Consider the following 71480-nt stretch of genomic DNA (forward strand, 5'->3'; position numbering starts at 1 on the left):
ACACAAGAGAAGACTCTACACATGGACATCACCAGATGGTCAACACCGAAATCAGATTGATTATATTCTTTGCAGCCAAGGATGGAGGAGCTCTATACAGTCAGCAAAAACAAGACCCGGAGCTGACTGTGGCTCAGATCATGAACTCTTTATTGCCAAATTCAGACTTAAATTGAATAAAGTAGGGAAAACCACTACATCATTCAGGTATGACATAAATCAAATCCCTAACGATTATACAGTGGAAGTGACAAATAGATTTAAAGGACTAGATCTGATAGAGTGCCTCATGAACTATGGACAGAGGTTCATGACATTGTATAGGAGACAAAGATCAAGACCATCCCAAAGAAAAAGAAATGCAATAAAGCAAAATGGCTGTCTGAGGAGGCCTTATGAACAGCTGTGAAAAGAAGAGAAGCAAAAAGCAAAGGAGAAAAGGAAAGATATACCCATCTGAATGCAGAGTTCCAAAGACTAGCAAGGAGATATAAGGAAACCTTCCTCAGCAATCAATGCAAAGAAATAGAGGAAAACAACAGAATGGGAAAGACTAGAGATCTCTTCAAGAAAATTAGAGATACCAAGGGAATATTTCATGCAAAGATGGGCTCGATGAAGGACAGAAATGGTATGGACCTAACAGAAGCAGAAGATATTAAGAAGAGGTGGCAAGAATACACAGAGGACCTATATAAAAATAATCTTCATGGCCCAGATAATCACAATGGTGTGATCACTCACCTAGAGCCAGACATCCTGGAGTGAAAAGTCAAGTGGGCCTTAGGAAGCATCACTATGAACAAAGCTAGTGGAGGTGATGGAATTCCAGTTGAGCTATTTCAAATCCTAAAATATGATGCTGTGAAAGTGCTGCACTCAATATGCCAGTAAATTTGGAAAATTCAGCAGTGGCCACAGGGCTTGAAAAGGTCAGTTTTCTTTCCAATCCAAAAGAAAGGCAATGCCAAAGAATGCTCAAACTACTGCACAATTGCACTCATCTCACACGCTAGTAAAGTAATGCTCCAAATTCTCCAAGCCAAACTTCAACAATACTTGAACTGTGAACTTTCAGATATTAAAGCTGGATTTAGAAAAGGCAGAGGAACCAGAGATCAAATTGTCAACATCCATTGGATCATCGAAAAAGCAAGAGAGTTCCAGAAAAACATCTATTTCTGCTTTATTGACTATGCCAAAAACTTTGACTGTGGATCACAATAAACTGTGGAAAATTCTGAAAGAGATGGGAATACCAGACCACCTGATCTGCCTCTTGAGAAATCTGTATGCAGGTCAGGAAGCAACAGTTAGAACTGGACATGGAACAACAGACTGGTTCCAAAGAGGAAAAGGAGTACGTCAAGGCTGTATATTGTCACCCTGCTTATTTAACTTATATGCAGAGTACATAATGAGAAATGCTGGGCTGGATGAAGCACAAGCTGGAATCGAGATTGCCGGGAGAAATATCAGTAACCTCAGATGTACAGATGACTCCACCCTTATGGCAGAAAGGGAAGAAGAACCAAAGAGCCTCTTGATGAACGTGAAAGAGCAGAGTGAAAAAGTTGGCTTAAAACTCAACATTCAGAAAACAAAGATCATGGCATCTGGTCCCATCACTTCATGGGAAATAGATGGGGAAACAGTGGCTGACTTTATTTTGCGGGGCTCCAAAATCACTGCAGATGGTGACTGCAGCCATGGAATTAAAAGATCCTTACTCTTTGGAAGAAAAGTTATGGCCAACCTAGATAGTATATTAAATAGCAGAGACATTACTTTGCCAACAAAGGTCCCTCTAGTCAAGGCTATGTTTTTTCCAGTGGTCATGTATGGATATCTGAGTTGGACCATAAAGAAAGCTGAGTGCTGAAGAATTGATGCTTTTGAAGCGTGGTGTTGGAGAAGACTCTTGAGAGTCCCTTGAACTGCAAGGAGGTCCAACCAGTCAATCCTAAAGGAAATCAGTCCCGAATATTCATTGGAAGGACTGATGTTGAAGCTGAAACTCCAATACTTTGGCCACCTGATGTGAAGAACTGAGTCACTTGAAAAGACCCTGATGCTGGGAAAGATTGAAGGCAGTTGGAGAAGGGGACGACTGAGGATGAGATGGTTGGATGGCATCACCGACTCAATGGACATGAGTTTGAGTAAATTCCAGGAGTTGATGATGGACTGGGAGGCCTGGCATGCTGCAGTCCATGGGATGGCAAAGAGTCAGACATGACTGAGCAACCGAACTGAACTGAACCGAACATATTCAAAGGTTTGGCATAGTCAATAAAACATAAGTAGATGCATTTAGAGTATCTATCATGATTTGTTAGCCTGGAGATCTCTTATTCTTTAGTTAACAAAACACATGGAAAACCTAAGTCCACAATGTAAATGAGCAAATATGGCTCATGGTCAGGAGCTGAGGGGTTTTCAGCACTTGACATTGATTTTTAAACTTTCAGAATCCAGAGGGAACTTGTTTTCATGTTAACTCTGCTACAGAATGCTTGTGTGACCTTGCATGAGATACTGTCCCCCTCTGAACCTCATTTTTGCCTCTGAAAAAAATTGAGGATTTGTTGTTATCATGTCTAAGATCACTTCCATCTCTGATCTGCTGGAATTCTGGAATTCTAGAGAGCCCAAAAAACCAGCAGCACCCTGGACATCCCTGCTCTCTCCTGACCTCTTCAGAACAGAGGGCAGAGGAAGGAGGGAAGACACACTGGTGGCTGCAATCCGAGGCAAGTGTGCCTGAGAACTTTGGAATTCAGATAATTTTAAAACTCGCACACAAGGGTTTGTTTCTTACTAAACAGTGCTGTGCGGCCATCAGCTGAGGTGTGAATTGGGGGATACTGTTGGCTCTCTGCGAAATGCTATGTAGGAATCCCAAAGAGATTTTATCATTAGCTTTGTGAGAACAAGATGTGGACAGTATAGAAAGCTGTTTTATTTTGTATTTATTTATTTTTTAATTGTTGGAAAATTGCTTTACAATTTTGAGGTTTTTTTGCCATATAATAAGTAATATATATGTATATATAATTATGACTAATTCATGTTGTTGTATGGCAGAAACCAACACAAATATATATATATATATACACACATATACATATATATACATATACACACACGTGAAAGGGTTAGTCACTCAGTTGTGTCTAACTCTCTGTGACCCCGTGTAGCTCACCAGGCTCCTCTGTCCATGGTAGTCTCCAGGCAAGAATACTGGAGTGGATTGCCATTCCCTTCTCCAGGGGATCTTCCCAATCCAGGGATCAAACCTGGGTCTCCTGCACTGCAGGCAGATTCTTTACCATCTGAGCCACCAGATATGTCCCTTCCCTCCCGAGCCTCCCTCCATTCTCCCCATCCCACCCATCTAGGTCATCACAGAGCACCAGGCTGGGCTCCCTGCATTATTTATCAATTTCCTACTATTTTACACATGATAGTGTGTATATGCTGATGCTACTTTCTCAATTCCTCCCTTCTCAGTTCCTTACCTTCTCCAGCTGTGTCCACAAGTCCATTCTGTACTAGGTTCATCAGTACCACTTTTCTAGATTCCTTATATATATGTTAATATACAATACTTGTTTTTCTCTTTTCACTCTGCATAAGAGGCTCTAGTTTCATCCACGTCACTACAGCTGACTTAAATTCATTCCTTTTTATAGCTGAGTAATATTCCCTTCAGAATGGGGGAAAATAACTGTAAACACAACAACTGACAAAGGGTTAATCTCCAAAATGTATAAGCAGCACATACAGCTCAATGTCAGAAAAACAAACAACCCAGTCAAAAAACAGGCAGAAGACCTAGACAGATATTTCTCCAAAGAAGACATACAGATGACCAATAAACACAGGAAAAGATGCTCAATATCACTCCTTATTAGAGAAATGGAAATCAAAATTACAATGAGGTATCACCTCACACCACTCAGAATGGCCATCATCAAAAAAATCTACAAACAATAAATGCAGGAGAAAATACGGAGAAAAGGGAACCCTCTAGCACTGTTGGTGGGAACGTAGACTGATATAGCCACTATGGAGAACATTTTGGAGATTCCTTAAAAAAAGCTAGGAATAAATCTGCCATGCTGCATGCTAAATCACTTCAGTCGTGTCCAACTCTTTGCAACCCCATGGACTACAGTCCACCAGGCTCCTCTGTCCATGGGATGCTCCAGGCAAGAATCCTGGAGTGGGTTGTTGCCATGCCCTTCTCCAAGGGATCTTCCCAACCCAGGGATCAAATCCGGGTCTTCTATGTCTCCTGCATTGGTAGGTGGGTTCTTTACCACTAGCGCCACCTGAGAAGTCCAAACGTACCATATGACCCAGTAATCCCACTACTGGGCATATACCTGAGAAAATTACAATTCTAAAAGACACATCTACCCCAGTGTTCATTGCAGCAATATTTACAATAGCAAGGACAAGGAAGCAACCTAGATGTCCATCAACAGATGAATGATACAATGGAGAGCCATTTTCTGTAGAGCAGATCTTAAAGAGGCAGCCCAGTGCATGAAATTACTTAAGGGTATATACATCTATGCCAAAGCCTTTGTGTGGATTACAATAAACTGTGGAAAATTCTGAAAGAGATGGGGATACCCAACCACCTGACCTGCCACTTGAGAAACCTATATGCAGGTCAGGAAGCAACAGTTAGAACTGGACATGGAACAACAGACTGGTTCCAAAGAGGAAAAGGAGTACGTCAAGGCCGTATATTGTCACCCTGCTTATTTAACTTATATGCAGAGTACATCATGAGAAATGCTGGGCTGGAAGAAGCACAAGCTGGAATCAAGATTGCTCAGAGAAATATCAATCACCTCAGATATGCAGATGACACCACCCTTATGGCAGAAAGTGAAGAGGAACTCAAAAGCCTCTTGATGAAAGTGAAAGAGGAGAGTGAAAAAGTTGGCTTAAAGCTCAACATTCAGAAAACGAAGATCATGGCATCTGGTCCCATCACTTCATGGGAAATAGATGGGGAAACAGTGGAAACAGTGTCAGACTTTATTTTTCAGGGCTCCAAAATCACTACAGATGGTGACTGCAGCCATGAAATTAAAAGACGCTTACTCCTTGGAAGGAAAGTTATGACCAACCTAGATAACATATTGAAAAGCAGAGAGATTACTTTGCCAACAAAGGTCCATCTAGTCAAGGTTATGGTTTTTCCAGTGGTCATGTATGGATGTGAGAGTTGGACTGTGAAGAAAGCTGAGCGCTGAAGAATTGATGCTTTTGAACTGTGGTGTTGGAGAAGACTCTTGAGAGTCCCTTGGACTGCAGGGAGATCTAACCAGTCCATTCTAAAGGAGATCAGTCCTGGGTGTTCTTTGGAAGGACTGATGCTAAAGCTGAAACTCCAATACTTTGGCCACCTGATGTGAAGAGTTGACTCATTGGAAAAGACTCTCATGCTGGGAGAGATTGTGGGCAGGAGGAGAAGGGGACGACAGAGGATGAGATGGCTGGATGGCATCACTGACTCGATGGACGTGAGTTTGGGTGAACTCTGGGAGTTGGTGATGGACAGGGAAGCCTGGCGTGCTGCAGTTCATGGGGTCGCAAAGAGTCGGACACGACTGAGCGACTGAACTGAACTGAACTGATACACATCAAAGTTCAGGGTTTAGGGTTTATCTAAACATACCCCCTCCTCTTTCCCATCAAAAACAGTTATTTCACTGGGTAATTCAAGCTGTGAGGATAATTTCATAAGGGGGTGGAGAATAGGTGTGGTTTAGGTTGTTCAAATTAACCAGATAATTGATTCTATTCACCCAATTCACTTTCCCTGTAGAATTTATCATGCTTATTATTCTGTCTGTTTGCTGCTGGTGTTCATTGGCTAACCAAATATATTACTGTCTGTCATATCACTTTCCAGACTGATTCTGATCTGGATATATTTATAAGCACCTTACTACAAAAAGTTTCTTCTAGCTGAGAGATTATCCTCTGAGTTTGATCATTTCACAGAATATTTCTGAGCAGGTAATATTATCCAATGGCTTTAAACTGCTGGCCTCCCACTGCCAAACAACCCCCCACCCCTCACATACACACAGAAATCACATACATTTTCTGTAACAAGGGGCATTTCTTGCTGGTACTATGAGGATTGCTTTTATTTTCTGCTTCCTTGGGTTAATGTAAACGTTGTCTACATGCCCATCACCTCTAGAATAGCCTGAGGCATTCCCTCACTTGAAAAGAATGATTTTCTTTCTTATAAGTCCTTTTGCGTCAAACCTTGAGCCGTATTCTCCATTGTTTTGTTTTGCAACCAGGCAGGTTCCTTTTTAACCATTTCTAAAGGGAGACACCCTAAACAACATTTACAAAAATACAGGGCATTAAAATAGCAAGTCAAACAGTAGATGGTGTTTTATTAGGACATTTAGAGACAAAGCAACTGGTGGTTTGCCTGGATTTGGCATCTCTTAAAGGATGCTTTGATATTGTGTAGCAGGGCCCTGGTAATATGCAGGATTGGGAATTACCATGCGTCAGAATCAGGTGATAAGCCCAGGTCACCTGAATTATCCCTCCTTGGTTGTGACATGATTTGTTGCTTCAGCACCTCTTTGATATTAAACCTGGAGGAGTGGATTCAAGTTTGTGCTTCAGGGGACATACATGTTTATTTCCTGTAAAAGAGAGCACACTAGGCCACCTGCTGAATGCAGAAAAAAGGATGAAAATTGACAAAATCCATACAGATCTTCGTGGCTAGGTATGGAAGCGGAGTGATTCTAGTAAACAATAAGTATTATTTAATAACACCTGGGTAGTCCTAAGACTCCCCAAGAGGAAAGAATAAGCAACTGCAGAGCATTTCCCATACCCCCCTCCTTCTGTCATGGAAACGTCATGAAATAAAACTGTCAATAAAACTCCTCCACCTCCCACCCTCTAGTGCCAGATCAGTAAGCATTTAGCCAAGCATGCTGGGAGACACAGAACAACTGAAGGAAAGGAGTATCTGAGTGTCTTGGATTTGCCTGCCATTCTGCTCTGTTCCTCTACCATCTCATTACTAGACGTAGGCATTAGACGTGACAATCAACTACATTTGAACTGAGCAGAAGAAATATTCAAGGCATAGGCTTTAGAAGAAATGTCTCAAAGGCAGCCTCAGTCACCTAATCAGACTTTAATTTCAACCACAAATGACACAGAATCATCGAGCTCCGTCGTCCCTAATGATTCCACAAATAAAAGAAGGACCGGAGACAACTCTCCAGGAATAGAAGCATTGTGTGCCATCTATATCACTTATGCCGTGATCATTTCAGTGGGCATCCTTGGAAATGCTATTCTCATCAAAGTCTTTTTCAAGACCAAATCCATGCAAACAGTTCCCAACATTTTCATCACCAGCCTGGCTTTTGGAGATCTTTTACTTCTGCTAACTTGTGTGCCAGTCGATGCAACCCACTACCTGGCAGAGGGATGGCTGTTCGGAAGAATTGGATGTAAGGTGCTCTCTTTCATCCGGCTCACTTCTGTTGGTGTATCAGTGTTCACGTTAACAATTCTCAGTGCTGACAGGTGGGTTTCTTTTCTCAGTTCTATTTGCCAGGATGTGAAATTAGACAAAAAGAAAGGAAAGCTTGTATGTAGCGTTCACTGGCTACTCTGCTGCTTTTCTCACACTCTGTAATCGGGATGTAAGATTGGGAAATCGGGAGGCATTTTAAATAAAAGTTGATATGAGAATGTTAAAATTTCTGTGTTAGCATTGGAGGAGAGATTGAAACTGTGTGCTTTGGGGATCGTTTATTTTCTTTGAATTGTAATTGTTTGTTTGAAAGAATACCGAACGGTCTCCCCCCTCCCCTCAGTTTATTAAGGCAAATTGTTCCAGGTGAAAAAGAAAAACAATTTATGCTTTATACATTAGTGCAGCCTAGTGGTACAATATTGTCAACATTAAAACATCAGCATAGGTGTGAAATTGACCGCATATACATTACTGTCTACCGGAAGAATGGTATAAAAGATACATGCATGTAATTTACTTGAAATGAATCAAATTAATTAATGGTGAAAAAACGGTGAGGCTTTTGGCTTCCTGGTAACTCAGTATAATGTCGTGACTTAATTGTATTTGTTTTTTTCTATAGGCGTTCAATGACATTCTCATTTCCAGAGACATAAATTAATCCCGGTTGACTTTTAGAGCTGTATGAATGGAGTGTGTGAGAACCTCTGGCAGTCAGGGTGTTTGGACTCTGTTAGGATATTTTCAGCCTAAGTACTGTGTTTTTCTTGCGCCTATTGCAGAATAATAACTATGAAAGCATAAAAAAGTAAGGCTCCAAATGTTTAAGATGATGCTTTAAAAAGCCTGCAAGAAGCCGGTAAGTAATCAATGTCTGGCAGTACCAGAAGGAAAAGCTTCTTCAGATTCCAGAATCTGAGAGGAAGAAAAGCTTTCCTTGTGTCTTTTATGGAGTTTTTCTTTGACTGGTTTTATATTCTGTTTGAGGACAGATTTACTTAAAGGCTATATAGATTTTGAGGTAGATTTGTCAGAATAAGGAGACATCTTTGCACGGGTATAGGGTTTTTTCGATTTCACCCTTGCCTTGCCCCGAAACTACCTACAGATTGGCTTGGGCAAGAAATTAGCATTTGAACAGGGAAGAAATTAACCCTCTCCTCTTTTCTGCATAAACTCATAGAATTCTTTTCTAGTAAGGTTGATGACTGCTCACTCATGAAGAAAGGAGAATTAGATTTAATATCAGTCACTTACTTAAAAATGAAGTCTTTTAGAACACTTAAGGTAATACACAGGTAATGAATTACTCTCCATCACACACAAAATCATGCCAAAAAATATTTATTTGCCCTAAATAGAGGATCTACAAGAAAAGCATATAAATTGCAAACCTGGACTATCTCAACAGTGAATAAAAGGAAAAAGTGATTAGCATAAATAAAAATTACTGGGATGTATTATGTGTATTGGAAATCCTAGCCAATTTCAGCTGGTTAATGTTGACTTGGTTATATACATATGGATAGGAGGTACAACTGGATGATCACTAAGGTTACTTCTAATTTTTAGATTCTGTCATTTTGATATTGATCTTGCCTTTTGCTGTGATTATATGTTTCTAGATACAAGGCAGTTGTGAAGCCCTTGGAGCGTCAGCCCCCAAATGCCATCCTGAAGACCTGTGCCAAAGCTGGCTGCATCTGGATCATGTCTATGATCATTGCTCTACCGGAGGCTATATTTTCAAATGTATATACTTTTCAAGATCCTGACAAAAATGTAACATTTAAAGTGTGTGCCTCTTACCCTGTTTCTGAGAGGCTCCTGCAAGAGATACATTCTCTGCTGTGCTTCTTAGTATTCTACATTATTCCACTTTCGATTATCTCTGTCTATTACTCTCTGATTGCTAGAACTCTTTACAAAAGCACCTTGAACATACCTACTGAGGAACAAAGCCATGCCCGCAAGCAGGTATGTATTCATCAGCACTCATGCATGTATTTAGAAGGGAAATGCCTCCTTTTGCACCTTTGGACAATAAATACAATAGCGGTATCATATTTTTGCTATGATCCTGGGCTCTGGAGTCTGTCAGACCCAGGATTTAATTCCATACCAGCTGAACAATCTTGAGCAAGCTACTTAACCTCTCTGAGCCTCACTTTCCTCATGTATAAAATGAAAATGAGGGCTGGATGATATATATGAAATGCTTAACATAGTTCCTACTGCATAGTAAATGTTCAGTAAATGGTAGGACTGTTATTATTAGAAAAGGGGCAGCTGAAGTTTGGGGTAAGTCAAAAATCACCCCGTAGAACAATGAGAAACATCACACAAGGTGAGACTATAAAGTGAAGCATCTTTTGTTTTAGAAACTGTAACAGAATGATAGAAAAACATAGGATGGTAGAACTGGCAAGAAGCCATAACATTATTCAGGGCAAACCACTTACACACAGATGAGCAGACTGGGGGCAGGGGGTCTCGAGGGACCCAGCACCAGTGGCAAGAGAACACAGTGACTCACAGTAGCTTGATTAAGGCCATTGCAAGACCCAGGTGTGCTCTGCTCTCATAAATATGAATGGAATAAAAAGAATATTGGCAAAACATTGTTCCACTTAATTAAAAAAAAAAAAAACCAACAGGATTTCTATCTTTCTTGGTAGGAGATGATTCCATTTACCTCTTGACCAGTACATGGAGAGCTCAGTGCTTTTTTTTCAAGCTAGTCCTTTCAGTTGGTTCAACAGTGGTGCTCAGGAGGCTACAGTTGTATTTTATTTATTTATTCACCATTTTATAAAGTTGCATTTTCATGCCCACATAAACAGTTTTCTTTGCTCTATCTGTGACTACAGGCAATGTCTGCACTTCATTTGGGTCATTTCTCTTATTAAGAGGTGTAGGTAGGATTATTTTCATATATGAAGGATGGCACATTGGTTTTTATTCCCCTGACTATATGGGTAGAATTCCTATACATTAAAAACAATTTTAGGTACAAGTTTATCAACTTTCACAATCCCCAGAAGACTGTTCAAACTTAGTCAGCCTCTGCTGATGCAGTTAAAACAGTTTTGTACAGCATTTATTTCTTAATAAAATTAAATCTTCAATGGTTCCACAACACTCCTTGAGATAGTTAGAGACACCCTAGAGTTATCTCAAAACCAGGGATAGGAGTCTGAATTAGAGCTAATCAGAGACCAACATCACAGGTTACTATGTCAATTCACTTGCTGTATTCTATAGCCACAGGCTGCCTTCCCACACTTGCATGTGCAAAGAGACACCAGCCTGTTAACTATAAATTTCTCAGTTAATCTAGAAAATGGCTTTTTAAAATCTCTGCCAGCTCAATGTTTTCTTTTGGGTGTGTGTTGTTTGTCGATGCGTTCTTGGTTTTTGTTGCTGTCATTTTTCTTCTCTCTATAGATTGAATCCCGGAAGCGAATTGCCAGAACAGTTCTGGTGCTGGTGGCTCTCTTTGCTCTCTGCTGGTTGCCGAATCACCTTCTGTATCTCTACCGCTCATTCACTTCTCAAAACTACACGGACTCCTCTACCGTTCACTTAATTGTCACCATCATCTCTCGGATTCTGGCTTTCAGCAATTCTTGTGTAAACCCCTTTGCTCTTTACTGGCTGAGCAATACCTTCCAGCAGCATTTTAAAGCTCAGTTATTCTGTTGCAAGTCAGGGGTGCCTGACCCTTCCGCTGCTAATACCCCTCTTGACAACCTAGCAGTGATGGGAAGGGTCCCGGGTGCTGCAAGCACTCAGATGTCCGAAATTAGTGTGTCCCTATTCACTGGCTGCAGCGTGAAGAAGGAAGATGACAGAGTCTAGCTTTTCAATTAAAAATGGTATTTTTTCCTCCCAGAGTGTCTGTTCAACTCTGAGCTATGTGTAGGTATATGGTGTCAGGACTTCAATGGCTTGTAAATTGTGGTGAAATCTTAGGAGGGAAGGATTGGACAAATCATAGTTTTCTTCAATGTACAAGCATTAACGTTACTGGGCTTTCTAAATAAAATGGAGCCCCACTAGGGATAGTGACACATTTGTCTATGTCAGAGGCCAAATAGGAGGTAAAGTGAAGTACACATGGCACTTAAAAACCTAATATGTTTCCATCACATCTCTGATGCTTATAATTTCTCATATACTCTTGTGATTTACATAAAACTGTGTTTGTGTTTATTATGTGGTGTAAATCTAGAGATTATACTTTGCATATGAAAAGGGGATCAAAGAGAGGTAAAACATCTCTTCTGCAACTTTCTTAAAAAAAATGAAGTCCTAAAAAATAAAATTTCACACAATTTGTTCTTGACTACCCTTTTCCATTTATCTCTATGCCATTGAACTAAAGCTGTGCAATGGCAATGACAGCGTTGAGGGGTCAGTGTTAAGTAAGGATCTGGGGCTGGGTGTTTGCCTTACTAGGTCAGCACTTACTCACTTAGGCGAGTTCTGGAGTTACAACTCCCATTGACTGATAATTGGGCAGTTATCTTTCACAGATATTGTGAAGAACCTGTCTCCTTCATAGGCAGAATCACTGGCCATGTTTAGCGTCATTTGAGGGCTCCAAAGAAGGATCCCTGTCAAAAAGTCTGCAAGGTTGTCACTGTCTGAAATTCATCCTTTGAGAAAATTCATTTCTTTCTGGTAAGCAGTGCCCTCTCTCTAAAAAATGCAGAAGTACCACGTGAAATCCCTAACACCTGGGTGTTTAGTTGTTATCAGATCATCTTTCTGCTTGACTATCTTAAACCTGATGTGTGCCTAAGTCCTCTAATAAGTGTGACCTAATTAATCTCTGCCCTTGGAAATCAGACTGAAGGTTCTGATTTTCTATCCTCTGTTCCTACTTGCTAACACTATAAAGTTATAATAAATATTATTTCAAAAAACTTATCAATAGATGTGTCAGTTTTAGATCTGTGGCTTCAGAAAATATTTTCTTGGGGCAAATTAAAGCCTTCAACTGTCGATAGTTAAATCTGTATTTTCAAAAACTTGACTTTGGGGTGTGCTTTTGATAGCTTTGAGCTTTCCTTAAATGGCTTGTGTAACTGTGAATTTTTGCTTAAAGATGTGGCTTGTAAAGGGGATATAATATTAACACCAGACTTTACATTTAAGCAAAATTGGCTTACTTAAAGTAGGGGTGTTAGAATTGTCTTAATATTGTTTTGAGATGGATGTTGTAATAAGTGGGAAGAAAAATAAATATGAAATAAAGTTTTCAATGACTTTGTGTAACTTTATATTCTAAAAACAGTACTTCTAACAGAATATCACTGAGAATGCATTTTAACTCCAAAGGGTATTTTCAAGTTCCCAAATTCCAAAATATTTTACTATTTTCCTTACTCTGGGTAAAAATTACACGTTTACTCTCCTAAGAATAACATTTTAGAAATAACTTCACAAAAGTACCAGATAATAAAAGCTAAGCAAGCTTTTTAGTAGTTGATAAAACTAGAGCTTGAAGAACTTTGATTTTTTCATCCTGAGTAATCCCTAGGTAATTTAGGGATCTGATAGAAATTGATTTAATGGGGATTAAAATGCAGGGCTTCGCTTTTTGTTTTGGAGGGGGTGGTCTTTTAAAAAAAAAAACAACAGATTATCCTTGTCAGAGCTAAACTTACAGGAAACCCCCAGTTTGTTTCACACTGACTATTGTGTTCAGAAAAGCTACTATGGAATGTTTCTTTTTTTTTTTTTTTTTTTGGACAGGCTCCCAAATTGAGGGTGGGGTGGGGGGAGGACACATGCAAAATAAATTTTGTATACTTCCAATTTTACTCAGGGTCTGCCCTGACCCAAGACTTAGAATAATGGACCATATTTTTTTCCTGCTACAAAGCAAGAAAACAAAGTCACAAACTTAGATTAAGTCTTTGTCACTGAGGTTGATAGTACCACAAAACATTGAACACTGGCATTCCTACTGACAATAGCAAATTTGGGTTTAAATAATTTCTGCAATTATAACCATCTTAAGTCAAGGATCCATCAAATCTTGGGATTATAGAAAATGGGGAGAGGCAAATTCCCCAACAGAGTTATCCTGAATGGGCCATTAAAAAAAAAAAAATACCTAGTTTGGTATAACTCAGTCATTTTCCAGAAAGACTTCCTAGGCCAGCTTAGGTGACTTCTCTGGCCAGGTAGTCTCTGCTTTTGTAGATTAATGAATTTTTATACACCAAGAAGCTGGTGGCCTATTACGCCAGGAATACTGAGATCACCCTTCACAGAGAACAAGAGAAGGATGAAGAGGACAGTCAGGGAGAAGCCAGCTGACTGGGTTCTGGGTTCCTGGGTCCAGCAGCCCCTTGTATAGCCTATCTACATTCCAGTCCTGGAGTTTCAGAAGGTACCCACTATCTTTATAACAAAGGACCCACCCCTTCCCGCTTTTGCTTGTTACCTGGACTATTTCTTGCAAAAAAATCTTGCGGGGGTGGGGTGGGAACAGGATATAAAGAGACACTTCCAGATTAACTCAGTTACTAGGGGTTTAATTCTGGGAATCCACAAGGAAATAAAAGTAGGAGGGCCCAATGGCCAGACAGAATGCTATCGTAGATACAAGCATATTTAGCTCCCAACTCCACTACAATGGTGACTCAATGGCTCTCTATCACTGCCTCAGCTTCTCCTCTCACCCGTACAGAACTTGGCCACAGAAGGCTACTCTGACCATGCTCACATTTCCTACTCATCCCTCTTTCTGGGAGAGGCTTACTGGCTCAGTAAGTCAAACTCAGTCTAGAATGCGGGGCTACCCTACCAAGTTACCTCACAGGCCTCCAACTGGGTCACACAGGAGCTAAACATAAACTTTTGGCCACCTGCTCAGAAGGGCCTGTGGATACAGCAGGCGCTCTCACGTGCAGCAGGGCTGCTTAGTATATTATCACCTATGCTGTGAACCTATTCAGGAATGAAATGGAAGCCCAATAACACACTGCTGAAAACAGCTGTATACTATTTCTGGATCCTAAAAGAAATATTTAGCAAAACGTATATGAGCCTAATAAAACTCACGTTATCTGTATTATAAATATGCATGCAAGTTCTATCACATGCACTTTTTTCCTAAAAAATCAAAAGACGTTAGTGGGGCAGTAAAGGTGGTGTGTACACTGGATGTTACAGTTTCAGATTTGTAACTTGAGCAAGTCTGAAACATGGAGAACAAGGGACAGGCAACTGTTGCCTTTCCTTTCCAGAGTCATCTCCAGCCGGAGGAGGGCACCAGAAAGATAAAGGACGGACCAGAGACTCGGAGAGAAGGTTGCTCCTTCCACTCACCATTCGTTCGTTCATTCATTTACTCACCACACACGCACTATACATCAGACCCTGTACTACCAGACCCTGTACTACCAGCTCGGGCTAACCCGGCTCTCCTAGGGAAATCTTCACGAAACAAGTGAAAGACTTGTTTCCCACGCAGAGGAGGGGCCTCCGGGAGAAGGAGGCGCATCTTTCTGTCGCAGCGCGACCTGTCCCGCCTGTCCCGTCCACTCCCCCAAGATGGCGGCCGCCTCGACGCCTGCTCCGGCGCCGGCCGAGTGGGAATCTTCCCACGCCTTTGGGATACCGCCCCACTGTGGACCCCGCGGAGCCCAACGTTTCCAAGAGGCCGCAGGCCCTGCGCTCCCCCCAGCCCCCGCGCCAGGACAGCCCTGCTGTGCATCACCGCCCGGCAGCAGCGCAGCTCCCGGAGCCCCGCCCCCGGGGCCCCACGCCGCTGGCCCGTGTCGGCTCCTATTGACGCCACTGGGGGCGTGCCGGTGCGACCCGCGACGACGCGACGCGCCAACAATGGCGACTTCGTCATCCTGAGCGGGCCTCGGTTTCCAAGTGGTTTCCAGACGTTGACGCGGGAGCCGCAGTTGCCTCAGACCCGGTCGGCGGCGGCGGCGCGCGTGCGCGCTCCCGCCTCGACCCGGATCGGGCCGCGGCGGCGAGGCCCGGAGGGGCGAATCAGGTGGGCGGTGGCGCGGCGAGGCCAGGACCTGCGACGCGCGCGCTCGCGCGCGCGGCGGGCGGGCAGCGGGCGGAGCGGGGGGCGGTGCGGCCGGCGAGTGGCCCTGACTTCCCGGGGGCTGCTGGGGCGCCGCAGGGAGGCGGGCCGGGGGGCGGTGGGGAGCGGGCTGAGTGTGGTCAACCTCCTTTTCTCTGTTCCCCTCCAGCATCAGCTCGGCCTCTTCGCTCGACCGGACCTTGGCTCTAGGCTAAGTGGGCAACATGAGCGGCAACAACTTGGATGCGAATGACGAGTTTGATGAGCAGTTGCGAATGCAAGAATTGTACGGAGACACCAAGGACGACGACACCGAGAAAGATCCCGGTGGAGAAACCGATTCTTTCGGGCAGCAGCCGACTGACACCCCGTACGAGTGGGACCTAGACAAGAAGGCTTGGTTCCCCAAGGTAAGAGTCGCTCGGGCGCCGCTGCACAGCGGGCCCACCTGGCCAGCCTCGCGGGGCGCTCCTTTCACGTTTTCTTTGCTGAGGTCCTGGGTTAGAGCCCCTCTGGCTAGTGACGTTTCTTTTTGTTGTATCTGTGGCAGAACCGACGTGTAAAGGAACGGAAATCTTTAGGGAGATGTCTTCAATGTAATTTAATTCTTAAGTCCTTTTTATGCCTTATTAATTTTATCTGTGGAGGTTGCTTTTGGTTTATGTCAGTGACTGCTTTTTATTGCAAAGAGGAAAAACATCAAGAGCAAATTCAGTCGATGTTAATCTCAGGTAGTCTCAATCTTATCCTAGGAATTCAGATGGTTAACTGATGTGCTAGGTGCAAAATGCAACTTCTTGAGTTGAAAAAGATTGATAAATTGGTAAATTTTTACTGATTGAACGTTGCGTCTTTTTTTTCTTTCCTACTAAAGTTGGTCCTAGACAGGTATATTTGAACCATATCACTACAGGAATATGACAGGAGGAGCACAGAACTTGGATGGAAAAGATCCGTGCGTATTTATTTAGAGTACTTGTAAATTTTTAAGCATTCTGTTTCAGCTGGGAAGTAAAATGACTGATGTTAAACTTGGTTCTGTAAACTTTTTGGTCAGAGTACCCTGTTAATCAAAGTCTCGTGGTACAGGTGGAAAACAAGGATACTTATCGCACACTGATAGATTTGCAAGCCAGTGATGCAAACCATGTCTGCATTGTGTAATTTGAGTGTTATTTTTAAATTATTTATTTAAACTATTTTCTTTCCCATTTTTTATTTGTGTGTATGTTCCAATCTCTCTGAATTGTTAAACTTCACATTTCACTTGGGTACTGGTGGTGCCAGCTAGAGTGCAGATTTGGTTTCTTCAGCCTTCTGAGTACTTCAGCAGTCATCAGATAAGATAGTAAATTTTGGCTCTATCTTTTTATGTTATGGAACCCATACCACTTCAAACTTCCAAGTTTTAAATTTTCCTCATTCCTATGTGTGCCTCACATTGACTGGTATGAAGATATAACTACGTTTATTTCATATGCAATTGTGTTTTTTTCTCTAAGAGCCAGGAGAATAGATGTGAGTTGGATTTGTTCTTGATTTGTTTTGACATTAAATGATAATGTGATTTGAGTACGTATACTTAGGTTCATCTGTATAGTAAAAGAAAATTTGATTCTGTTGTTAGATTATTAGTTGACTGTTGGTTTTTATTCTGTTTATTGTTATCTGGTACTTCCTTTGCTATGTATATCTGTAGTCTTAGTCAAGTAGACTACGGAGATAGTAATTTACAAATGAAACAACTCGGAAAGGTGCAACATCACTTAAAATGCCTTTAATAGTATCTCAGACTTTTGTGTTGATAATCCAAGTTCCCATGTCTTAATTTTTTTATTCTCTTTTGCACAGTTTTCTATGTAGGTGACTATTCTTCATATATGCTTTAATTACTGTTATCCACAGAAACACTCAAATGTGACACTGTATAACTGAATATACTGTTATTTAACACAGTGTAAACTTTTCACAGTAGGAAATCATTTTTTGATTTCTGTGTGTGTGCACTAAACTTCTTATTTAGATCACTGAAGATTTCATTGCTACATATCAGGCCAATTATGGCTTTTCTGATGATGGTGCATCTAGTTCTACTGCAAGTGTCCAAGATGTCAGCGCTAGGGCTGCAGAAGAACCTCCGCAAAGACAACCCCCTGAACCCAGTGATCTGAAAAAGAAGGGAGAAAAGAGAAAGGCTGAATCAGGCAAGTAGATTTAGCTTGCAAAACATGAGTATAAAAGTTAAAAGTATGAGTATGTGTATATGTATTTACTTTTTGAAGAATTAGAACTTTGACAGAATCATAAGATGCGTATTTTTAATTATTATTATTATTCGGGTTCATGTGTTGGCTCTCCCACTAACGTGTAGGCGTCAAGCAGATTGTTTCAATTCAGTTCAGTTCTCAGTTTCTTCCTTTGCAAAACAGAATTCTTATTAGGAGATTATTTAAAGTTCTGTTTAAATGGTTGGTTTGGGTTTTGTTTTTTTTTTTGGTACTTCCAATTAAAGAAGTCAATTTTGCTTCTGGTGACACAGTAGATTGGAGTCAGAAGCAACCTATGCCAAGGCTTAAAGTCAGAGCAAGGGTAAGGTTTTTTTTTAAGGTAGTATCAGATTCATAAAGAAGCAAGATAAGCTAGCCATCTTTTTTCAGACAGGGCTCTGAAGTGAATTACTTGTCCAAAGATCCAAATACTTTGAAAACTAGCCAGTGATTTGATTTAGTCTGTCTTATTCTAAGGGTAAGAAAAAGTTTCTGGAAGTTTTGAGAAACTGCCGCACTGTCAGGATTTCATAATGGGACTCTTACCTTTTCTTGCATGTGTTTTTACTTGATTTTTTACTCGATTTTTATTTTTAGGATGGTTTCATGTTGAAGAAGGCAGAAATACAAATGTTTATGTGTCTGGTATGTATGCCTTTTAACCACATTTAGAATAAAAAAATATTTGATTTTGAGGTTTTCCACAAAGTTATTTTTAGATTTCCATTTCTCTGAATTCTATTTTTTACCATTGTGTCATTTATTTGTTGAGCCATGTACATTAGTGAGGAATATGTTTTTATATAAAACTTAAGAAAAAGTACGTGTATATAACTTTGCATGCCATCCTTTCTGACAGTTTTAGGTAATAACTCAGCAGTTTGCCCCTTCAGAGTCATTGATACAAGGCCTAATCAAAGCATGATTTTAATGTATATTTGAATACATTAAAGCATGAAATTTCTTCAAGTCTATAGATGTGAGATTTTTACACACTTTTAGAAAACCAAAATTTTGGTGCACTCATCACTCATCCAAGTTACAGATTTTGAATTAGTAGAAACTTAGGTAACCCTCACATTTGTTATAGATGCCTTTATAATTTTTTTTCCCTTAACATCACAGGTTTGCCTCCAGACATTACAGTGGATGAATTTATACAGCTTATGTCGAAGTTTGGCATTATTATGAGAGATCCTCAAACAGAAGAATTTAAGGTCAAGCTTTACAAAGATAATCAAGGAAATCTTAAAGGAGATGGACTTTGCTGTTATTTGAAGGTTAGTTATGTGGTCATGTAAGTTTCTTCTATCTCCATTTTCAGCTCAGGAACCAGGGCTATAATTTTTTATAGTTGGTAACCAAGGGTGAGGGCTATTCAAAACAGGATGGGAAGAAAACTGTTGTTTCTGATTGTGCCTGTGTGCATCTCACTGATAAAGTTACTTACTTGCTCTTGTAGAAAACTATGTTGTAAAGTTATTCACTTCCTCTTGTAAGAAACTATGTTACCAAGTCAAGGTATTATGTTGGTCATAGGACAGAGGTGCTTCTTTTGTCTTAATTTTACTGCAAAGATCTCTTTCAGATCAGATCAGTTGCTCAGTCGTGTCCGACTCTTTGCGACCCCATGAATCGCAGCACTCCAGGCCTCTCTGTCCATCACCAACTCCCGGAGTTCACTCAGACTCATGTCCATCGAGTCAGTGATGCCATCCAGCCATCTCATCCTCTGTCGTCCCCTTCTCCTCTTGCCCCCAATCCCTCCCAGCATCAGAGTCTTTTCCAATGAATCAACTCCTCGCATGAGGTGGCCAAAGTACTGGAGTTTCAGCTTTAGCATCATTCCTTCCAAAGAAATCCCAGGGCTGATCTCCTTTAGAATGGACTGGCTGGATCTCCTTGCAGTCCAAGGGACTCTTAAGAGTCTTCTCCAACACCACAGTTCAAAAGCATCAATTCTTCTTCACAGTCCAACTCTCACATCCATACATGACCACAGGAAAAACAGTAGGAGTGTGTGAATGTAATCAATGCAGAACACATTCAAAAAGCCACAAAGAAAACAAAGTCTGTAACATTTTATTCCCCCATTGGAATGAGTTAGACCAGGGTTTAGCAAACTTTTGCCCACTGCCTGTCTTTGTGAATGAAGTTTTATTGTAATATTCCCACATTGTTTCGTTTGTGCATTTGTCTGTACCTCTTTTCACAGTGCAACAGCAAAGTTGAGTAGTTGCAACACAGACCACATGGCCCACATAGCCTAAAATATTTACTCACCAGCCCTTTACAAAAGAAGTTTTCTGACCCCTGAATTAAACCATAAAGGAAGTGATAACTTAGGCTTAGTGCTTTGAAATATATTTTGAATGAGAGAGAAGAGAGAGTGGTATTAACAGACATTTGCAGAACTTTATGTATTCATGCTACCATAAATTGCACAGGGGAAAGCTCAGTGTCAAGGAAGCCATTATTTTTGGAACACCTATCACATTAGGAGCATGTGTTACTATGCATTATTGCAGGGTACAGAAGAAATGGGCACAATGATGGCATATTACATATGTCATGGAACCTGAAAATAATTACAAAGTGAAATCAAAGTGTTAAAACAACAGTACCAGTGTCACGAGTGGGTTGCGAGTATACAGCATTTCAGTGAAATCAGAGGGGACTAAGAGTAAGCCCACAGCTTTGGGAAAAGATAGGTTTTTGACCTCGTTCTTGAACATAATGGGGATCATACAAGACTATGACCATTATAGGAAGATATTTATGTAATTTTCAAAGGTAAGGGGCTTGAACACTTAATAAGTTCTTCAGGGTTTACTAAAAATCTGTGAAGAGTCTCTTAGGGGGTTTCATTGGGTTTTAAAATTTTTAAAGAGAGAGGTAGGGTTTTGATAAACTTTATAAAATTTACGACCCATTAAATTACAAGATTACCAAACCAGTGAATTGAGTTCCAGAATAACATAGTTAATTGTTCCAGGATCCATATTTGATTGTGTGGCTGAATTCAGTTGTCCTTTTGAGTTTTCCTTAGATCTTTGAATCAGTGCAGAGCTGACAACTGCCCCCTTTGTATCGGACCCAGAATCCACACATGTGTGTAATGTTCAAGCTGTCAGATAATCATCTTCCTAGTATATCACAGACCTACATTTTAATTGATGAACAAAAAAAATTAAAAGGCTGACCAAACTATTCCCAGTTTCTTGAGTCGTCTAGTCTTTTAAGTAGGAAACTTCTCGAATTTTAAAACTGGAACGCACCTTAGAAATCACGCAAGTCCATTTGCCTCTTTGTACAGATGAGAAATCGAGACTCCCAAAGGCAAAACTGCTATTCCAGTAACGGTATAACTTTAATTTTGTCAAGAACTCTGCAAAGAACGCATTTCCATTCCCATTTTATAGATGAAGAAATTGGGGCTCAGGGAGCTTGAATAACTTGCCTAGCTTCATATAACCGGTTGGGGACAGTTGTGACTTAAATACAAGTTTCCTGATAGGCATTCTGGAGTTCTTTATTCCCATGTAGGTAGTTACATTTAAATTTTTATTTTATGTATAGTCATCATTCATCTAAAACACTCCTAAAGTTTCGTTTCAGTGTGTAACTTACTGATTGTAACTTGTTTTCGCTTTACAAAGAGAGAATCTGTGGATCTGGCATTAAAACTTTTGGATGAAGATGAAATTAGAGGCTACAAATTACATGTGGAGGTGGCAAAATTTCAGTTGAAGGGAGAATATGACGCCTCAAAGAAGAAGAAGAAGTGCAAAGACTACAAGAAAAAGCTGTCTATGCAACAAAAGTTGGTGTTTTGTTTGTTTTTTTTTTTCTGTTTTGAAAGATTTTGTATAAATATTCTAGAGTATGTTTTTGGTAATAATTGCATAGTTTTGTTCCATCAAATATGCCTACAGATTATTTTTAAAGAATTTCATTTACTATACACCTGAAAATAACACATTAAAATCAACTAGATGCCAATAAAAAACAAAAATTTTTTAAACTTTTATTAGATCCTCAGAAACCTTCAATAATCTGTGTAATAGGATGTTTGGCAGTGATGGTGTTTTTCATTTTCTGGCGTGTTCATTTTTAATACAATAGGAACTTAAATAAACTAAAGCTATCTCTACAGAAAATGTTGACTATCAAATTAGATAGGATGGTTTAGGTTTATATATGAGAGCCATTAGTTCATTTTTAATGTGGATGGAATCAGCGTACCAGGAGCTAAATTTTTACATTCATACTAGTTAGTAGGAGTTAGAAATTATAAGCTTTATCATTTTTCATGTACTATGTGGTTGTATATAATATATACATGTCATCAAGTTTCTATTAATTTATTTAATGTTTTTTTGAAATATGCTGTTTTTAAGAAATGGGCCAAAATGATGAGCACTTACATCAGGTTGAATTCTAATAAAGCTTCTAACACTATGCTTAAACTAATGGTAAAATGGTTATAAAAGCATTTAGTTTTGATGCCAATAGTTTTTATAGGAATAAAGTAGATACCTAAGCATTTTATAGACAAACCAGTAAGATTTAAGATTGTAACAGAGTAGTTTTACATATTTCAGTGCAGTTGTTTGTTCTTTGTAATTATAAAATACCTAGAAACTAATACAATTTGAACATTTCCTTGGCCTCGAAGTGTCTCTTCCTAGGTAGTCATAGATACTAAATAATTACCAATTTTCCAGGAGTCTCATTGGAATGTTTGTAACCAGACAGCAGTTCTGAAAAATATACTTCCTCTGGGCATTTCAGACACTGGGTCCATCTTTCACTGCTGATTGTTTTTATTTCAGAAAGCTGTGCAGTAACTGTGACTAAAATACACATTGTTGTTTTGAAATCAAATAATTATCATTATTAAGCATTCAGTAAAGGATTATATTTATAGCTTGTTTTTTTCTCTCTGCAACAAGTCTGAAATGAAATTCACAACTTCCTGTTCCTACTTTCTCGCATTAGGCAGTTGGATTGGAGACCTGAGAGACGGGCTGGCCCATCCCGAATGCGCCATGAGCGAGTTGTCATCATCAAAAACATGTTTCATCCAATGGATTTTGAGGTAGGAGGAAGTATTCTTAGGGTTAGAAACACAGATATTCTTTCTTTCAAGAGAACCCAAAGCTTGCCTCAGTGCATCTTTCTCATGTCATATCCTGCATGTTCATGAGTTGTCATGGTTGGAAAATGGAACCAAGAATCAATTGAAGGTTTCAGATTTTCCCAGGTTTAGCCCAGTGTTCTTTTAGTCATATCCCAAGTAAACCAGGCTAATACCCATACTGTGGCCCCAAATGGCAGCTGCTGTATTAAAAGTACAGTCTTGAAAAGATTTCTGTGAGTCACTTGTGGATGTTAAGTACAGTTCAACAATACAGGCTTACTTTGGTGGGGAAGATCAGTTTCACAGTTGGAAATGAAAACCTCACTTTGGTGCTAAAAGTTTGATCCTTAAAAAACCTTAGGTTAGTGAACTAGTGCTGCTGCTGCTGCTAGTCACTTCAGTCGTGTCTGACTCTGTGTGACCCCATAGACGGCAGCCCACAGGCTCCTTTGTCTGGTATTCTCCAGGCAAGAACACTGGAGTGGGTTGCCATTTCCTTCCCCAATGCATGCATGCATGCTAAGTTGCTTCAGTTGTGTTCAACTCTGTGCGACCCCATGGACAGCAGCCCACCAGGCTCCTCTGTCCACGGAATTCTCCAGGCAAGAGTACTGGAGTGGGTTGCCATTTCCTTCTCCAAGTGAAATACAGTCCCTGACATTTGAGTAGTGGAGGTTGTTTTTCAGAATCTAATTTTCACAAAACCCTTTAATGGCTATTAGGAGGACTTTGTAATACTTAATGTCCATGGACAGCAAATAAAAGTGAATAAAGGAAGAAGAGCTACTAGAGAGGTTTAAGGAATATTAGTTGCCATCAGGATACCTTGTGTTACATTCTGCATCTTGTTCTTATCTGTGTGTTTTGGCCTAGACTCATGGGATCATTCATGGAAGAACAATTCTTTATTCTCTGCCTGGATTCTGAAATTAGTGATAACAAGTTACACATAAGAAAACAGTGTTCGTAATGTAAAATTCCAGACAGTTTGCATATGTTCTTGTTCCTACCAAAGCCCACTCTTGTTCCTTCTGTGCACTGAAACAGAGTCAGACTGGCAATATCATTTTAGCCCCTTTAAGAGAGCTCCAGAATGGTCTGTGAAATCCATCTCTGCAAATAGTGAGGTGATAGGGTTTACTGTGCATCTATGGAGCCTGTATCTTTTGAGGTAATCGAGAAGATACATGTGGTCTATTAGTACAGTGTGGTGTCTCTTCTGACTCGAATCCTGAAGAATCTTGAAATACGACAGAGCCAGTTTAGACTTGCAGTGATAATGAACTATGTTGTGTTTTTTTTATGCACATAGGGACTTTCCTGGCGGTCCAATGGTTAGGACTCTGAGCTTCCACTGCTGGGGGCCCCAAGTTCAGTCCCTGGTCAGGGAACTAAGATCCCTCAAGCTGCAAGGATGGCCAAAAAAACCCCACACATGTTCACATGCACACTAAATGCTTTTTGAAAATGCTGTCCCTCCCAGCTGGGGCTTTGAAAGGCATGTATAGATGGATCATGGTATCTAGTCTACTTGGTACAACTCCAGAATTCTCTGTGATTCATCTACATTTTATTTCCTTGGCAGATAATTGTTTTTTTTTTAGTTAGGTGACCTTTTAATTTCTGTGACTGGAGACCTTAGATTCACAACATTCTATACTTCTAACACTTGAACATGAACATAAATGTATACTTAATTTATTAAGTATCCAGGCTCTTTGCAAGTTGAAGTCTGTTGAGTAATTACCTTTAACCTGTTTTCTGCCTCCTGCCTTGCTCATTGAGACACTTAAGTCTAGCTATCACCCTGGGCAGACTTAATTTTTCCTAGCTTAACAAATAATCTTTCCTCCCAAAAGCCACATTTATTCTTCCTTGACTCCTACAAATTCCCTCCAGTGGATGTTTTAAAGGATAGAAATTTTATGCTTGTAAGTTCTTGATTGTTTAAAAAAGAAAATCTTTATTGGTTTAGTATAAACTTTGGAATTATAGAGCCTTTATATTAGCCGGTTTTATTTTATTCATAGCATTTATTATCTGAAATTATTGGATCTTATCTGTTAGAATATGAGCTCCGTGAGAGTCAGGGCTCTGTCTACCTGCTTTGCTGTTATATTCCCAGTGCTTAGCACACAGAAGGCCCTCAATATTTATCTGAAAACGTGAAAGAATGAATGAAACCCCTTTTACTCACAAGGCAGAGTGTTTTCATTCACTCAATGAATACAATATTTTCTCTTTAGCATCTTTGCAAATGAGGGAAAGTTTTCAGACAGCTGTGCCACAGAGGCTGGGGAGGCAGTGATGGGGTTCAGAGTTCTTGGGCAGAGAAACCCTTGGTGCTGTCTTTGTTTGCCCATCTACCTGGGCTTGTGTGGTCTACCGAGCTTGATGAGAGCCTGTCAGCAGTTTTTGTTTTTTTGCTCAGTGTTTTGTAGGCCTGAATGTAAAAGTGTATCAGTATAGGTCTGTCCACTTTAGTAGATTGTCCAGAATGGTAGACTATAGCCACATGTAATTATTTCAGTTTATTTATTTTATTATTATTATTTTTCCTTTTTGGCCATACCATGTAGCTTGTGGGATCTTAGATCTCTGACCAGGGGTTGAACCTTTTTTTTAAAAAAAAAAAACAACGAAGTTTTTGTGGCAACCCTGTGTGGAGCAAGCCTGTTAGCACCATCTTTCCAGTAGCATTTGCTCACTCTCTTTCTCTCTGTCACATTTTGGTATTTGTCACAGTAGTTCATACTTTTTCATTATTACTATATTTGTTATGGTGATTTGTGATCAGTAAACTTTGTTACTATGATAACTTGCTGGAGGTTCAGGTGATGGTTAGCATTTTTTAGCAGTATTTTTTTAATTAAGGCATATCCTTTTTAGATATGCTTTTGTACACTTAATAGACTACAGTATAGTGTAACATAACTGGAAAACCAAAAAAGTTCGTGTGACTTGCCTTATTGCAATATTTGCTTTATTGTGCTGGTCTGGAACTGAACCTGCAGTATCTCCAAGGTATGCCTGTATGTCTTTATTCCAAACAGTTGATTAGAGTTAGAAGCAAAATACCTAGAAATACTTTTTGGTATCAGGGAGAACAGTGAAGGCTAGTATTTTAAATGTAATTTTAGGGGGTTTTCAGTGTTTAATTCAAAGCCTTATTTTAAAAAATCATGCCTGGCAAATTTGAGTACTAAGAGATGGAAAACCAAAACTCAGATGCAGAGGTGGGTTTCTCATTGTGTATACCAGGGCTGTTCAATGGAGGTCTAATCTGAGCCACATGTGTAACTTACATTTTTCTAGCAGCCACAGTATAAATACAACATGAAACGGGGGAAGTAAATTTTAATAATGAATTTTATTTAACCCAGTATATCCAAGAATTATAATTGTAGCATATACCATAAAAATGTTAATAAGCTATGTTTCATCCCCCCCCCCCTCCTTTGGTACTAAATTTTCAAAATCTGGTATTTACCTCACACCTGCAGCCCACATCAATTTGGACAAGCCATGTTTCAAGGGCTCAGTAGCCACATGGGGTTATTGGCTACTGTCTTGAATGGGTTTAGATTGGAAAGGGATGAGAAATACGGTTTATTCCTGGGAAAACAAAGCACCACCCTGGAAAAAAATTATGAGTGTCGAATGCGGAATGTTTCAGCTTAACAGTCTAAGTTTAGTCTCAGGTCTGTTGCTTGCAAAGAGCTGTCTTTGGAAAATTTTCATGCTTAGCTAAGTTAAAGACACTTAACCAGGGGAAGGGGTTATTATCTTTAAGTCTCATGATACTATAGCTGTAGAGACACATTTGTTTTTCAAGCTGGTAAAAATGAAAACAGAAGTCTGGGAAGTCTTTGGCTGAAATTTGATGTTCTTTGGGGAAGGGCACTGAGGCTTCGATGAAGAAATAAAGACAGGGACTTGCCTGGCGTTTCAGTGGTTGACAGTCGCCTTCCAATGCAAGGGACACTGGTTCAGTCCCTGGTTGGGGAACTGAAATCCCACATGCCACCAGGCAACTAAGCCTGCATGCTGCAACGAAGACCTGACACAGCCACAAATAAAAATAAAAAAGTTTTTAAAAAAGAAATAAAGACAGTAATGCACCCCTCCCTTCCACAGTAGAACTGTGGAATCATGCTTAAATTCGTCAAATATTTTGAAACAGTTTTTGTTTTTAATATAATCCTGATTTCCTTTGGTAAAGAAAATAGAGTTATTAGGAACAGTTTATCAAACTGAAAAAGTTTTTATCGACTGTTCATTGTGTGAAAAGACTGTGCTGTGTTTTGTGAGGTATTTGAAATTCAGTCAAGGGAGATTCCTGCTTGCAGAAAGCACCCAATCTGGTAGGAGCTACCCGCCACACACACATCCCTAGAAGCCACTCCATGGCTTTACCAAATAAGTATAGAGTTTATGCTCCATTCCCCATTCCTCTCAGGTTTGAGAATTTTATATAAAACAAATTGGTATATTCTCCAAAGTTAGATTTTATAAGTGGGAGAAATCCAGAGTCCTGCCAGCTATAGTTTTAGAAGCCTCAGATTTATAGGATTCTTACAGTTTTAATTTTAAATTTGACTTCAGTAACTGCCTACCAGTTGTTTATTTTTGCCTTTTGACAAACTTTAGGAAGGAGAAGCTACTTGTCATTTTTTGCTGTTCTCTTTAGTTGGTGAGGATTCAAATGTTTCCTAAAAAGTGTTTAGGTCTGCTTCAATAGAAATTAGTAGATAGGATACCCTTGTATATGTTTTTATGTAGTTGAAATTCAAGTTGATAATATAACTTTTTATGAACCTTTTTCATGCTTTGGAACTTGAAGAAAATTTAATTCCCACAAGAAATCTTAAATCCTTTTGTTGTTGGGAGAGGGAGACTCAAGACCACTAGAAGCAGCAGTGTTTGAGTATTCTTAATAGACTCATAGTTGCAAGAAAGCAGTAGTTAAATGCGTGTTTTTATTGTGTGGTTAACAGCAGCTCCTTATTTGTGTGTTTCAGTTGCAGTGTGGTAGGAGGCAAGATTGGAGAAGGCAATTGCACCCCACTCCAGTACTCTTGCTTGGAAAATCCCATGGATGGAGGAGCCTGTTAGGCTGCAATCCATGGGGTCGCTAAGAGTCGGACACGACTGAGCGACTTCACTTTCACTTTTCACTTTCATGCATTGGAGGAGGAAATGGCAGCCCACTCCAGTGTTCTTGCCTGGAGAATCCTGGGGACGGGGGAGCCTTGTGGGCTGCCATCTGTGGGGTCGCACAGAGTCGGACACGACTGAAGTGACTTAGCATAGCATAGCATAGGAGGCAAGATGACAGGAATCCTTATAAGAGAGTTTTACCCTATGAGTTAAAATAGAATCTCAGAAGCACAAAGAATAATTGTAGGACACTCAGTCAATGAAGGGCTTCCCTCATAGCTCAGTTGGTAAAGAATCTGCCTGCAATGCAGGAGATCCCAGTTCAATCCCTGGGTTGGGAAGATCCCCTGGAGAAGGGAAAGGCTACCCTCTCCAGTATTCTGGCCTGGAGATTCCCATGGACTGTATAGTCCATGGGGTCGCAAAGAATTGGACACGACTGAGCAACTCTCACTTCACTTCAGTCAATGAAAAGGATGTATGTCTCCCCCTTGCAACATTTTGGTAAATAGGAATCTATGCAAAGCACAAAGCAAAGGTTTTTCATCTTCACAGTCATTGTGATGCTGATGCAGAACATAAGAATTATTAGTCTCTGACTTAATATGTGCCACAGGACTTCACCTGCTACAGCTGCTATTATTTGGGATTTTCACTGACATGTTCCTTCCCTCTCCTTTGCCACTGCACGTTCGCATTGCTGCCTACCATACTTGTCCATTCCCCCATCTTAAAGCCAGGCAGACCAGTAGTAATAGCAGCAGATGTGATAGTCTTAACTTCTTTAGACTTTGACTCTTTTTAATTTTGTAGACTGCAGGCAAACATAGCTAATAACCTTAAGCAAAACTTTTGTTTGTTGGTTTGTCAAAGCAATAAATTTCATTCTCAGGATTTATAAAGGGGAAAACCCCTTTTAACTGAGTGTGTTTTTGTAGGATGATCCACTGGTGTTGAATGAAATCAGAGAAGACCTTCGAGTAGAGTGTTCAAAGTTTGGACAAATTAGGAAGCTCCTTCTCTTTGATGTAAGTTCGTGGCTTGAACAAATGATTCCTAAAGCAATTTTTTTCCATTTTAGTAAGTTATTACCAAGTGTCAGTATGCCTCCAAGTTTTTCATATTAATGTTTTTATGTAGTAGGTCTGCTCTCTAGTGGTGGTGGTCTGTTAGCAGTATTAGCGTAATTAGATGAACATGGATTACAAGCCAAGACTTCGATAGACTTGCTTATGCCTTGGTTATTTTCCTTTATCATCACTCTTGAGTGAGTGTATGGCCAGGTGAAAGTATAAAAGAGTCAACATTTATTGATTGCAAACTACAATTACTTTATATATTCTCTCATTTAATCCTCCCAATCCTCTGAGATAGGTACATGCTATTTTACCTATTTTTATTTATTTACCCATTTTACAGATGAGGGAGTTTAGAGATTGAGCACCTTGCCCAAGGTCATTTAGCTGGTAAATGGCAGAGCCAGGATTTAATCCCAAGGCTGTTCAGCTTCAGAGTCCACATTCTTAACGACCATGCTATTCTGCTTCTCCTTTGACACTGTTATGAGCAGGAACATTTCCAAGTATATCATGCTTGGTTTTTGCTTGATAAAATTAGGCTAAAGAAGTAGCTAGCTGCGTGTCACTGGCTGGAGTAAATGGAAAGAAAGACTTCATACATAAAATCTTTAGCTTAAATGATCAGAAAGAATACTACTGCCCTACCTTGCCACATGTGTATATTTCTCTTTCAGTTTTCTCATTCATTCCTTCTTTTATCTTCCTTGTATTTTTTAGAGACACCCCGATGGTGTGGCCTCTGTGTCCTTTAGGGATCCAGAGGAAGCTGATTATTGTATTCAAACCCTCAATGGAAGGTGGTTTGGTGGGCGTCAAATCACTGCCCAAGCGTGGGATGGAACTACGGATTATCAGGTGAGTTCTGCAACTGTCTAAGGCACGTGAATTATTTCATTCCAACAGATACTGATCTAGCAGTTTTTCATGTAAGTTTTCAGTTATGTGTAATCTGTTTAATGTAACCGTACTTTTAAATAATCCTTTACATTGAGAGTATAGAAAGAAAAATGTTTCATTCTTTCAGTTTATAAGTCTGAAGTGTTGAGCTTGCTCAGAACAGCAATGGGAAAGAAGGCATTAAGCTAAAGTGTTTCTCTTCTTTTCTGTCTTATAAAGTACAGACAGTTCAATGATTAACTTTTTAATTGATGAGACATTTCTGCAGTGCTGTGGCACTGGGCATTTATTTAAACGATCTTATGGTCAGCGCTAGTAAATTAAGGTGTAAAGTTTGGAAAGTGAAGATGGGGAATTGCTTTCATTTCCCAAAAGTGATACCTTATAAAATCAGAGTACAAATGTTCCAAGACGGTTGTTACTTCTTTTGGCCTAAAACATCTTTTAACAGCAGTTTCCATGTGTACACAGGTGGAGGAGACCACAAGAGAAAGGGAGGAAAGGCTGAGAGGATGGGAGGCTTTCCTCAATGCTCCTGAGGCCAACAGAGGCCTGCAGCGTTCAAATTCCATCCGTGCTCCAGAAAGGGCAGGGCCTTCTAGAGTTAGGCATTTTTCTGAGCACCCTGGCACATCTCAAGCAAATGTTCAAGCAGCCGCAACTGAAATGGCATTTGAAGAACCTATAGATGAAAAGAAGTTTGAAAAAATGGAAGATGGGGGAGAAGTTGAAGAAGCTGCTTCTGAAAAAGATGCTAAAGAAAGTGGCCCTGAAAAAGAAGCTGAAGGTGCCCAAGAAGAATCTGAAGAGAGCTGCCTTGAAAGAGAGTCTAAGGAAGGCTGTCCCAAAAGAGAGCGTGAAGAAGACTTCCCCGAGAGAGAGTCTGGAGAAGGCAGCCCTGAGAAAGAGCGTGAAGAGGGTAATCCTAACAAAGAGTCAAAAGAGACTGTCCCTGAAAGAGAATCCAAAAAGAAGAAACTCAAAACGGATCCTGACAAGAACGGCCGTGAGAAGGAGTCTGAAGAAGAAGGCCCCAGCAAGGAGTCTGAGGGGGAGGCCAGCCCCCAAAAGGTGGCTTCTGAAGATGACGACTCAGAACAAGAGTCTGAAGACTGCTCAGAAAAGCAGTTTGACGATGGCTCTGAAAAAGAGTTAGAAGAAAATGGCCTTGAGAAAGGTTTTGAAGAAGATGCCTCTGACAAGGAATTTAATGAAAACATTCCGGAAAAAGAGTTAGACGAAAATGAGTCTGAAAAATCAGAATTCGAAGATGACAACTCTGAAAAAGTGTTTGATGAAGAAGGCTCTGAGAAAGAGTTTGACGAAGAGTCAGATGAAAAGGAAGAAGAGGAAGATGCATATGAAAAGGTATTTGATGATGAATCAGATGAGAAAGAAGACGAAGAAGATGCAGAAGAAAAGGAACTTGAAGATGCTGATGAAAAGGACGAAGAAGATGATGCAGATGAAAAGGTATTTGAAGATTCGGATGGAAAAGAAGATGAGGAAGATGGAGATGTAAAGGAAGATGAAGACATAGATGAAAAGGTGTTTGAAGATGATGATTCCAACGAGAAGTTGTTTGATGATGATTCCAGTGACAAATTGTTTGAAGATTCTGATGAGAGAGGGACTGTGGGCGGTTTAGGGAATGTTAAGGAAGAAGGGCCCTTGTCCACAGGCAGCAGCTTTGTTCTCAGTAGTGATGATGATGATGATGACGACACTATTTAATCCCTTAAACTTGCTTTTTAGGGAGATTCCATCTCCATTTTGCCTCTGCTGCAGGGTAATTACTCGTAGTGTTACATGAACGTGTGCATAGAGGTAGGATGCCATCTGATTAATGCAGTGAAGTGTTCATGGTTACTTGTACCTAATCATTTTAAATATGTGTTCATTGGCTGTTCAGTTCAAACTCCATAGCATAATGCAAGTTAACTTGCTCCTTGTCCTTTGTCAGATTTCTTAAGTGCATGCAAAATAATATTTTTTAAGGTATTCTGATTGAAGTTTGTGACATTCAGAAATAAAGAAAGTTGTTGATATGCAGAAGCGGAAAATTGTACTTGAGCTAAATTGCATTTTTAATTCTTGCTATTGCTTTATTCATACTAACGTTTGTTTTTTTTTAAGGACTTGAAAAATCCCTGTAGGTGTCTCCTTGCTTCCACTTTATGATGTTACCACTGATATCCCCATTTCCCCTCTCTAAACCAGAACGTTACTAAAACTTATGAGGTAAAGAACTCTTCAGAGTTTTTTGCTCCCCAGTCCTCACAAGTTACTTTTTTCTACCCTCTTCTCATGAAAATTCACTCTTAAATGTGCAAAGGTGAACTTCCCAAAGTCCACAGCTTCCGTTATTGAAAATATGGAGGAGATTAGAATTCTACCATTTACTGTTTGGACACCTCTAGAAGTTGATTCAAGTTACAGGACCTTTTCCCCAGAAAAACCTGTGCGTACACTACACAACCTTCTGTATCCAGTTTGGGGCAGTTCATGTGGATCTCCTGGAGTTTAAGAACTTTTGTCATGCTTATTTCAGATTTTTGTTTCTGATTTTGTTCTAGAATCGTGGTACCCAATACTATGGAAATTGTGTAGTTCCAATAAAAAAATGTGGCTCTTTTCTTGATTGCGCTTTCCAAATTCAGTATTGATGAATTGACTTCTGATGTTGCACTTAAGAAGTTATTCTCATAAATTAGAATTAAAATAAACTGCATTGGTGCATTTTCATTATACCGTCTGTCAGTGTAATCATTACCCTCTTCAGACAGAAAAGACTTGTACTTCAAGCCAACTTTCTGAGAATTTCTTAGTTCATGTCTGGGATCTGTTAAAAATCTTCAGGCTCTTCACCAGGGACAAATCAGTGAAAGAGGTGAAGAAAGATAAACAGAAAAATTGCAAACTAAAATAGTGTTCCTTTTAAAGATAAGCCAGAAGTATTTAAACACTTTATTTATTGTGTTTTACTACAGTTTATGGGTTTCCCTTGTGGCTCAGCTGGTAAAAAATCCACCTGCAATGCGGGAGACCTGGGTTCGATCCCTGGGTTGGGAAGATCCCCTGGAGAAGGGAAAGGCTACCCACTCCAGTATTCTGGCCCGGAGAGTTCCATGGAGTGTACAATCCAGGGGTCACAAAGAGTCTGACAAGACTGAATGATTTCACTTTCTGTTCACAGTTTATAGTAATTTGTTGGAGAATTGTTTTTCTAAACAAAAAGGAAAGAATGCTTTATTTTCTGTACACAATGGAACACATAACTACAATATACATTAGCTCTAAGACTGTTAGAAGGAGGCCATTTTCATTCTAACTTCTTTCCCCTGCTCATTAATTTGGTTTATATCAAATACTCATACTCTTTTCACATAAACATTCTGGAAGCAAAAGTCACCAACAGCTGTAAAGTGGTAAATTATGAGGTGATACTGGTGAGCAGACATTAAGAGTCATGAAGCACCCACCTGTTTTCCAAGTAATCGGGTCTTACTGGTCCTGAAAACAGAATTTATTGTTAAGCAGCAGTACATGCTGTTATCAAAAGAAAATTAAAATGTAAGGGTGAGTGGTAAGCACAGCAATGCTCAACAATTCCCTGACAATTTCTAAGGAGTAGTGCTTCTTAAGTATAAGTATAATTCGACTCTGAGTGCATGAACCAAAAGTTGCTTCAGGAATGCCTTTGAAAGGCTTGAACACCATGCCCTCTGAGTCTTCAACTACTTTATATAGGAACAAGCTTGAAAATTCATGTTAGAAGGTTAGAATATTACTGATCTCACAAAACTATCTTTTACATAAACAAAATGGGGTAGGGTGGGATGAATTAGGAGGGTAACACTGACATATATACACTGCCACGTGTAAAGTAGATAGCTAGTGGAAAGCTGCAGGGAACTGAGCTCGGTGTTCTGTGACGACATAGAGAGGTGGGCTGGGGGTGGGGTGTGAGGGAGGTTTAAGAGAGAAAATATATATACGTATAACATTCACTTTGTTGTACAGCTGAAACTAACACAATATTGTAAAACAATTATGCTCCAATAAAATAAGCTTTGGTTTTCAGGAAATTCTTAAGAAATTATAGATTAGGGTAATAAAAATTTGTATATCATTTTAATGCTTTTTACTAGGGATATATTGTTTACCATATTAAGATACAAGAAATTTAGACTGTTGTTTTGGTGTATTTACACTCACTGTAGCATCTATTTCATTTGATTCAGTCCATTAATAAGTGGGCCAATGTGTATCTATTAATATACTAGATGAAGTGGGACAAAAGGGGCAGTGTGAATAAAGGCAGCATTAGGCATGAACCCTCAATAGGCAGCTGTAATCTATGTTGAGCTAAGACAGTAAAAAACCAATGTGACAGTCAGGACTTCCCTGGTGGCCCAGTAGTTAAGACTCAGCTCCAAATGCAGGGGACACGGGTTTGATCCCTAGTTGAGGGGACTAAGATCCCACATGCCCTGCAGTGTGGAGGAGAAAAGCAAATGTTGCAGTGATCCATCAGTACCATTTCTAGAGCCTTGCACAGTTGTTTAGTCACTTAAGTCATGTCTGACTCTTGCTCCTCTGTCCATGGGATTTTCCAGGCAAGAATACTGGAGTGGGTTGTCATTTCCTTCTCCAGGGGATCTTCTGACCCAGGGATCAAACCCACATCTCCTGCATTGGCAGGCGGATTCTTTTACTGCTGAGACACTAGCCTTGCCCTTAAAAAGGGCTCAAATAAATATTTGTTGAATGAATGAATTTATTCTATGGATACACTTGCACACTCTCATTCATTCATTTGAAGAGTTTTGTTGGCTTTTCCACTACCTCATTATCATTCTTGGTGATTTTCAACATCAAAATAAATTATCCTGTTCTCCCCCTGGTCCTTCCACCTCAGCAGCCCAACTCTCCAAATTCCACATCTAGGAAACATCTTTGATTTCTCTCTCCACCTCCCACGTCCAAGCCATGTTGGCTCTAACTCCAAATATACCCAACATTTGAACACTTCATCCCATGTCTACTTCCACCACATTTACTGCCCACAGTGCCCTGATGGGTCTCTATTAAAATGCTCCAGTCACACTTAAGTTCAAACTGCTTACTGTGGCCTGTGCACAAAGCTCTGAGTGATCTTGCCCTCTCCAGACTCATGTTCACACTGCCATCACCTTGGGTTCTTATTCCTATCCCAGGACCTCTGCACATGCCTCAGCCTGGGATGCTCTCTCCCCGGCCAATTTGGATCTCATCCTTCAGGCTGCCTAAGTATTGTTCAGTCCCTCAGTCATGTCTGACTCTGTGACCCTGTGCACTGCAGCTCACCAGGCTTCCCTGCCCTTCACTGTCTCCTGGAGTTTGCTCAAACTCACGTCCATTGAGTCAATGATGCCATCCAACCATCGCATCCTCTGTTGCCTCCTTCTCCTTTTGCCATTGATCTTTCCCAGCATCAGGGTCTTTCTCAGTGAGTTTGCCCTTCCCATCAGGTATCACTTGCTTAGAAATCCTGACCCTCTGTAACCTACCCTCCTCTGTCCCTTGATACTATTGTTGTTGAACCCCTTTCATAGCAACAGATTATTTGTTTACTTGCCTTCCCTATCCCCCTCCTCCCATCTGCCACCGCCGCCAGACCCAGCTGCCTGCACACTCAGTAACAGACACAGCTTTCTCCCACATAGTAGACAATCAAATATTTTTTCAGGGCTGGGAATCATAATCAAGAATGTTGTGTTCTGTGAGAATCTCCACATTTTTAGAAAAATGTGAAGAACTTCAAGTAGGGCAACAGTTATCTGTAATGTAACACCAATGAGATAAGATTTTGAAAACACAAGGTTCATGGTTAGAGTTAATCTCTATTGGGGAACATGAAAAATTTCATTATTACAGTTTTATCACATTGTTTTTCTTCATACAAAAGTGGATTTGAATTATAGCAAAAGGCCTTGCTAAGATAGGTTAAGCATTCTGACAGTTAATCACTAGGAACTCTCACTAGGGAGCTTATGGACTCCTCATTTCTGGAAATCTTAGAAAGTGTCTTTTGCAAATGAACAGTGGAATATTTCCATTGTAAAATCCATTTCATCTCATTCTCTGACTTCCTGACACTCTTCTTCCCTGTCATTTTATTCTCTCTACCAGCTCTGCAGACAACTGGAAACTTTACCAAAATGTTGTTCTTTACAAACTAAATCTCTTCCAATCTGACTATGCACATCATCACCAACCAGTAGAAGTAGCTCCATCTTTAATGAAAATGAAGAAACAAGAGCCAGATTCAAATGCAAAGGCCAGTATCACTGCAAGAGAGTAGGGGTTTGGGCAAGTTGGTGGGAAAACTCTATTTCATTTCCATATATACCAATATCTCTGCTCACTGCCTTAATACCAAGATACTGAGCTTCATTTCCAGTTGCACTTCAATGTTGAAATCGCCCAGAATGATGACAGAGACAATAGTGAAGCAAGGAACCTCTTCAAATGAATTAGTAGGAGAATTCAAGTATATCCATGGAATACAAGAACAGGTCTGTAAGTCTTAGAACTTTTTATGTCTAAGTCCCATGTAATCAGGAGTTTGCTTATACAACTTTCAAAAGTACTAGTTAATCTGTTCATTCAGTGGATGGAGACTATGGCCCAAACATTGTTTTAGGTCTGAGAATACAGAAGTGAACAAGGGGAATCTGGAGGGTAGATAGACAATGCATATATTTTTAAAAGAGAAATTCAGATGGTAGATACTGGGAGCAAGTAAAACCAAGATGATGTGCTAGAGTTGATTTGGTGGGGAGAAAATTCTTTAGTGTGGTAAAGAGGGAAGGTCACTGGAAAGATGACATCTAAGCCAGTACCTGAATGATAAGAAAACCTGCCAGATGAAGAGTTGGAGAAGACAGCTCCAGGAAGAGGGAGTAACAAACAGAAAGACTCTAAAGCATGGTTTGAGAGCCAAGGAAAGGGAATGGGTTTTATTTGGAATATAATGGGAGGCCATTAGAGAGTTGATGTTTTCTTTTACTTTTTTTGGACTTGGTTTTGATTTAGGTATAGTGAATTTACAATAATGTGTTAGTTTCAGGTATAGAGCAAAGTGATTGGTTCTACATATATATGTATATTCTTTTCTCCTTTTCTGTTATAGTTTATTACAAGATACTGAATATAGTTCCCTGTACTATGCAGTAGGTCCTTGTTGGTTATCTATTTTATATACAATGTTGTACATCTGTTAATCCCATACTCCTAATTTATCCCCCCACCCCCCCACCCAGAGAGTTGATTTTTAAACAGAGTGTTAGTGACACCTGATTTGTGTTTTAAAGGGATATCTTTAGAGACCTCTACTCTACGTAGAGAATGAACTAGAAGGAAGAGAGAAGAAAGGAGCCTATTTCAGTAGTCTGGGCAAGCAAAGATGGTGGTTTGAACTGGGTCGTAGCTGTGGAAGAGGTGAGAAGTGATTGGATTCAGGACATGTTTTGAGGTAGATCTAACACGGGATGAAGGTGGTAAGAAGTTTTGATTATATAAATACAGATGTTTCTATTAATGTTATAACAATGCCTCTGAAAAACTTCACATTCTGCAGAAAATGTGTGCTAAAAATAATAGGGCCGATACTTTGGCCACCAGATGGGAAGAGCTGACTCATTAGAAAAGACCCTGATGCTGGGAAAGATTGAAGGGAGGAGGAGAAGGGGACAATAGAGGATAAGATGGTTGGATGGTATCACCAACTCAATGAATTTGAGTTTGAGCAAACTCCAGGAGATGGTGAAGGACAGGGAGGTCCAGTGTGCTGCAGTCCATAGGGTCACAGAATAGGATATGACTGAGCGACTGAACAATCAACAATGGGAAATGTAACGTTAGGGCAAACCACTCAAAACCCAAGGAACATGGTAACCAGAACATTTAAAAAGCAATACCAATTCTAATGGGCTCCCCTGGTGGCTAAGATGGTAAAGAATCTGCCTACAATGCGGGAGATTGTAGATTGTAGATTGTAGATTGAGATTGAGATTCCATCCCAGGGTCGGGAAGACACTCTGGAGAAGGGAATGGCAATCCATGCCAATATTCTTGCCTAGAGAATTCCATGGACAGAGGAGCCTGGTGGGCTACAGTCCATGGGATTGCAAAGAGTCGGACATGACTGAACGACTAACACACAGAATTCCAGTTATAGTAATAGTAGAGTTATGCCTTGATGGCATTTATGCTTTGTAGCCCAGCCAGTTAATCCTTCACAGTCTTAATCCCTGAGTCAGCTTCTTTCTCCAAGACATGAGTTCTTGAGGGCATTCACTTCTAATAAAGACCATCCTCAGGTTTCCAGGTGGCTCTAATGGTAAAGAATCCGCCTGCAATACAGGAGACAAAGGAGACACAGCTTTAATCCCTGGGTCGGGAAGATCCCCTAGAGAAGGAAATGGCAATCCATTCCAATATTCTTGCCTGGAGAATCCCATGGACAGAAGAGCCTGGCAGGCTACAGTCCATGGGGCCAGAAAGAGTCAGACATAATTAAGCACACATACACACAGTGAAATGAAATAAAATGAATCAGAACGTAGTCTTCTTTGCTGTGCGTGGACTTTCTCTAGTTGCAACGAGCGGGGGCTACTCTCTACTGCAGTGTGCAGGCTTCTCCTTGCAGTGGCTTCTCTTGCTGCAGAGCATGGGCTCTAGGTGCACGAGCTTCCGTTGTTGCAGCTCGTGGGCTCAATAGTTGTGGCACACAGGCTTAGTTGCTCCACGGCATGTAGGATCTTCCCAGACCAGGGTTCGAACCCATGTCTCCTGCATTGGCAGGCAGATTCCTATCCACTGTACCACCAGTGAAATCCAGGGCATAGCCTTTTTATTTGTTATTTTACCATGCGAGAAATGCCTTTGCAGCATCTTCATCTGTACTCATTGCTTGGACAGATAGCTTACCACAGAAGAGACCACAGCCTCTATGCAGAGCACTAAACCAGGCACACTAGTACTCATAGAAAGTCTCTCTGTAGATTTCCGGCTTTTTGCTTAGGGTCTTTGTACATTGCCCAGGCCTTTGTAATAGTGAGGATGTTTGCCACAGATCACTTTAAAATGTTAATGCACTAGAAAAACAGTGTGTTAACCAGCACAATTTCTGTGTTATCCCAATATCAGTCCCTTATTACTTATTAAGTAATTTCCAACACACAAAGACACACTGTCAGAAAGAGGCTATACAAAAGAAAGCTTTTGGAGCTTTTATGCAAAGGAGTGATGTGATCTGATTGCTGCTTCAGAAGGATCCTGCTGACTGCTGAGAGGACAAACAATGCCCCGAGAGGCTATTGCTCTGGTCCAGGTGAGAGGTGATGGTGGTTCCGATTAGGAGAATAGCAATAAAGATGGTGAGAAATGATTGCATTCACTCTGGATATAATTCTCTGGGAGAGATGATAGCATTTGCTGATAGAGTGGGGATTGAGGGCAAGAGAAGAATCAAGAATGACTTATCCAAAAGTGAAAAAGAAGTGAAGACCTTCTTAGACAAACAAAAAGTGAAGGAACTGTGCTTTCACTTTTGGAAGATAATTTCACAGGCTATGGAATTCTAGGTTGGTAGAATTTTATCCTCAGCACTAAATATTTCACTCCACTTTCTTCTTGTTTGCATGGTTTCTGAGAAATCAGATATCATTCTTATCTTTGTACCTCTTGCAGGTAAGGTGTTTTTTCCCTCTGGCTTCTTTCAGGAATTTTTCTTTATCTTAGATTTTCTGTCCTTTGAAACTAATACACCTGGATGTGGTTTTGTCAGCATTTATTCTGCCTGGCGTTGTCTCAGCTTTCTGGATGCGTAGGTTGGTGTCTGACATTAATTTGGGGACATCATCATTGTTTCAAATAATCCTTCAGTTCCTTTGTTTCTCCTGATATTCCCATCATTTGTGTATTATTACCCTTTTTGTAGGTGTCCCACAGTCCTTGGATATTTTGCTGGGGTTTTTTCCCACTCTTTTTTTCCTGTTTTCTTTAGAGGTTTCTACCGAGATATCCTCAAGCTCAGAGGCTCTTTCCTTAGTTGTATTCAGTCTATGAATAAGCCCACCAAAGGCATTCTTCATTTCTGTTACAGAACTTTTGGTCTCCAGCATTTCTTTATGATTCTTTCTTAGAATTTCCATCTATCTACTTACTGAACCCATCTGTTCTGACACAATGTCTACTTTATCCATTAGCACTCTTATCAACATAGTCATAGTCACTTTAAATTCCTGGTCTGATAATTCCAACATCTGGTTCCGATGGTTGCTCTGTTTCTTCAAATTTGTGTTTTGATGTATTATTTATTATTATGTCAGTGTTTTACAGATGCCCTTTATCAAATTAAGGGAGTTCTTTTCCATTCTGAGTTTCCTGAAGTTATAAAAGCTTCAGAATGAATGTGTATGAATATGTGTTGAAATTTATTAAATTTTTTTCTGTGCTGAAAGGATCATTTAAAAACAACAAAATATGTGTTTGGTCTTGTAGTATGCCTTGGAATTTTTTCATGAAATTTAGACATGATGTATGAGATGAAAGGAACTCTGATACACAGAACTTTAGTGATATGCAGATAAGGTGTTGGGAAAGGGGAGGCATTCTACAGTCCTAGGATTAGGTCTCAGTCTTTTAGTGAACCTTTGCCTCTGGAATATGAACTCACAAGTGTTTCTCAGCTTTTTCTCCCTCCTTAGGTGGGAGAGGAAGGCTAGAGGGGGCTAGAGTTGAGTATTTCCCTTCTCTCAGGTCAGTTAGGCTCCACTAAAAACCTTAGTAGGTTAGGCTCTGGTTAACTAGTCTCTCTTGAGGGTTCAGTTCAGTTCAGTCGCTCAGTCATGTCAGACTCTTTGCGACCCCATGAATCGCAGCACGCCAGGCCTCCCTGTCCATCACCAACTCCCGGAGTTCACTCAGACTCATGTCCATCGAATCAGTGATGCCATCCAGCCATCTCATCCTCTGTCATCCCCTTCTCCTCCTGCCCCCAATCCCTCCCAGCATCAGAGTCTTTTCCAATGGGTCAACTCTTCGCATGAGGTGGCCAAAGTACTGGAATAGTAGATCTTGTTAAAAAAAAAAAAAAAAGAGTGCTCCAGTGTTTTTCAAAATGGTTCCTTTTCCCCTCCCCCTTTTGGAAGCACAAGGGAATTTTTCTCGAATATTTACTATGAGAACCTGGTCGAGTTCCTGGAGGTAAAACTCATAAAATGTGGACACTCACTGCTGACGAGGTCCCCCTGGAGTATCTAATCTCTCAGACTTGCCCATACTGACCCTCCAGCAATTTGTTGATTACAGTTCAGGTTTTCCTGCCCGAGCACCACTTTCCTCAGTGGTTTCTGCTCCAGTAAATTGTGGTTCTCTGTATTCCCCTGTCAGTCTCTTCTATTTGGGGGCAGCAGTTTGCCCTGTGACCTCACTGGTCTTATGAATCTAAGAAGAGTTATTGATTTTTAAGTTTGTAGCTTTTTACTTATTGTTAGATTGCATTGGTGACTTTCAAGTTTCTAACAGGTCAGACCAGAACTGGAAGTCTTTTTTTTAATGAGCACATACACACACACACACACACACACACAGTGTGTGTGACATTATGCAGATGGTATGCTGCAGAGAAATAGATGTGCAAGAGAGGAGGGGGTACTTACAGGTCGAAACACTTCAGTAGGATGTTTCAATTGGAGAGATGCAAGCAAGTTACCTGGGCAATTCAATTGCTCCATGCAAGTTATGGGGCAGATAACACATTTAGCCTTATGTTGTGACCAGCAGTTACCCACATCTAACTCCACCAGGCCAAAACACAGTTATACTTTTGCTCACTTGAGGAACTGAACTAGCTCTTAGGTGGATTGTGTAGAACTATCAGCTTAAAAGATGCCTGTTGAGCTTCCCTTGTGGCTCAGTGGTAAAGAATCTGCCTGCCAATGCAGGAGACATGAGTTCAATCCCTGATCCGGGAAGATCCCACATACTTCAGAGCAACTAAGCCCATGCATCACAACTATTGAGCCTGTGCTCTAGAATCTCTGAGCTGCAACTGCTGAGACCAGGTGCCACAACTACGGAAGCCTACGTGCCCTATAGCCGGTGCTCCACAACAAGAGAAGCCACTGCAGTGAGAATCCCGTGCAGCCCAACTGGAGAGGAGCCCCCATTGGCCGCAAGCCCGCACAGCAACGAAGACCCAGCACAGCCACAAATAAATAAACGAATTTATTTTTTCCAAAAAGTTTCCTATTGAGCAGCAGTGAAGATCAGGCACAGCAGGGGTGAGCAGCCATCCTGATCAACTCTGGCACATTTGTGAACACACCCTAGGGACTCCCAGAAATATTTGGGGGGGAAGGGAGCAGACCTGGAAAGGATTTGAGAGTCCCGCAAATGTGGGTGGCCAAGGGAGCTAGTGTCATTTGGGCAGTGATGTCAGTGTGACTTCATTTGTACCCAGAGATTGATGAGGTTCTGGTCAAGTACCCCTAGGTCAGTGCTTCTTAAACTTTAATATGCAAAACCTGAAAAACTAGTCAAAACACTGGACCCCACCCCCCAGAGAGTGTGATTCCCGAAGTCTGGAGTAGAGCCTGAGATTCTGCATTTCTAACAAGCTCCCTGTGCTGCTGCTGCAGCCAGTCTTGATACAAGGCTGGCCTGGAAGCAGTGGGGCCACAAAGAAACACTGATCCCAGCTCCATGGTAGGGGAAGCGGCAGGAGTCAGGAAAAGCTTCGTAAGGAAAGCATGTGAGCTGCAAAGATGCGTTAAGTCAGGCACACCAAGAACAGAAGGAGAGGGAGGGCACTTCTGGTGGTGGTGTCAGGAGAAACTATATAGGTCACGTGGCGATCGACATTGATTGTTAACACAGCTGTAATGAACATATCCACTGTGCTGCCAAGCATTACAATGAAACACTGATTTTAGATAATGCAGTCTTCATGAGGTGTTAGCTTTACTAAATAAATATGGTAGGAAACTATTTGAATAACACTTGACCATTTCTAAACTGTGAATTTAGATTATGGGAAGCAATTCACTTATAAAAGAGGAAAAGAGGGGTGACACAAATGTGTTTCATTTCCCACCATAAACTAAAATAAATTTTTAAGAAATACTTGAGATAAATATCCACTGTCTCCCCTCCCCCACACCCGCAGAATACCATTGCTTATCTAATAGCTGCAGGCTCTACCCATCTGATAAAAAGGGAATTTTTACTGTACCTCTCTGTAGATTGACATTCTTTAGTTCACTTTAGTTTTGTTTTGTTTTTAAATTAAGCAAAGACCAACAGTTATTATCAGTCTCTCCGGAGGTTTACACAGATGAACAGTGTTCACGTTCAAACGATCACAGTTGACCTGTAGTTATCTTGTTATAAATCAGAACACTGTGTGAAATTCCAGTTGAGTTTTAAATGCCTTTTAGTATTTCTTTAAAATATATTTCATAAAGGAGGGATGCTGCATCATAAATCATGTACATATTTAAAATTTTGCCAAATTGCACTCCAAAAATGTTGAGCTCACACTACCACTCAGTACAATGGTGTGTGAAAGTGTGCGGTTTCCCCATATTTTTGTTAATTACTAAGTGTTGTTAATCTTTAAAATGTTTGCCAATCTGATAGTTGAAAGTGGGATCTCATTTTAATGTATATTTCCCTAATAACTAGGGAACTGAAACATCTGTTCTCTTTTGTTGGCTCTTAATGTTTCTTCCTCTTGTATTTGCTTCTTCATATCCTTTGTCAAGTTTTCTATTGACTCACTTGGCTTTTCTCAAAGATTTGTAGTTCTTTTTCTATTCTAAATTGTAGCCATTTGTGATAAGTGCTGCAAGAAGTTTCTCTCTGCCCTTGGTCTTGTAACTCTATGTTGGTTTTAGGTATGCAGGAGTTTTCTGTGTGTCAATGGAAAAATCTTTCCTTTTATACCTCCTGAGCTTTGTGGCATGCTTGAAAGACCTCCCCCATCTCAAATGATACTTACTGTAATATATTTCCCCTATATACGTTTCTACATATTCTTTTTGTAGTTTAATAGTTTAATTTTTATGTTTCTATCTTTAACTCTTCTAGTATTTACTTTTCATAAAACATAAGAAACAGTTGGAGCACAAGTAAGCTCAGTTTTCAACATAACGATGTTTGAAGTGCATATTAGAGGAGAGGTCTGGGCTAGGGATGTAAATTTGTGTCAGTTCAGTTCAGTTCAGCCACTCAGTCATGTCCGACTCTGCGACCCCATGGACTGCAGCATGCCAGGCTTCCCTGTCCATCACCAACTCCTGGAATTTATTCAAACTCATGTCCATCGAGTCAGTGATGCCATCCAACCATCTCATCCTCTGTCGTCCCCTCTCCTCCCACCTTCAATCTTTCCCAGCATCAGGGTCTTCTCCAATGAGTCAGCTCTTTGCATCAGGTGGCCAAAGTATTGGAGTTTCAGCTTCAGCATCAGTCCTTCCAATGAATATTCAGGACTGATTTCCTTTAGGATGGACTGGTTTGATCTCCTTACAGTCCAAGGGACTCTCAAGAGTCTTTTCCAACACCACACTTCAAAAGCATCAATTCTTCTGTGCTCAGCTTTCTTTATAGTCCAACTCTCACATCCATACATGACCACTGGAAAAACCATAGCCTTGACTAGACAGACCTTTGTTGGCAAAGTAATGTAATGTCATTGTTACATAGAAGATATTTATGACTCTGGAGGTGGGATTATCAAACAAGAGATTATAGAATCAAAGGAGAGAGCCCCAAACTAAGCAATCCCGTTGAACAAAGGAGATTGGGAAAAAAGAGGCAGTGAAGTCAGAGGAAAACAAGAAAGAGTGGTGCCATGGAAACCCAGAGGAGGATGTTTGAAGAACGCAAGTGATCAACCCTGCTAAACACCTGTAAGAGATCAAGTAGGACAAGGACAGAGAGATGTCTCTGAATTTAGTAATGTTGAGATGATTGGTGACCTCAACAAGAGCAGATATGTTGGAGCAGTAAGAATGGACACCCCCTTGGACTGAGTTTAGGAGGGAAAGGAAAGGTAAGAAGTAGAGATAGTGACTAATCATGGACCACAAGTCTAAGAAATGTTGCTTCGAAGGAGAACAAAAGAATGGAAATGGAGATGGGTGAGGTGTTAAAAATGGGAGATACATGGGCATATCTGAATAATGATGGAAATGATCCAATAGAGATTGAGAAACTCAAGTGGGAGAGAAAGGGGATAACTGAAGTTTAACATAGGCCTCTAAGTTAATTTGTTTCCAAATGAATAACCCGTTGTCTTGATACCATCAACTGATTCATCCATTTGTTCCCTGCTGATTTGGAACCTTAAAAAATATGAAATACTCCTTTGTATTCCATAGTCTGTCCTACTGTTCTTCCATGATTTGGCTTCCATACTAAGACCATTTTCAAGTTATGCCCATTGTGATTGACCTGTTTTATCTCAGCAGTTGTTCTTAGCAGACTAATTTTGTTCTAGCAATGCAGTATTCTCTTGGACATCTCTCAGGATGCAAGGTAGAATTTTTAAAACATTTTCCACATGAACTTTCCCCTCAGAAGTCAATTATTTTCTTGTTCATTCTAGTGTTTCTCCATTGTGCTGTTGGTTTTCCTGAAACGTCTACTTACAGGCCATTTGTATGAAGGACTGAGATGGCTACATTTTGGTAAACTGATTTGTAGTCTTCAGCAGTTGTGAATCACTCTTCACCGGACAGGTTTTCTCTGGAAATGTGACAGAGCTGTGCAGGTGAACAGTTAGGATGTGCCGACAGGAGGATTCCTGTTTATGAGGCATGCGTGGGGAACAGGTGGCAATCAGAGGTGGGGAAAGTGTCTTAGTGGATGTATCAGGGTTTAGAGGATTTAACTGCTATTCCAACATGTCCTTTGTTCTCTACAGCCTTATGGTGGTCTACAAATTACCTGGACAATCCCCACTTATCTCTCCAACCACAGAGTCAATGCTGGGCTCCCTTTCTGTGCACAAGAAGGGCTTTATTTAGAAAGCTGCTCTCACTGGCCATGGCCAGGGCTAAACACTACAGCAAGACACTGTGCACAGAGTTGGAGAATGGCCCAGCCACTTTGGCAGACCTTTACCTATCTTCTCTACTTTCTGTTTCATGACTCACTCTAGCTCCTAAGCCCTGTGAATTCTGAGCTTTTCAGGGGCTCTATTTGGAAGCTTCATAATCATTTCTCCAATATCCTTCTTCCATTCCTGTGTGAGCAGGATGTGGGTTCCAGAGTATAATTTCCAGAAATTTCCTATTGTTTCTGAAAGGTCAGATAACAGTGGTTTAGTGTACAGTCCTATAGAATCGGACGGCCTGGCTCCAATAAGCTCTTAACCTCTCTGTGGCTCTGTTTACTCGTTTTTAAGTTGGATAATAATAGTGCCAACCTTGCAGAATTATTTAAGTGGTTTAATACACATGAATTGTTTAGTGCCGTAGCTGGCCCACTGGAAGTGCTGAATGTATGTGTGTGTGCTGTGCTCAGTCCTGTCTCTTTGTGACCCCATGGACTGTCACCTGCCAGGTTCCTCTGTCTATCGGATTTCCTAGGGAAGAATACTGGAGTGGGTTGCCAGTTCCTTCCCCAAGGGATCTTCCTGACCCCCATCTCTTGTGTCTCCTGCCTTAGCAGGTGGATTCTTTAGCACTGTGCTATTTGAATTTCACATTCCCTTGATTTACTTAGAGTAAGTATAGTTATAAGAAATCCTAGAGATCATCTAATAGAGCACTCTCCTTTTAAAAATGGGCAAAGAAATGAGAAAGAACTTCTCCAAGGCTATAAGTCTATTTAGGGGAAGAACTTGTACAAAAGTCAAGATCTCTTGCATCTTAGTCCAATTCCTCTCTTACTGAAAATAAGTAGATAAATACTTACCATAGGTACCAAAGTTATAAACGATGTATGTCTGGGACCATTCTATGTCCCTTTTCTCCTCTGAAAACAGAACAGTCCTTCCTTGTATTTAAAGCCCCTCTTTCCACCTGGATTTTGATCCCATTCTCTCCTCCTGCTTTCTCTAATATTTTCTTATTATTAACAATACCTTCTTTTTGTGGTAGATTCAATCTCTTGCTCTGAACTGGTCTTTAATCCTTTCCACTGGTCTTTAATCATGTTGAAATCTATCCCAAGTCATCCAAGCCCTGATGCTCCCACTCCTGGATTCTGCTCTATCTTTCCACTCTCTTTCACCTCCAAACTCCTGCAAACTCCTCTTCACATTGTGGGTACTTTCTTCTTCTCCCATCCCACTGGAGCCTGCCTCTGGCCTTATCACTCCAGCAAGCATCTCTCACTAAAATCACTTGTGACTTCCATGCTACTAAATCCAATTTTCAGGCATCAGATTCTCCCACATCTCAGCAGATGGGACCCAGGTGATGGGTTCCACCATCTTGAAACATGGTCCTCTTTGGGCTGTAGGGTCCCGACACTTGTGATGTTTATCCTCTCTCCTTTGCCATTCTTTCTCTGTAATGTCTGTTGGCTCATCACTTCCACCTGACTGGTAAAGGTTGCGGTTACATGAACAGGTCTTGCTTCTTTTATTTTCCCTTATTTTTTTTAGAGTGCTTTAGTTCTTTTCTGTGTTTGAGTCTCTACTCTCCCTGGGTGAGTTAGAGTCTAAGGCTTTAATGACGGCTTATATAACATTAGCTTCCATGTTTCTGTCCCCAACTCAGACCTATCTGCCTATGGACTACTGTCATCCTTTCTTGGACAGCTCAAAAATTCCTCAAAATCAACATGTTCAAACAGAAATCTTTGATTTCCTCTCCTAAAGAAGACACACTAGCGATATTTCATAGCTCTGAAAGGCACACTAATCAATGAAGTTATGCACCCTCCAAACCTAGGAGTTATCGTTGAGACCCTGTATCCAATCCAGTATCAAATTTGTTTTCTAAAGACATCTTGAATCCATCCACTTTTCTCTGCTTTCACCTCAACTCCCAGATGCAGCTACCATCCTCTCTACCCTAGACCACAAAGTGATCTCTTCACGGCCACGTGCTCCCTCCATTCTTTCTTGATATTGCAGTCAGACCAAGGTTTTCAAAATGCGTGTCTGGGGACGTCCCTGGCAGTCTAGTGGTTAGGACTCTGTGCTTTCACTATCAGGGGCATGGGTTTGATTCACTTCTGACTCCCTCCTCTTCCCCATTTTCAACACACATCTCCATAAAACCATTTAATAGCTTCTTCTTCTTCTTCTTAGGAAAGAGATAGAGTTATTCCATAGGGCTCAAAAAGCCCTGCTGGCTCTGGCTCCTGCTTACTTTTCCAGCTCACCTTGCAAGGCACTCCCTGCCACTGTCTCCCTACCTTTTTCCCTGTGACTCATATTTGCCAGGCCCCTCCCGCCACAGGGCTGCTGAACATACTGTTTCCTCTGCTTGGACCAGTCATCTCTCCCTCTTCGCGTAGTTAACTCCTTCTCAGCCTCTGGGATCTCAGCTCGAGCCTTATTTGCACAGGGAAGACGACTTGGCCTTCGCTGATGAATTCAGGCATCCTTATCACAGCCTCGCCTGGCACCAGATACTGATTCATTACCTTTGTGGTCATCTATTTATTTGTGTGAATACCTGAATAATTTCTCTCTCCCCTCACTACTCACTCATTCACTTAGCAAATATTTACTGAAATCCTAGTAATACATATACCAGGCATGATTTTAGAAGGGGCCACCAACTATAAACAAAGAGCTCTGCAATATGACATCCAGAGGTGAAAAGTACCCTGAAGAAATAGGAAGTGGGAGAAGAGGACAGAGAGTATGAGAGGCTGCTGGCTTGGATAGGATGGTGAGGGAAGGCTTCTCAGAGGCAGTGACGGAGCCCAGGTTTCATTGAAGAGGAGGGCAAGTCAGGAGGTGGTCTGGAGGATAAGCATCCTGGGTCAAGGACCAGTCAGCAGTGAGTGGGGCTGGAGTGAAGCAAGGTTGGGGCAAGGTCAGGAAAAAACCACCACTAGAAGCTTTTCAACAAGGAATGACAGTGTTTCATGCACATCCTCAAATGATCACTGTGGCTGTCTGGGGTGAAGAATTAGAAAGGTGAAAGCTGGAAGTACTGAGTTCTGAAGCTGTGGTCCTGCAGAGAAATGATGGGGGTTTGCAGGAGAGTGAGCAGGGCCGAGGTGGTGACAAAGGACGGAGGTGACCAAGAAAAGGACGGGATTGGAATGTGTTTTGACGCTGTGTGTGTCAAGATTTGTTGATGGTTTCCTCCAACCTCTTCAGCGGTTTCCTTCTCACTTACAGGAAGAGTCTACAGCCTAAGCATGGCCAAGGAGGCTTTCTGTGCCATGGCCCCATCTCTCCTCTCCCCTCCTCTCCAGCCATGCTGGCCTCCTCACCCTTTTGTGAACAGGTTGGGTGTGATCCCATCTTTTGTATTAGATGTTCCCCCAGATATCAGGCAAGCAGGTATTGACATGCTTCCCCCCACTACCTGGGGTTCTGATCAAATGTCACCTCATCAGAAAATTTTTTCGTGAACATCCTAGATAAATGAGACACTTCTATTCCCTGGCTGATTAATTTCTCTTTATAGTACTTACTGACACCTGACAAGTCCATATACTATAGGCAAACATAAAACATGTTACGTATTTATTATTCCCCAAAGGCAGGGATTTGGTCTGTTTTGTTCACTATGGAACAAAACTCCCAGAATGGTGCCTGGCATATAGTAAGTGTATAATAAATATGTGTTAAGTTAATATGGTTGAAACAGAGAATGGGAGAAGCAAAGAACAGCTCCAGGCTTTGGGGTCTGAATGATGGTGCTATTGAAGATTTTTCAGAATGTGGACTGGGACTCCTTTGCTATGAGCCTGAAGCTGGAGTCCTGAACTGCTTCATCTATTGTAGGTTTGGAGAAGTCCTCGATCCCTCTGGGCCCAGGGAGGCCTGAGAAACTCCAGAATCCTAGAGGGCTGGGCTCCCTTTCTCTTCCCACAGGAAGAGAGGAAGAAACTAGTGACCAGCCAAGCTTTCTCTCGGTTCCAGAGACTGAAAGTCCCATCTGTTGGATCCCAGCCCCAGCACTGATGCTGGAGATGCTACTACTCTGTGTGTGGTTTCCGGGCAAACAATTGGCTGCCCACTTTAAGAGACAATATCGCTAAGCACTTTTTTTTTAATGCAAAAAGAAAGAAATAAAAAAGGAACTACCTATTTTCCTCATTCCTGCAGGTGCCCAACCCGATTGACTTGTTGGAGTACATTTTCTGCATTCTTAATAGATAGCTAGCAGGAAATGCTTCGTATAGGCTCAGCTAGAGGGGTAGAAAGTTAGCGAGGGGAGGGCACAAGATCGCCAGGCCCTGCTCGGACCAGTACTGAGCTGCTCTAAAGCAGGCCAGGCAGCTCTGGCCAGCAAAACACACCTTCACCTGGCCATAGCATCTTGCTGTGTCTCTGCCGCCGATGGTCAAGAATTAAGGTGAGAGAAGGTAGGAACTCTGGGGGAGGCAGGAGGGATGGGAATTCGACTGAGAAGGAACTGGGGCTTGGGGGAGGTGGTGGTGGTAGGGGGCATCACATGCTTTGCTTAAGGAGATGCCTTCCGGTGCCTTTGAGGCTTTGTTCCAAGTGATCACTGTGACAACCTCTCAGACTCCCCATCCCAAGCCCAGGGGTGCTGGGTACCATTTCTCAGAAGGGTGGTAAGCGTGTGCAGGTAGGCATGCTGGTAGAATGGAGGCCAAACTGTTGCTCTTGCTTTCCTCTTGGCCCAAAATATTTGGGCCGAAAACCAGGCAGTATTTCGATGCCTACTTGGTGTCTTCAATTTCTGAGCACTGGAGAATATTGTAATTACACTATTTGAACTACACAGCTGGCAAAGCTTGGCCAAGGCCAAGGGTTTTGTCTGCAAGAGGCTTTCGCTACAAAGCCAGGCGCCAATACAGCAGCATCTTGGCCAGGAAAGTCCTACCCTCGGTTCCAGCTTTGCGGCACCTCCTTCTAAGCCAGACCCACTCCACCAATTCACTTCCCGAAGAAAGAGACCCTTCAAGGAGGGTTCGTGTGGGGATGAAACTGCTCAAGTCACTGCAGAGGTCCAGTGGGATGCGATTCTGTAAAGAATTAAACAAAGTAACAGCTCACAGATTTGAATAGCCCTCGAATACAGACCCTCATCCCCTGAGGTCTGACTACAGCCGGGGAACTGCTCGTGAGATGTGATCCAGAGATGTACTCCAGGGCTTTCCTTTAGAGTATGTGTCCATGTGTTTGGCAAGGAAATGAGGGGCATGCGTAGGACTTTAAGATTTATTGAGGATCCGCAGTTGTGTGAGGTCTGAGCTCCCCAGGTGAGGGGGACCGAGACGGTGTTTGCAGATCTGCTCAATTTCTATGGAACTAGCCTGTGGTCTTTGCCCAGGGAGGCTAGGAGCATGCTTCACAGCATTGATGTCTCCGGGGTCCGGCCAGCTGCTTCTCATGGCTTCAGGGAGACTTAGCAAGGAGAGGTGGCAGGCTGGATCATACCTGAGCTAGAGCACCAGCCACTGGCAAGAGGGTAAGAGGGCAAGACCCACAAAGGTGCTAAGCTGCCCTTGTAGATGAAGGCTTCCAGGAGACGCCATGAGAATGCACGGACAGACCGTCTGCCGGCCTGACTGGGAGCCAGAGGACTGGATCAGGATGAGGGTCCCATGGAGGGGAAGGGACTGTTTGCCCCGACAGGTAGAAAGGGATGGTGAGAAAAGGCCAGACACCGAAGCCAGGGAGACTTTGGGTTCAAACCTCAGCTCAGCCACCACCTAGCTGCATGGCCTGGGCCCTTGATTTCCTCTTTCTCTAAGCCCAGATTTGCTCATCTTTAAAATGGGGATAATAGCACCTAGTTTGAGGGTTGTGAAGATTGGAGAAAGTATATTTGGAGCCTCTGGGACAGAATAGGTCTTCCGTGAACTGCAGCTTTAGCAAAAAGGCTGCGTCCATGCTTATCATTACTTGGCCATTCATAATACCATCGCTTTATTATTCATTTGATTTGCTATTTTTTGGAAATATATTTGATAGATAACATTGTAGATTTAACATGTACAACATGTTAATGTGATACATTTATATATTGTCGTACAATTACCACCGTGGCCATAATTAACACCTCTATCATGATGCATCATTACCCTTTCTTTTTATTGGCTCAAATAATTAAATTCTAGTCTTTTAGCAAGTTTGATGATTAGAATGCAGTATTGTCTAGATTCACTGCACTGTGTGGTAGATTTCTAGGGCTTGTTCACTGCTTGTTGCACATTTATTCCCTTAAACAACATTGGTTCTGTCCCCCCAGCCCCTGGAAATGACCATTTTATTCTGTAGTTTGGCTCTTGAAAATTCCACAGATAGGTGAGATTATACTTTGACTTATGCCATAACATGCTCAAGGATTACACCTTTGTTTTATTGCTCAAAGTCCCAAATATCTGAAGATACCATGTGCTTTTTCACTGAGAAATAATTTGCCTTCAGTGAAACTTGCAGATCTGAACTGCACAGTTTGATGAGTTTTGACACATCTGCATCCATATGTAACCCTCACCCTCTTCAGGATGTAAGACATTTCCAGCACCCCTGTGAGTCCACTCTCACCCTTTTCCAAGCTCTACCTCAAGGCAACTGCTGTCCTGATTTTTATCACCATAGATTATTTGTGCCTGTTTCATGTAAGTGAAGTCATACAATATGTGTCTTTTCGTGTCTGGCTTTTGTCACTCAGGTTAATGTTTTTGTGATTCATCTATGTTGTTGGGTGGATGTAGTTTGTGCCTTTTTATGGCTGAAGAACATTCCATTGTATGAAAATGTCACAGTTCGTTTATTTGTTCTCCTGGTGATGGACATTTGGGCTGTTTTCACTTTTATAAACAAAGCCACTACGAACACTCATGTAGAAGTCTTTGTGCACACATCTGTTTTCGTTTCTCTTGGTTATATGTGCCTAGAAGCGGGATTGCTGGGTCTTATGGTAAGCGTACAGTAAACTTGAGAAGACACTGCTGGATGGTTTTTCAGCATGGTGGTTCCCATGTTTTTTGAAATAAGGATACAGTGGATTCATTTTTTTTAGGGTAGTGCCTGGTGATGCTTAACGTGTCTGTCACCCAGGGGGAAACAGATTGACGTGCTCAGTCAAAGGCTTCTAGAGACAACAGAATCCAGCTGTGACTGGGGCTAAGATTCTGAAAGGAGAACTTTTAAATAAGGGTCCTCTGCTTACTCCCAGATTCCCTCCTAATGTTCCCATGATAATCGACTGACACTTCTGGCAGAAAAATAAAATAGGCTGCAGAATTCACATACCCCAACCTCTTCATTTTACCCTAGAGGAATGTAAAGGCCAGAGAGGCCCTGTGATTTCCCCAAAGGCACACACACCCAGTCAAGGGCAAGCCCAGGTCCTCTGAGCCCTAATTGGTGTGATTTCCTTGCTTTGTGCTTTCTCTGCACGAAATGGCATTTCATCACTCAGCCATTGTTACCTAGTGTGAGGTGCTAGAGATAAAGAAAGGAATAAGAAATGGCCCCCATCCTCCTGGATCTCAGAGACTAGACCCGGAGGAGGGCTATTCAACTCTAGTCATTTGCATTACATGCATCAGAATGACTAGATTCAAAATGTCTTTAGCCAGAACTCTGGGCAAGTTGCACTGGATGGCCAGAAGTGACAAAGCACCCAGAACTATTATTTCCCTGGTAAAGGAAGGCCGCGGCTTCTCTCTGCAGTGCCGTCTGCGTGCCTGGTCCCTGCCTGGGTGCAAAAAAGGACAGCCTCTGCCCTCAAGGAGTTCACAGGTAGGACCCATTGAGGCCAAGTTGAAGGCAATTCAGCAAATGACTGTTGGGGCATTTGCTCAATATTGAGCTAGGTGGCAGGCACTGCTCTAGGCGCACAGGAAGCCTGGTGAACAGAGTGCTCTTTCCCAACAGAGTACCAGTGTGAAAAATGTTAGCTGCATTGGGTGCCCAGTATATCTGTCTGGGGATTCCCTGGTGGCCTGGTAATTAGGATTCCAGGCTTTCACTGCCATGGTCCGGGTTCAGTCCCTCACTGGGGAACTGAGATCCTGCAAGCCACGCTGGGCAGCCGAAAAAAAAAATAAAACAATATGGACCTGGATTTAAAGCTCTGACATTTTCTAAGTGATTCTGGGCAGAGTATGTCTGTCTGGAGGCCTTGATTGTAATTGCTAATTCTAAGATGGGGTGGGGGTGGGTGCAGGACCCCATCCCATACGAATCACCATGTCAGGGAGAGCAGGAGAATTTGGTGTGTTTGGTGCTCCTGCACAGAAGTGGGCAAGGTAGAAATCAAGGCTTGCTAGGGAAACAAATTGTCAGTATCCAATGATTGCTTAGTCAAGGTCTACTGGAGTACTCGTGCCCTTGTTCAGGGGAATCTAGTAGGAGGCAGGCACTTCCCCAGCTGGCAAATTACTGCAGTCTTTGGCTTCAGTGTCCTTTTTCTTTCCCTTTTTTTCTTCCATTTCCTGATGCTCTTCTAATCATGTTCCCAGGCACTCTTTCGCATTTATAAGAGACGACCCCTTCAGCACTTTATCTTATTTCCTGATGACTGCTCAGCAGCTGCGCAGCTCCTGGGAGCCCCAGTGAGAGAACCTGAACCTTAGGCACAAACTGCTTGTCCTCAAGGAAGCCACTTTTGCCAACTTAGCCCAACCGCTTGGGAAAAGAGTGCCAGTAACATTTTGCGTTTTGCTCTGCAGCCCTCCCCTGAGTCACCATGGAAGACGTGACGAAGACCACCGTCCACACACAGAGCCCTATTAAAACTGAATGGAATTCCCGCTGTGTCCTTTTCACCTATTTCCAAGGGGACATTAGCAGTGTGGTGGATGAACACTTCTCCAGAGCTCTGGGCAATGTCAAGAGCCCCCAGGGACAGAACCCTTCCAGCCCGAGCGGAGATGTGCTGCTGAGGAATGGTGAGCATGTTGGGAGGGAGGGGCTGGAATTCCCTATCGGGCTATCATCAAAGGACAGTTCTGATGTTCTGAGACGTGTGTATATTTGCTAAAGGCACATCATTCTGTTTAGTGAGAAGTCACACCCATTTCTCAGAAGTTTTGCTTGAAAATGGACACTGTTTATGGAATTCCCTAGTGGGCTAGTGGTTAAGACTCCATGCTTCCACAGCAGGGGGCATGGGTTCCATTCCTGGTTGGGGAACTGAGATTCCACAAGCCACATGGCGTGGGCAAAAAAAGGGGAAAAAAGGACACTTTAATCAAATTAATATACGGATTTCATTGTGTCCTCAATTATGTTAAATTCTGGGTTCACACTCAGTATGCGATGAGAGCACCATTATTATTATTATTGCTACCTTGGTCTGACAGGGAAAGAACACCAAAGGACTTGGACATATGTGTCCCCTGTAGAAACACCCAGCCTTCTCTCAGTTAATAGTGGGTGGGGTGGGGCCAGAGGGAGGCGGATAAAATGGTTGTCTCTCCACATCCCTCTTCCCACCCTTAACAGTACTGGGGGTGTCTATTGCACACACTATTGGGTGATTTTTTTTTTTTTAAAGCATTGTCTCATCTCAAAACACTTACTTCAAAAGAGCTATGCCAAAAGGTGCCGAGCTTATGCATTGAATGCCCTGCTCCCGTTGGAGGATGGACATGCCTCCCAGGAGGGGGCCTCTGCCTTGTGGGTGAAGAGCTCACCAGTTTTCCGAAGCCATCACTCTGACTGGCCAGACTCTGGGTCTGGATAGGGAATTGGTGTATTAGCCTCTTTAGCCTTTCAGAATTTTCTTCTCTCTTAGAAATAACTTTTCCAGCTATGTGAGATGGTTTTCTCAGAGACTCTTTGGAGTTCAGGAAACATGTGGAAGGGGGAGCATAGTAGGAGCAGGTACTAAAGCTAACACTGGGGACCAGGGGCTGGGTGGAGAGCATGGAGGTGCTGTCTAAGGGTGTGCTGAGTACTTCAGAGCAGCTGCAGGAATGGCTGCTCTTGAGTCGTTTGGGGAATTGATGGGTGGGTAAAAGCCCATCCATGTGGTCAATGGGATTCAGAGGCTCTATCTGGCTCCTAGGAAAGGTCAAAACCCTAGGCTCTTCATGCATAGCTAAGTCTGTCCACTTTGGCTATTTGACTCTGAGTTAATTCTAAACACATTGCCTTGAATATATGACAATCTTTTCTTTGTCAGCACCAGCAATTCATCATCCCTCATTTTCTCTCTTCTGCTTGCCTGGTAAATCCAACCTGCTGCTGCTGCTGCTGCTGCTAAGTCGCTTCAGTCGTGTCCAACTCTGTGCGACCCCACAGACGGGATATAACCAATTCTTGGTTGCTTATTGTCCCATTTCTTGGTTTCATTTCGCAGCCAGACTCCTAAGAGGTGTCCATGCATGCTCTTTCCTCTACCTCTCCTGCTCTCGGATCTGCTCCACTCAGGCTGTCATCCTCATCACTCTTTGAAACCAGTCTTATCCAGGCTCGTGGGAGACTTCCACTTTCCAAAGCAAATGGTCTTTCTCTGTCCTCATCTTAGCTGACTCGGCAGCAGCATTTGCTGCAGATGATTGCTCCCTCCTCTTGGAAGTAACCTCCTTCACTTGGATTCCATAATATCACACTCTCATGGTTTTCCACCTGTCTCCCTGGTTACCCCTCCTTCTCAGTCTCCTTTGCTGAATGTCCTCTTCTCTTCAAGGCTTCATCTCTTAAACATTTGAGGGCCCTAGGACTTTGATCTCAATTTCTCTCTCTACATTCACGCCCTGGGGGATCAGTTCTAGTCTCTTTGTCTTAAATACCATCTACATAAACACCACCTATGTGCTGATGAAATATCATATCTTTACCCAGACTGGATTTCAGACTTATCTACGCAGCTGCCTAGTTGATATCTTCACTTCACATAGCTAATAGGAATCTAAACCAAACAGGTCCCAAGCTGAATTTTTTTTTAAGATTTCTTTTGATGTGGACCAAAAGTCTATTGAATGTGTTACAGTATTGCTTCTGTTTATGTTTTGGTTTTTTGACTGAGAAGCATGTGGGATCTGAGCTCCCCTTCCAGGGATCAAACCTGCACTCCCTGCACTGGAAGTCTAAGTGTTAACCACTGGACCACCAGGGACGTCCCCCAAGCTGAACTCTTGATCGTCCCCTCACCCTGCTCTGTCCATAGTCTCAATAAATGGCAGCTGCATCCTTTCAATTAATTGCAGTCATCTTTAACTCCTCTCTTTATCTCATACCCCGCATCCAACCCTTTGAACAATTCTATAAGTTCTACCTTCAAAGTTTGTCTCTCCACCTCCACTCCTGTCCCCTTAGTCTGAAAAGCCATCCTCTCCCCACTGGATTTTTGCCTCCTCATCAGTCTTTCTGCTTCTTCCGTCGCTCTACTTCAGTCTGTTCTCAAAGTAGCAGTCAGAAAGTTGTACCATATTACTTCTCTGTTCGAAATCCTCCAGTAACTTCTCATCTTACTTGGAATCAAATCCAAGGTCTTCCGGGGGCCCTCACTTGCCTGAGCCCCTGTCATCTTTCTGATCTCATTATCCTCTCAGTCCAGCATAGCCTCCTTGCTCTTCGTAGCCTGTGACAGGTACAGTACTGCCTCAGGCCTTTTGCACTTCCTCTCTCCCCTCTTCCTGAAACGCTCTTTCCCAGGTAACTGCAAGACTTCCCTTCATTGAAATCTCTGTTAGAATGTCGTCTTTCAGACAGGCCTTCCTGAACAATCTATTTAAAACATAGACGTCCCCACCCTGTCACTGTCTTACCCTGTTTTATTTCTCTTAGCATGCGTCACCATGGGGCATATTGTGTATTTTATGGGTTTCTTATCTCTTCCTACCCCCTAGACGCTGTCGGTCTGTTAAGTGCTGTTTTCCAAGTACCCACCCTAATGTCCAACGCATGGAAGGTACTCAATAAATATTTAGTGAATGAATGAAATTGTGATTTGGATCACAGGGTGCTGATGTCTGTCGTTGATGGGGTTACTGGAGAGACAGTATCATTTGGTATATGGCTTTAGACCCAGGCACCCTGAGGCCGGGTCAGCTTTACTGTTGTTTAACCATGTGACCTCAGGGCATATCACTTCATCTCTCTGGGCCTGTTTCCTCATCTGTAAAACTGAGTATTATTGAACTAAAGGAGGAATCAGTGAGATTACTCATGTCAAGTGGCACGTAGTAAGTGCCATGTAGGTGGTAGTTAATATTTGTGGTGTGTAAAGGCTTGAGGCAGGTTTTTTGAATGTCTACAGTGGATGTGAGGGCCTGCCTTCAAACCATCAGGATTGCAAGACAGCAGGACCCTCCCCTCAGCCTCCAAGTTGTCCACTGGCTTCTGCTGGGTGGCCGCTGCCCTGTTTCTTAACTCTCCTGACTTCACTTTGTATTCTATGAAGCCCCTGCCCACCAAGGGAGCTTGGACATGGTCTTGTATCTGGCCCAAGATAGGCTTCTCTGGCCAAACAGAGGCGGCTTTCTTCTCTACCTACCTTCTCTGTTGTCACAGTTTCCGTGTGATAGTCTCACAGATCCCCTGACTGTGACGAGATCTCCCTTGCAGCACGTGTTGTGGGTTAGGCTTGTGTTTGTCCTGCTGACTGAACAAATGAAGGAGAAAGCCTCTTTTCTTCAAGGCTTCTCTTATCAGTTAGGAGTCAAATTTCTCATAAACTCTGTTGCCTCCAGGGAGGGTCCCCTGAAAGAAGACGTGTCCCCAATGGTTCTCACTGGAGGTGTTCTATAAACTGCACGCAGCTTCGAAAATGGTGGGAAATCCATAAAGCAGCTCTTCATCACCGACACTTAGCATCCTCTCAGCCCCTGCAGGCCTGCCCCAGGCTGCCTGGCCTCAGCGAGGCCCTGGCTAAGCTGAGAACAGGCTCCCATTCATGGGCTCCCATGGCGGGCTCACCCACATTTTAAGGGTGCTCTGACAGGCCCATGTGGCTAGGAAATGCCATTGAATTTCCTGGCTGCTTTTTTCAAATCCAAGTTTTTTTTTTTATTTACTTAGGTATAATTTATACTGGCCCTACTGGTAGGAAAGAAAACACATGTTGAAAGTAGCTGAATTATTTCCCTTTTAAAAGGACATGGGCGATTTCAGAGTAGGTAACTTGGAGAAGCTTCATAAATTTCCATTTCTAGGGGCTTGTCTTGGTGCACAACCCACCCTGTATTCTTCCTGTCCCAGCCACGAGCCCAGCCCCAGGGCTGGCTCCCTTCACTCAAGGGCTGCTGAGAGAAGGTATTCGTACAGCCTGAGCCCTCCGAGGTCTTTTATACCCAGTCTCCTTCTCTCCTCTCCTCCAGAATCCAGTGGGGTTGGGGAAGAAATGCTGGGTTTCTTTTTTTCTTTTGTATTTATTTTTTCAATTTAAAAAATTGAAGTATAGTTGATTTACAGTGTTGAGTTAGTTTCAGGTGTACAGCAAAATGATTCAGTTATACCTAAGTATATAATATGTATGTATTCTTTTTCAGATTCTTTTCCCTTCCAGATTCTTCCAAGATACTGAATATAGTTCCCTGTGAGAGTGTATCTGTTAATCCCAAACTCATAATTTACATTCCCTCTTTCCCCTTTGGTAACTATAACTTTGTTTTCTGTGTCTGTGGGTCTGTGTTTTATAAATAAGTTCTTTTTAGGTTCCACATATAAGCAATATCATAATGATATTTGTCTTTCTCTGGCTTACTTCACTCAGTAGGACAATCTCTAGGTCATCCACACTGTTGCCCATTAGCACTCTCACTAATAATGTTTCTAATGGCCAACATTTATTGAGTGCTTCCTATGTTCCAGGCCCTTTCCCAGGGGCTGGCACATGAATTATCTTAGTGAATCTTCATAGTAACCTTTTAGTTAACTCTCACCATGCTCATTTCCTGATAAGAAAACTGAAGCTCAGAGAATCAAGTGACTTGTTCAAGATCCTACAGCTCATAAGGGGCAGCTGTTCATAACCAGATCATTCGATTCTAGATACTGAGCTCTTACTGGGCTTTCCAGGTGGCTCAGTGGGAAAGAATCCACCTGCCGGTGCAGGAGATCTGGGTTCGGTCCCTGGGTCAGGAAGATCCCTTGGAGGGGGAAATGTCAACCCACTCCAGTATTCTTACCTGGAAAATCCCACAAACAGTGGAGCCTGGTGAGCTACATACAACCCATGGGGTAGCAAAAAAGTCGGACATAATTGAACACGCATGCACAGAGCTCTTAGCCCTTTTCAAAATACAAGCACATGTTCTGTATTTCATCTCCATTTTCAGTTGGGAAAGGGAACCTGGCTAATCAGCAAAGGACCTAGACAGGTGGTTGTGAAGGAGGGAGTGAGACTGAATAGGAAACTCTCCCCCCCAACACACACACACACAGGATGCCCTGAAACAGAGCTGTCCCCACAAGCTATCTCTCTGTCTCTAGTGTTATTTCAACCTCAGCTAATACAAATGATATTTTCTTTGTTTCTGGAGTACATCAGAGACAAGTGCCACCAGCCAAAATGGCAGAGAGGGGAATGTCAGTGTGTGCACATAGGTCAGGCCAAAGTTGGGAACTTCAAGGGGCAAGGTGTGTGTGTGTGTGTGTGTGTTAAGAGGGTTCTCGGCTTCCACTTCATCATAAAGCAGCATTTATATTAAAGGTGGAGGCAGGGGACAAAGAAGGAAGGAAGGAAAGATAGATGGAAGGCAACCAGGCAGTTATGCACTGGCCTTTCACAGCTGTGACTCAGGTTCACTGAGTCAAGTGGGTTCTTAAGTTTTTACTTTAAAACTAATTTTTTCGGGGGGGAAAAAAAGCAAAACTAACTTTTTCTAATCACAAAGATACTGTGTTAAGTTTTGAAACTTTACAAAACACAGAGAAGCATTCAAGACACAAAACCACCTGCACATCTAGGCGCCCATACTAAGTTTTACAACCAAATGTCACTTGGCTTTTTAACGGGTAATAAACCATATATATCTTTACTGCCATTTCATGTTCTACTAAGACATCATTTTATGCCTCAAGAGTATCCTTTTTTATAGCTATTTCAAATCTGTTAAAATTTTTGGACATTTAGATTGCCAATCTTTCACTATATGTAAATATCACATTGAAATCCTTGCAGCTCAACTTTTGCATGCATCATTGATTATATTCTTAAAATATATTGTTGTGGGTAGAATGACTACATCAAAAAGTCCAGTCAGATTTTAGGGTTTTGATATCTGCTGATAAATTGCTGCCAGAAATGTTATGCCCGTTATGCTCATCTGCCAACTTTCCAGCTGCGGGAGTGGGTGCATTCTCAAGATAATAGGAGGCAGAGCTGGCCAAGCATGAAGCTGAGACTCAGCCAGCTCTCCACCTGCTAGTTCTGTGGCCTTAGGCGAGTTACATTAACCACTTTGAGTCTCTATTTTCTCATCTGGACCCTTGTGAAGCTCACCTGAGATGCATCCAGAATGCTATAGTAATGCATAGTAAACAAAAGCTCCTCTAGATTTACAATCTTTCCTGCCCACCTTTGATGGATTATTTCTGGGAATTGACACACGGAGCAAAGGCTTCTGAAATCTCCCTTAATTTTTATTTATTTGGCTTCACCGGGTTTTAGTTGACACACAGATCTTCAATCTTTGTTGCAGCAGGCAAGATCTTTAGTTGTGGCATGTGGGATCTAGTTCCCTGACCAGGGATGGAACCCCGGACCCCTGCATTGGGAACGCGGGTCTTAGCCACTGGACCAGCAGGGAAATCCCGGAAAGCTCTCTTTTATAGCCAGTATCTACTCCATCCTCCATATCAGCCCTGAAGCACCGCTGCTTCCCAGGCTCCTTGGCTCTGGCCTTTCCTCCCCTCCCTTCTGTGATGAGTGAGGGCAGAGAGACTTCCTCAGGCCCCCTGCGTTACCATTTGGCTTTTTCCTGGTTGATCCTGTAGAGTGTTGCAAGCCAGGAGAGAAACCTGTGAATGTGAGCCTACGCTGCATTTCTAAACTAAAATAATAATTAATAATATTAACCACAGCAGCAGCTCTCACTTCTTGAGTGCCTATAAGGTCCTGGGCACCATGTTAAACCTTTCACATGGATTGTCCCCTTCCATCCATGGGAGGGGACATGCTCGGTGTCATTGGCTGTTAAGGGGAAGCTTCTCTGAGGGGTTGACATTGAAGTTGGTGTGTCCAGAAGCCAGCCTGGAACAGGGTGTCAGGGCCACCATACAAAGACAGAGTGTAGGGAGGATCCTCTGGGGTAGAAGCAAACTCCTTGATGCCTAGAGGTGCTTTCTAGAAGGTTCTGGGCTCTCAAGCATCTATGGGTGGGCATGGGTGATGTCTCTGGGTTTGCTTAACAGGTGGGAGAGTAGCTTGACATTTTCGTCCTAAAGGGATAGGGAGGAAATGGGGACTTGTGCTCTCTGAACAAGACCTGGTCTTAGAACCAGGAGCTTCGTGAATGCTAGAGGCATGGATGGAACTAAGAGGCAGGGGCTAGATGCTCAGAGTAGGAGTCCAGGGGTTGGAAGCCTTTGGTATTCCTACTGAAAGAAAGATCCAGCCTCGGGGGGGGGCGGTGCGGGGAGGAGCAAAATAGGGGAAGGGGATTAAGAAGTACAAGCTACTATGGACAGAAGTTACAAGGATGTAATGTGTAGTTCAGGGACTATAGTTAATATTTTAGAATAACTATAAATGGAGTATAATCTCTAAAAATACTTACTCTGTTGTATACCTGAAACTAAAATAATATTGTAAGCCAATTCTATTTCAATTTTAAAAAAGACTAAAGCTGCATCCACTGTAAGACATCATAAGATATGGGGTGGTTAATATTTCGTAAACACTGCCTAGTATGGACTCACATCTGAAGGAAAAAAATAGAATATGAGAAACCTAGCCTTCCCTAAATGTCCCCAAAGTGTTCCTTGCTTGCTCTCCATTCATTAGTGTAGGCTGGGGTTTGAGAAGGCAGTGGAGTCTTGCCTGGGGCTCTAAGAGGGGAAACTCGGTTAAGGAAGTGTCACTAGGGCCACTTATTTTCACTGGTCACCATGAGCCAGTCCAGTGGTTCTCCGACTAGATGGGTGTGGTTACTGGAGCAGTTTGTCCAAGAAGCCTGAGAAAGAGACCACCAAAGTCCAGGGTGTCCACTCCATGGGACACCATACCCATGACTTTTTCTGGGCCCCCCAAGGCCTACAATTGGGTTACTGTGAATTCAGGATTGGGACTCTATGTCTTCCCACATACTCCCATCCAAACTGTGCTCTGGTGCACTCAGTGACCGACCAAGTGGGACCTTGGACAGGCACATCCATCTACTCCCCTTAACCTTTCAGTCAGACAATTCTGGAAGGGAAGCAGTTAAAGAAAATATTCAAAACACGCTGGGGCCCTGCCTTCCACATTTCAAGCCTTCCAAACCTTGGTCCTATGTATGAGATCTGGAAGGCCAGTTCAGATGGAAACTGCCCAGTTGTCAGAGGCTAAACATTGTTTCTCATTTGTGCTTAGGACATGCAGTACCCTCATTCAATATGAAGCAGGAACAGTGATTAGCCTAAGTCAGCTTAATCATTCTATTTGTGCTACACAGTGGCCCTGAATTGCTACTACCCCACATAGATAACTGCCTCCAATTGCTACTACCCAGCAGATACCAGTTTTCAAAAGTAGCAGTCATCCTCAGGAACAAATCTTGGTAATTGTTTCATTGCCCTTGACCTCATTAAAAGAAGCCAACCGTTGCCCATCGCTCATGAACAATATGAAAAGTTAAGCAGAATATCTGTGCTCTGTAGGTTAGGGCTTGTTTTGCCCTTACCATCTATATTACATGAAAAGCTGTGCTGGTGGGTGAGACACTCCAACATCACTGGGCAGACCTATCAGAAAAGATCCAGGCAAACTGAACATTCAGGAGCGCTGGGTGAGGTGCACGAGGAAGGCAAGGGGGCCAGACAGCCTCTCCAGCTCTCCAGTCTCCCTTTGTCTCCACACCCACGCCCCCTTCATTATCTTGGATAGATGAGAACCTCCAGGCTTTAAGCACCATCTGCCAGGGCTCTCTCCCGCCTCCCTTCTTGTCTGAGTGGGTGTTGAGAATGGGGAAAACATCCGTCCATGTCAAGCTGCCCAAGACTCTTTGAGAACTCCAATTCAGCTGCTGTTAGAGGCACAATTTGAAGTGTCTCTGAGACCACAGGAGATTCCATCCCCATTAGCTAGTCCACAAGAATTTTACAAGAAGAACCTGAGTCACCACTTGACCTTGAACATTTTGCTTTTAGAGGAAGAATTCCAAGAAACTGGGCTTCCCTGGTGGCTCAGATGGTAAAGAATCAGCCTGCAATGTGGGAAACCTGGGTTCGATTCCTGGGTTGGGAAGATCCCCTGGAGGAGGGCATGGCAAACCACTCCAGTATTCTTGCCTGGAGAAATCCCCATGGACAGAGGAGCCTGGTGGGCCACAGTCCACAGGGTCACAAAGAGTCAGACATGACTGAGCACATGAAGCAACCACTTTCCTACCCATCACTGATTCCCTCCAGCTCCGATCTCTACTTGGCTAATCTGCTTTGCTAACTTGGTCCAGTCTCTTAACATCCCCATGGCACAGACCTTTCTTGAAAATGAAATTTCAACCCCAGACTTGTATGATACCGGCAAACCAGTGTTTGGAATACATTGAAGAGGAAAGGCTTCACAAAACTTTACGGAGGGTTCTTCTCTTCAGTGTATTCAAAACACCAGCTATAAAATAAAAGTCAAACAATGGCAACAAACAACATAAATCACCTTTAATCAAGTAATTCTACTTCTAGAAAAGTTTCCTTGAGGGGCTAGTTGGACAAGTATATAGAGATGTATATATGAAGATGCTTATCCCAATGTTGTTAATTGAAAAAATGGAATAACTGAGCTGCCCAACTATTGTGTTTGTTAGTCATGTTACTGCCTTCTGATGGCATGCTATGCAGTGATTTGAAAAGCTGCTGTTGGTTCTGTTTGTTGCTATAACAGGATGTTTGTGATGTTTTAATAACATGAGAGCAAACAATGTGTACATATATAGAAACATCCTGGAAAGAAGTACACCTAAAGATAGACACTGATAGTCTCTGATATTATGCTTAGAGTGATTTTTTTAACCTTCTCTACATTTTTCACATTAAAAAATACATTATATTAACCATACATAGTAGGTATGTGCGTGCTCAGTGGCTCAGTCATGTCTGACTCTTTGCAACCCTTTGGACTGTAAGTCCATGGGATTTTTCAGCAAGAATACTGGAGTGGGTTGCCATTTCCTCCTTCAGGGGACTTCCCAACCCAGACATCTATCTCCTGAATCTCCTGCATTGGCAGATGGATTCTTTACAACTGAGCCACCTGGGAAGCCCCTGTGTTAACCATAAAAAAAGCTAATTCCATTTTGAAAACAATAAACAAACCTGTCTTCTAAATCTTTCCTTCCCAGATAGTGACATGCCTCCAAATCAGTGGCGTTTCTCTGCTCCGTGGACAAAGCCACAGCCGGAAGTATCTTTTGCAAATGGCGCCGCCAGCTGCAGCTTGAATGGATCTGGTCTCATGCCTGTGGATCAATACCCACTGTCCCTGACTGGGGGCCCCTCTGTTCAGCCTGGCGAGCTGTGGCATTTCTCCTCCCTTGCCAGTCCCAGCTTCCCAGAGCCTGGCTACCCTCATGCTCTTTCCACTGGGCAGTTGGTTCCGGAGCCCCAGCCTGAGGGGAAGTATGAGCCCCTCCTAAGTCTCCTCCAGCCAGAGAGATGCCTAACCCATCCTCAGGAATCTGCCTCGTGGGAGGATAGCAACTCTGCCGGAAGCACAGGATTGCTCTTCAACCTGCCTCCCAGCTCAGCCCACTGTAAGGAAATGCCTCCAAGTACGGTTGGAGGGTTGCTTCTGATTGGTTGTGGTTGAGAATGCGTTGGCATGAGATGGGATGGGAAGACTAATTGCTGCCTCTCCAGCTGTGGGGCTTCTGAGGGACAAAACATCTATCTTCACTAGGCTGTATCAATAGTCACTATTTAATGACTAAAGGGTTGCATAGATAGCCAGCCAGATGCAGTTGGCCCAGAATATTCACCCTGGTCTGCTGACTCGGACTTGGCCTAGAAAAATGATGGGCTGCTGCCTAAAATCTTAGGGTCTTGCATTCACCTCACTGTGAACTGCCAGATAACCCATGTGTAAAACAGAACTCAGTGATACACCTACAGGCTCAAAACTATCCTCCAAACAGGTTGGCAACTTGCAATAATGCCAGACTCCTGGGTAGAAACAAGGGCTGTCTAGTCTATACCAACCATCTGCTCCACACATTAAAATTCAAAGCGACAGTGGAGGCCGCCCCCTTGCTGCCTGGAGACCGTCATGGTGCCTGGCTGTCTGGGGCTTTTGCTCTCTGACCCCTACTCCTCCCTGAAGTGAAAACCTCCTTAACGCTCATTCACTGTTTTATTCCATTTACTCACTCATCTGACATTTAATTAGCACCTACTAGATGCAAAATCTTGCCTGGAGAATCCCAGGGACGGGGGAGCCTGGTGGGCTGCTGTCTCTGGGGTCACACAGTCAAACACTACTGAAGCGACTTAGCAGCAGCAGCAGCAAATGCAAAACACTCATCGAGAAACAAGACTCCCTTCTTTGTAAAAGGATGGGAAAGGATTGGCCTAAATCCTTACTTGGACCAAAAAAAACAAGTGACTCTCCTACAAGATTTGCCCTTCACATGAAATATTGGTAATAGTAGATGCTTCATAGTTTCTTGGGGCTGAGTCCCCATCTTTGGCTTTCTGCACATTGGATGAGTTTTCTTTTACAGCTCCCTGGTTTGTGCCTGAAAGAAATTGCCAGAAGCTGCTTTTACTTCTGAACTAAGTATATTTATGTTACACCGAGGCCTAAAGTCAGATGCTGTGTTCCATGCTAATGTCAAAAACAAATTTTCTGTTAAAACACCATTCCATCATTTGCAGAGTTTGATTAGCAATATACTTAAAGAGTAAATCATAAAAATGTCAAGCTTGGGAAACCTATGAGAATTCCCACTCTTGTACTCTTTTTCAAAAATCTGTTCCTGCTGGATTCAGAGGGAAAAATGAGGCCAACTGTGTGTATATCCTTGTGCACACACACAGCGGAACCCTGTCTCGATGAATGGTTAGAACAGCTCAAATCATTGCGTCCCAAACAAAACAAGCCATGCAGTTCAAATCAAATTTAGCAAAGATTTAGCAAGCATCTAGTATATGCCAGGCACATCATAGCAAAGCCACACTGCAGGCATTATCATAGTCCCGAAAGTTCTAGATGCATTTTCAAACAAATATTCATCACCAAAGTCTCAACTGTTGCCAACTCTTTACACTCTCCAACTAATGCTGATATCCACTGGATAAATCAGTGGCTGACAGTCCAGGATCTGTTGAGGAAGTCAGCAACCCTTGATCAGAAACACTGCCCACAATATGGGAACAAAACCCCAAGGGCATACAAAACAGAAGTGTCTCTGTTTTTGTAGCATCTGATAAAACATGTCAAACGTCAAAATTGAGGAGCACATGATTTGGGGTTCCTTGAGGGGGTACTGTTGTACTTTCTAACCCAGTCGCTGATTTCATTCCCAATCATATTTTCTTCTTTCCTAGTTAAGAAAATCTATTTCCCCCCTGATGGTGGACCTGCCGGTGCCAGCTTTGCAGTTGAAAGTGAGTGTCTGCTTCTGTCTTTGATACTTATCTCTGCATCCTGAGAACAAACTTAGAGCAGAAAAATCAGGATCTCCAGCAATTGAAATGACCCTCATTTCTGTTATTTAGTGTTTTTACCCTTAGAATTGGTTACCTTTAGGTCTCAAAGAGCCCATGCACTTAGTATCTTGTAAAATGTTTTGCCCGTTTTCTAATTTGGCTGTAAAAGCAATTCTATTAAGTTCTTTTATCTGAGCTGGATTTAGCAAGGTAACCAAGGTGATGCAGGAAAATGAACAAATTCATGAAGGTTAGCCTGCTCTTTCCCGGATGTTCAGTTTTCAGCCTAGAACATAGGGCCACCCCAGGACTCTGCAGTCAGAAAATGCCACCTGATACCAAAGGCTAGGACTCTGGGCTCCACATTCAAGTTGAAAGTGGTGTCAGTAAGAACTGCCCAATGAGGACAATCTCTGGTTTGACATGAGGACCTTCATGGCTCAGGTTTGAATCCACCTTCATTAGTTACTAGCTTCAGGAACTTTAACCACATTTGTTCACCTCTCCATACCTCAGTAGCTTTATTTATAAAAGGAGGATTAAAATAACGCCCACCTCATCAGATTTGTGATAAGGATTAATTTACATATATGTATTGACATGTAAATTCTAGTGGAAATGAGACTCTAGTAAGTCAGCACACAGTAAGGCGGCACAAAGTGCCTTTAGGGAGGGCATCCGTGTGCCTGCAGCTGTGCTCACTCTGTGTCTGAGAGGGGCATCAAGGGAAGAGCTGCCACCGCAGCCTCGGATCTCTGGCACTTTACAGTTTGGTGTGGAGTGGGGGTGAACAAAATATATAGACCTCCCTAAAATGTCCAGTCCTTGAGGGCCAAGTCTTTGAGAGGTGTACTAACCCATCCTGGCACCTGTGGCAGTGCCTGGCATGGAGGTCAGAACATACGTGTCTAATGAAAGAGTGAGCAGATGCTGGAAACAATAAAAGAACATCAAAAAAGGAAATGGTAAAAAGCTATCTGCCGATAGAGTACAAATTAAATTTTTTTGATGCTGTTGTGTGAAACAAGCAAGTCACAAATCACCCTCCGTGAGGAACTGGTTGTGCCCACGTGACAAGATAGATTTAGGGCTGATCCAAGAGCCTTAGCAGTTTCATCAGGCTTCATGGAAGTCTTCCTGAAGGGATGAGCTCTGCTCACTTTCTAATGTATGAAATCAGGATTATCAAGTCTCCTAAGTACTTGTTAGCGTATACATTTAAAAAATTGTAAGCCTCAGAATTACCAAAAGCCTGATGCTTTCAATTGCTCATAGGCCCAAATTAACAGCAACACCATGTATTGGTGGTGGCTATGAGCTCAGTCCCCACAATGACCTTATGATTCATGTATGAAGACATCTTAGGTGCCTTACATGAGGCATGCAGTAAATAGAGGTTGAATGAGTGAAGAAATGAATATACCCATTTTATAGATGAGTAAACTGAGTCTCAAACAGGTGAAAGGACTTGGCTTAAGATCATACAGCAAGTGGCAGGGGTACAATTATTTCTCTGCTCTCACAGTGTCATAATCATCAATATCATAAATTACATTAAACATAAATCATCAAAAACAATTCCAACTTAAATCAAGTGTACAGCAGTGAAGAATAGCAACCGGTATGATTGCTTCACTGTATACGGGCTCACTGTCCATCTGTGGACCAGGACAGTATCCTGAGTAAGATGAGGGGGTGCAGAAACTTGGAAAGCATGCAAAGGAGCAGTATTATCCTGAGAAAGGGCCATGTGGAGAATAGTTGACAGGAAGTGTGGAATGGGTACCTGGCTATGCCAACAGCCCCCTGTTGGCTATTCTGCCACTGTGGCTCTGGGCAGAGGGAGGCAGCAGGACACGGAGAGTGGGAAGAGGGTGACTTCCTACATGAAAAAAGGACCAGGAACACCCCTCAAAGCCCACATTCTTAAGAGAGCACAGCGCCCATTTCCCCATCTTGCCTGATGCTGAAAACCAGACGGGAGCTTGTGAAACACCCAGATTCTGCGCCATCACTTCCTGGTTGAATGGTTTTGGCATGGAACTCAGTAGCCTCTTTTTATGTTTGATATATTTTATATTAACCTGATTTGGGGTTTTTGTTTTGTTTTGGCCATGTCAAATGGCTTGCAGGATCTTAGTTCCCCAACCAGGGATTGAACCTGGGCCCTTGCAGGGAAAACGCTGAATCCTAACCATGGGGCCACCAGGGAGTTACCATATATTGACCTGATTTTGAAGTGAGCTAGATGAAACTGTCAGGAAGATTTTGGTAGTCTGAAAGATTTCCTCTGTTAGGCCCCAGGTAAACATTTGTTGAAGGAAGACAGACTCCCTCCTGCCCCTCCAATATGGTCTAGTCCTCTCGAGTGGGTACCACACACCCACATGAGCCAGAGATCATATGAAGAACCCACATGAGCCAGAGATCATATGAAGAGACGAGCAATCTGCTGGAAGCATAGTTGGAGGGATTCCCCAAAACTGGTGCCAAAATATTTAGTGAATTTGATTTTTTTAACCTGTAGAAATAGACAGTGGTTTATTGTACATTCCTTCAATGTCTACAGAAAATATTGCCAGACATGGTGCACATATATATATATATATATATATATATATATATATATATATATATAAAATGGTGTATAAAACTCTCTTGGTCCCTGCTCTCACAGTTATTAGTCTAGTGGGGAAGGTAGATTCCACCAAAAAAAAAAAGGACAAAATAAAATGTTTGCAAGTTATGGTAAGTCTGAAGGAAACATACCAAGTGTTGAAACAGAGCAAAACAGAGGTCAGCTTTGGATAAAGGGGGTCAAGGGTGGCTTCTATGATGAAGTGATGTGTGAGCAGGGACCCAAATGGACTGAGGGATACTGGGAGCTTTAGGAAGAGCTGGGATGGAGATGGGGGAGGCTGCCCTGCCCAGACCAGAAGTGAGTGAGGACTGGGAGAAACATGAGTGTGGGCAGAGGGAGCCCTGGAAAGGTCAACTGGCCAGGTGACACGGCACCTTCTGGATCATGGTGGGAGGTTGATTTTCTCTTCTAAGTGACTCAGTGAGGCATGGCAGGGTTTGAAGTGAGATCCGATTTGCATTTAATAAGGCCACAGAGCTATTGTGCAGAGGATGCATTGGAGAAAGAACTAGTTAGGAGGCCAGAAGCACAAGATGGTGGCCCGAATCAGATGGCAGTTGTGGACGCTGGATGAAGTGAATGTGTTTGAGATCTATTAATATGTGGGGTGTTTAGGTTTTCCTTTGCCTGCATGAGCAACTCTGTAGATACTGGTACATGTGTGGAGTAGGCAGATTGTAGAAGAACACAACTTTGCCTTGGCCACATTCACTGTAGGTGATGGTAAGACATGCAAGCGGATGGCCCTCTCC

General features: G+C 42.2%; 3 protein-coding genes across 5 annotated transcripts in view; all 3 read left to right on the plus strand.

Moving 5' to 3' along the window:
* The first annotated feature begins 7171 nt into the window (after nucleotides 1-7171).
* On the plus strand, nucleotides 7172-11419 carry BRS3 (bombesin receptor subtype 3). Its single transcript, XM_055565585.1, has 3 exons — nucleotides 7172-7605; nucleotides 9184-9535; nucleotides 11006-11419. Exons 1-3 carry the CDS (start codon nucleotides 7172-7174, stop codon nucleotides 11417-11419), a joined length of 1200 nt encoding a protein of 399 aa, XP_055421560.1.
* Nucleotides 11420-15367: 3948 nt separating this feature from the next.
* On the plus strand, nucleotides 15368-32917 carry HTATSF1 (HIV-1 Tat specific factor 1). Its single transcript, XM_055563740.1, has 10 exons — nucleotides 15368-15587; nucleotides 15793-16033; nucleotides 17647-17827; nucleotides 18488-18535; nucleotides 19016-19170; nucleotides 21550-21713; nucleotides 22892-22991; nucleotides 29132-29221; nucleotides 29990-30127; nucleotides 30641-32917. The coding sequence occupies exons 2-10, from the start codon at nucleotides 15848-15850 to the stop codon at nucleotides 31901-31903; spliced, it is 2325 nt and encodes a 774-aa protein (XP_055419715.1). The 5' UTR covers nucleotides 15368-15587; nucleotides 15793-15847; the 3' UTR covers nucleotides 31904-32917.
* Nucleotides 32918-50570: 17653 nt separating this feature from the next.
* Nucleotides 50571-71480, plus strand: part of VGLL1 (vestigial like family member 1) — a 23051-nt gene continuing 2141 nt past the window's right edge. The window contains exons 1-4 of one of the 3 annotated variants that reach the window (XM_055564009.1): nucleotides 50571-50734; nucleotides 55025-55243; nucleotides 65783-66211; nucleotides 67986-68045. In XM_055564009.1, coding sequence (XP_055419984.1) covers nucleotides 55042-55243; nucleotides 65783-66211; nucleotides 67986-68045 — 691 coding nt within the window. In that variant the 5' untranslated portion in view covers nucleotides 50571-50734; nucleotides 55025-55041. Of the gene's footprint in view, nucleotides 50735-53950; nucleotides 54093-55024; nucleotides 55244-65782; nucleotides 66212-67985; nucleotides 68046-71480 lie in introns of those variants that run through there. The other 2 variants (XM_055564008.1, XM_055564010.1) reach the window with 2 other exon arrangements.

This window comes from Bubalus kerabau, chromosome X, assembly GCF_029407905.1.
Source record: "Bubalus kerabau isolate K-KA32 ecotype Philippines breed swamp buffalo chromosome X, PCC_UOA_SB_1v2, whole genome shotgun sequence".
Classification (NCBI taxonomy): Eukaryota; Metazoa; Chordata; class Mammalia; order Artiodactyla; family Bovidae; genus Bubalus; species Bubalus kerabau.

Excerpts from the sequence above, each read along its gene's own strand:
- HTATSF1 (XM_055563740.1), top strand. The coding sequence starts at position 15,848 with ATGAGCGGCAACAACTTGGATGCGAATGACGAGTTTGATGAGCAGTTG. Across the intron at positions 19,171-21,549 it reads GACTTTGCTGTTATTTGAAG|AGAGAATCTGTGGATCTGGC; the intron begins GTTAGTTATGTG and ends CGCTTTACAAAG. Across the intron at positions 29,222-29,989 it reads GGAAGCTCCTTCTCTTTGAT|AGACACCCCGATGGTGTGGC; the intron begins GTAAGTTCGTGG and ends TGTATTTTTTAG.
- BRS3 (XM_055565585.1), top strand. The coding sequence starts at position 7,172 with ATGTCTCAAAGGCAGCCTCAGTCACCTAATCAGACTTTAATTTCAACC. Across the intron at positions 7,606-9,183 it reads ACAATTCTCAGTGCTGACAG|ATACAAGGCAGTTGTGAAGC; the intron begins GTGGGTTTCTTT and ends ATATGTTTCTAG. Across the intron at positions 9,536-11,005 it reads AAAGCCATGCCCGCAAGCAG|ATTGAATCCCGGAAGCGAAT; the intron begins GTATGTATTCAT and ends TTCTCTCTATAG.